Source organism: Styela clava, chromosome 11 (genome assembly GCF_964204865.1).
Source record: "Styela clava chromosome 11, kaStyClav1.hap1.2, whole genome shotgun sequence".
NCBI classification, from domain to species: Eukaryota; Metazoa; Chordata; class Ascidiacea; order Stolidobranchia; family Styelidae; genus Styela; species Styela clava.
In genome coordinates this window covers 18,677,541-18,748,475 of record NC_135260.1, presented here as the reverse complement: position 1 = coordinate 18,748,475, position 70,935 = coordinate 18,677,541, and the positions used below count along the sequence as shown (strand labels likewise).

The 70,935-nt window shown below is 35.1% G+C and overlaps 3 protein-coding genes and 2 long non-coding RNA genes across 7 annotated transcripts; 3 read left to right on the top strand and 2 right to left on the bottom strand.

Annotated features, from left to right (window-relative positions):
* Nucleotides 1-2,261: 2,261 nt before the first annotated feature.
* Nucleotides 2,262-10,574, bottom strand: LOC120347865 (organic cation transporter protein-like). 3 transcript variants are annotated; one of them, XM_039417977.2, is made up of 13 exons: nt 10,380-10,574; nt 7,064-7,387; nt 6,563-6,715; nt 6,182-6,285; nt 5,727-5,881; nt 5,137-5,326; nt 4,807-4,918; nt 4,418-4,565; nt 4,122-4,298; nt 3,920-4,028; nt 3,688-3,787; nt 3,337-3,464; nt 2,262-2,802 (listed from the first exon to the last, which is right to left on the bottom strand). In XM_039417977.2, exons 2-13 carry the CDS (start codon nt 7,364-7,366, stop codon nt 2,682-2,684), a joined length of 1,800 nt encoding a protein of 599 aa, XP_039273911.2. In that variant the 5' UTR covers nt 7,367-7,387; nt 10,380-10,574; the 3' UTR covers nt 2,262-2,681. The 3 variants fall into 3 exon arrangements, with proteins under 3 accessions (XP_039273911.2, XP_039273913.2, XP_039273912.2); XM_039417979.2 differs by having other exon boundaries at nt 3,346-3,464; nt 10,380-10,573; XM_039417978.2 differs by lacking the exon at nt 10,380-10,574 and adding an exon at nt 7,617-7,731.
* A 22,066-nt stretch (nt 10,575-32,640) lies between these two features.
* On the top strand, nt 32,641-34,616 carry LOC120348118 (uncharacterized). Its single transcript, XR_005570170.2, has 3 exons — nt 32,641-32,776; nt 33,470-33,522; nt 34,040-34,616. It is a non-coding gene; the product is annotated as an uncharacterized LOC120348118 (long non-coding RNA).
* Nucleotides 34,617-41,448: 6,832 nt separating this feature from the next.
* Nucleotides 41,449-47,045, top strand: LOC120348079 (collectin-11-like). The gene is made up of 6 exons (XM_039418193.2): nt 41,449-41,572; nt 43,230-43,389; nt 44,383-44,445; nt 45,118-45,180; nt 45,774-45,978; nt 46,311-47,045. The coding sequence occupies exons 1-6, from the start codon at nt 41,495-41,497 to the stop codon at nt 46,558-46,560; spliced, it is 819 nt and encodes a 272-aa protein (XP_039274127.2). The 5' UTR covers nt 41,449-41,494; the 3' UTR covers nt 46,561-47,045.
* Nucleotides 47,046-56,198: 9,153 nt separating this feature from the next.
* Nucleotides 56,199-59,340, top strand: LOC120348014 (uncharacterized). The gene is made up of 6 exons (XM_039418125.2): nt 56,199-56,369; nt 56,579-56,712; nt 57,753-57,823; nt 58,009-58,074; nt 58,158-58,253; nt 58,505-59,340. Exons 1-6 carry the CDS (start codon nt 56,253-56,255, stop codon nt 58,651-58,653), a joined length of 633 nt encoding a protein of 210 aa, XP_039274059.2. The 5' UTR covers nt 56,199-56,252; the 3' UTR covers nt 58,654-59,340.
* Nucleotides 59,341-63,115: 3,775 nt separating this feature from the next.
* Nucleotides 63,116-64,359, bottom strand: LOC120348113 (uncharacterized). The gene is made up of 4 exons (XR_013478845.1): nt 64,286-64,359; nt 63,855-63,920; nt 63,660-63,755; nt 63,116-63,434 (listed from the first exon to the last, which is right to left on the bottom strand). It is a non-coding gene; the product is annotated as an uncharacterized LOC120348113 (long non-coding RNA).
* Between the last annotated feature and the right edge of the window lie 6,576 nt (nt 64,360-70,935).

Genomic DNA, 70,935 nt, shown 5'->3' with positions numbered 1-70,935 from the left:
TTACATTTCAGTTGTTGTCCGCCACAATTTTCGCTCAGGACAATGAATGATTCCATAACGCGGCTAGTATGTAGATTTGGTTTCTGCGAGACTAACTACTTATCCTTCTTCTGTGCCGGTGGATCCGTATGCAAGAATGCTGTAGCGAGGATAAAGATAATTATTCCAAGTTGTTCAAGATTCTTGCTGCACACCAACACAAATAGACGAAACGTTACAAAAGATATTTGTGTTAGTGTGCAGCAAGACTCTTGAATCACTTCTAATGTGTTGAGGCTGCAAATTTTCAATTAAGTAATTATACGGTTGAGTAGCTTTGTATTGTCCTCGTGGTGCTTTCATATTTGGCGTGTCTCTCGTAGGTCAACAGTTTCTTTCTATTCTCCATACAGCTGGGTTTATGTCGCTGACCGAGTACATTTTGTTATCGCTGTTTCGTGTTTGCTAGTATGTCTGTGGAAGAAGATAAATCTTCAATCACTACACCTACAGTTCAGTATTTGAATGCTCAAACAAATTCTGCGCGATTTGCTACTGCAACCCTTATACAGTTCATATTCTAGCAATCCATCTAATCGCACTTCCAAGATTTTACGTTTTTATTTTGCGCCTGCTTTTTCGGAGGATTTTTTACTCCAAATTTCATATAAATTTAACATTACTAATATAACAGTCAAGGAATATCAATTAGGAAAGATTTTTTGTGGCGGAGAGGGCACATAGGCTCAGCGGCGTATCTACGTAGAATGGCGCCCATGGCAAAGTCTAAAAATGCGCCCCCTTGATGACAATGTTTGACAATTTATAATAACTATTATTGAATCGAGGTACTTTTTCTTTATCATTCGAGTAAAAATACGAGTTTCAGTTATTCCCAATTTGAAATCTTTTTATTGAAACTTTTTATGTTTAATACTTGTCGCCGTTTTTGCGCCCATGTTCAAACGGCGCCCATGGCTGCCACACCCTAGATACGCCACTGCGTAAGCTACGGCTACGCATTGCCATTTGCCATACCTAACTTACCAGACGAAATCTTTCGACTCTGCGCTCAGACGTGACTAACATTAGCATCTTATGTGCTAGGATTAAAGGATCAGTATTTCGCGACTGGCTTTGAAATTTCGGGATTGGGATTTCCCATAATTTTCACTCAATAATCGTGGGATTTTTTATAGTACAAACATGAGGGAAAATTTACGCGCATTTATTTCTTGAAGCCTAGCGACTGTAGCTAATTTGCGAAGTAGTCAGGTGTCAGAAAAGCGAGTTTAGCAGCTAAACTATTTTCGTAGAGCAGTATTTCTTTCTGAAGCACAGGAAAAGCTGCTACAATGAGCACTCTTAAAAGATATACAGTTTACAGATGAGCGGTCCAAATCGATTCAGCAATAGTTGATATTTTTTTCCGAGTTAGATCCTTGTTTCCTCTAATCGGTGCATACAAGTATGATTGCAGTCTAACCCATCACCAGTTGTTTGCATAACAATTAATCAATTAAGGCAATATCAATTATTTTTCCTCTTGTTATTTCAGATTACTTGAACCTAAAGGTTAACATAACTTGTGTCTATTTTCATTTTGACAGCAAATATATGGGGTATAAAGAGCAACTCCATCAATTATACTACTCAGGTCCCTTCTGTTCTCAACTTTAATAAAATATTCCATGTCCAAGTTCAGCTAAAATTTTTATTAGTGAGAAATTGAAGATTTCAAGGGCATTGTTCGAAACTTTGAAGTATTGAAATAATATAAATTTCAAAAAATGTGTCTCAGGCCCCTGTTCTCAATTCTCATCCGGTGATATTAAAGATTAAAAATTGAATTTTATATCACCATCCATTCAAAACATTTTATTCAGGACATATACCGTATCAGATTGTACGGGTAAGTATAACAGTCCGAAAGTTCAATACATTGTTGTATTTTTGTTTGTTAATTTCTGGTCCAAGCTTCAAGCAAATGAACGAATAAGGAGATTTAAAGGCATACGGTGTATCAGAAAAGTAATGGAAATAACTTTTTTTTGTTTTCGTGTATTTGCTCGACTTGAATTTCAACTGATTTGCCATACAATATATGCATTGCCATTTAAAAAATGCGCCGACTAAAATTGTATACAACCGTTTTATTACAAATTCTTGTTTTCCAAACTGAATATAATGTGCTACCATTATATATAACATTCTTTAAAATTGGCCATCCTGTAACTCCCAGAGAAGACATTGATATGAAACAACACAAAAACGCACTAAAATACGAGAAAAATGACTTTTATTAAAGACGTATGTACGGGATAGCAGAAAAGATACAAATGAGTAAGTTTGGCCTAACAAACAAACACTATTGGGACGACAATAAAAAAATTCCAATCTACAAAAGAAGAATTTCAAATTGGACTCATTCAGGCTAGAGAGTTTAAACAAGAAATTTTTGTTAGAATCATATGACTAGAAAGATAAAGGCACTTGTCAATTTCAATTATTCATTTTATGGACCATAAAATATGATTAAACTCACTGCATATTTCATACTTGAGCTTCCACTGTCCAACGATTCTGCACCAGACGTTAAATTTTAAAAATTTATGCAGAAAACAGCATAATATAAACACACATTGCCTAACAAAAATCTGAACACCTTCTTGTATCTCGCGAAGCAAATTACAGGTACATCATCAGAGCGAAGTGAGAGCCGAGTCGATAACTGTATTCTTTGGATCTTCTCCAATACATTTTACTTCGTCTGTGTTGCTATTCGAATCAACACTTTGCAAAGTCTGATGATAACTGCAGGTGCTGTGAAAATTAAAAAAAATGATAACTTATACAGTAATCAACTTGGTAAAAATTTTCATGGATATATTAAAATGAAAAACCAGCTGCAATAATAAATACTATACAGACAGATAGAAATAGATGCGTACGCAATGTAAATTCTGACATTTTTTATACGTAAAGGGAGAGAAACTTTGTTCAATAAATGGCGCAACTCCCGTCTCGAATGTCTTATAACTACAATCACGAATGCTATTGCCAATGTTTAGGCCAACTATTTGATAGTAAAGACTGATTTAATTAGACTGCTAAAGATCGCCAATCACTCTATGAAGAATTGTGATCTTGTCCTAGTGTGAGAAGCAATCTAACAAACACAGTTGATGAAATACAGAGAAAATAATGCGTTATATTGACATCTCCTAGGCTACAGTATGTTGTAAATGTGGACATCGATGAATAATTCTTTTTAATAAAAATCCCAGGATTTGCCGATCTGGATTAGTTATAAAAGGGCGGAATGGGTGAAAAAAATATATATATTAAAATTTATACCCATCGTACTTGCGATGGACGTAGAATGATTCAGCTTCATCCAAAGTGGTCAGCATTGGTACTCCCATTGTTTCTGGAAAAAGTAGGCTAGTTCCCCCGGCCAACAAAGATAAAATTCCGAAAATGGTCTAAAACAGAATGAAATATATTTTTACAGAACGAACATTAGCGCGGAGACGAATATCGCAACGTGAAAATAATAATAATATATAACTCTGATGATGAGAATACTCCTGCATGCTCCAAATGGCAAATACCCTTATCTGACTACCAATTGTATCGCTTACCTATCGTTCAATCCTATTTACCATTAAATACATTGATAAATTTTATTTCATTATTTTCACTTACCCCAGTGAGCCAGGGCACAGAATATTGTAGATATAACGTGTAAGGCGTTAACACACTGCCCACTCTGGCAGCCATTGATCCTATACCGACTGCAGTGCTCCTAAAACATGGTATCATAATATATAATATATTATGAACACATGAAAAATATAACAAAATGTAAAGTAATAATGTAGCCTAATTATAAATTTAAACAGCCGAGTCACTCTGTGACACATAGTTTCTTTCTTACCTTACTACAGTTGGATATAATTCTGCGGTGTAATTGTAAATGATGGCAAATGCCCCAGAGACGGCAAGTTTTCCGCACAAAGCTAACACGGTGCCGAGTGTTCCCAATGCTGAAATACAAAAGTCGAAATATCAATTGGATGTATCTGACAGAAAATACTATAAACAAAGCATCATTGAAGAAACTCGTAATTTTGTCGAACCTTCGCTTTCTTCCGCATAAACATTTGCAACTGTTGACCCAAGGCAAGACAATCCTCCAAAGATCAGAGATATGCAAAGTATTATTCTCCGTCCAAATCTATCGATTGTTAAAATAACTATGGGGAATGCGATCAATTCAACCAATCCACTCAACGTATTGTTTACGTAGTCGTCTCCTGCAAATAAATAAAAATTGTCAGTCCATCAGTACTCATTAGTTCGAAAGTATTTCAACGGAGATACAGAGCAGTCAAATTGTTTTTTTTTGATGTAGCTATATTTTACATTGACTTACCTGCTAAATTTCCTACGTTCAGTGATAATCCATAGTAAACCAAAGATATAACGAACCAATTGAATAAAACATTGAAAGTAAGTATCCGCATCTTTGGGCGACGAAATAACTCAATTGGTGAAAATATCTTTCCGTAATCTTTGGATTCCTGTTATAAGAGTGATATTTATTATTAAAAGTCATTTCTCGGTATATGCGATGTTTTCTTAGATTGTGCATGTTTTCATTCTGTTTCTGCAACAAATAGACAAAAGCTTATTCCCAACTATGACACTCGGACATTTTCCGACCAACATAACTTGAAGCGTTCAAAATTCAATTCTTAATTGAAGCTGCATCCCGAGTGGGAAGAAAAGAATTTTGATTAAGATTTTAAATCGAATACTCACAGTTTTTGATGACATTTCCCATACATCTTTTGGAAGATCAACTCCATTTCTTTTTGCCATTGTAAGGGTTATATCTTTAGCTTTCTCGTCTCTTCCCTTTGAAAATAGCCACCTACGAAATAAAATATAAAATATTTTATAGGAGTTTATGTCGGAAAATATCACTTGAAGAAGTTCATGGAAATGCATTTTAATCATCGATGACGAATATATTACTCTTTCCGATTCTCCCCGTGCGATCTTTCTTTATAAACTGCTTTATTTGACCTAGCCAATCAGCCATATTCTGGGTCTGAATTGTTACAGAATGTTCAATAAAATGCATACAACCTTGGTGATTCCGGCATGAAAATCCACATCAAAGCAAATGGCAGCGACACCAGGGAAATTACAAATTGAAGTTCTCTCCATTCTCTCCAATTATACGCAAGTCCTGACAATATCATGTATCCTAATGCGAAAGCTGCCTGAATATTTATACCGACGAACGTTCTCCATTTTCCTGAAGTTATTTCCATTACTGAAAATCAATTAGGAAAGATAAATTACACAACAACGAAAGGGGCTTTTAAAGATCACCAAATTGAATAACACAAAAAGTAGCTGTGTCGTGAATTACGCATATCAAAGTCATTACATCAACGAGTATAGTGATATTTAGTACCTTGTTTAAATGTTAACAACAAGGGACTATTTGTGATTTATTTATACAGCTGTATGCCTAAATAAAATATGCAACGTCAGTTTCAAAGGAGTCTCTCTTAATCTAGTCTAGCTAATTCATCCAAAGAATTACGTACTGTCCGGAGCTTGATTATTCTTGCAATCAACCACACATTGCCATACTGAGCATATTCATCCCTTGGATATGATTTTTTAGCTACAAATGCTACACGCGTTTAGTGCAAGAAATATCTTACCGTACACAAATGAAGCGACGTAGCTTGCCATGAGAAATAAAGCCAAAGCAAATCTTGTAGCAGCAAAAGCGGCTAAAGTAGGCGAAAAAGCACATCCCATGCCAACAACCATCAGACCCATCTGACCTCCAAGCATGGTGGGGCATCTTCCAATTCTATATTGAATGAATTGAACAATATCAAGTACAGTGCAACAAAGGATCGTATTTACAAAGGAATAAGTGAGCGTGTGTGAAAATTGCATACTTTTGAAACAATTATGCTTTTATATCCACATTTCTCAAAAGTGTACAGAGAAATAAAGTCCTATGCCTAATTCAAACCAATAATATCTTAAAACACCAACTTTTCTTAATGTCTAATAATGGAGGACGATCGAGATAGTTGATTTGGCACTTTCAAATGAATACAACTCGAATAACAATAGTCTAAATCGAGATAAAAACACGACTCACAGATCAGCTATGTTTCCCCCTATTAAAGCTGAGAACAAGACGCCAACATAATATATCGCTGTCACACTGGTTCCAACAATGAGTCGGTCACAAACGAGATCCCACTGAAAATATGGATACAAGAAGTCAGAAAATTTACGTTTTATATATTCCGGTGCTAAGGACGTTCGAAAGGTCGTTTTTGACGACAAGTCAAGCTTGAGCATTTATGGTGCTTTTCCATATAGGCTAATTTCAATATGACACTTACACAAATTTAAATCTGTGATATTTTGCCAGTTTCAGTAATGAAAATAAGTTACATATACATGATTTTTGTACGCCGTGTTGTTTATTTGATAGAACGCATTTTTCTTTTCGTGTCAATTTTTATGATATTACCTCGGTTGTTACGGTGCTTTTATAAACACTGTCGTCATAAACGTATTTTTTGCAGGCGATTGTATTTGGCTCATCTTTACCGTCATGGCAAGCAAATGTGCCATCAGTGCAATTGCTCCAAGTGTAGTTGTATCTTTTACAAGTGTCGTAGTCCTGTATGAAATGAAAATGAGAATCATTATGAAACATAATCAGAACCACAGTAAGAGCTGACGAAAGGACGCTGTTTTGTTTGGATTGACATCACTGTTAATAGACAAATAAACGATAATGAGCTTGTTCCCTGTTCTGTTGTGTTAATATTTGTCATCGCTCAGTTTAAATACTTTTGGAATAAAGTTAGTGTTTTATGTTAATTAATGCGACGAGAAATTTAAAACGGTAAAAACATATTTTTCAACCACAGAAAACTTTAATTGCATGTTAATTTCACATTTGACACGACAATTTTATATCATTTTGTGAACATTTAAAAAAGTAAATATATTTTATCAAGCTTACCCCATCATTGCCTGGTGTAGTGGCTTTCACGATATCATCCCAAGATGTATTTGCATACAACGGATTGCCATCAACTCCTGGTATGAAACACCGGTATTTTGGAATGGCTGCTAAAAACACTGCACCTACTTGATGCATTCCACATGGAAGGCAAACATAATAAGCCATTAGCACAAGCAGAATCTGATATCGTCCACATGAACCAACGTATTTCAGAACACTGTCAAAATCTACGACAAGTCTTTCTCCAAAACTACTGTTACTTTCGTTTGCCTCTTTGTCTTTTTCTTCAGCGGTAGACATTTTATTGTTTTGTTTGTTAATCTGTTTCGTGTAAAGAATTTGAAAGAAAATCAATTGATATGCTATCAAAAAGTTTGAACGTAATATTCAACGTGAAGGATGATTTTGTAAACATTCACCAACTAGTGTTTTTTATTATTATTTCGAAGTAGCTAAAAATCTAGCGCACATGGAAAGTTGGGAAATTTCTGAACTATCGGCTATCTCAGAATAACTCGTTTGATAGTTGTCTATAAACCAATCTCCAAACCTAAATTTAAATCCCTGAATGATAGCGCGACACACAGCTACGGTGAAATTAATTCGTATTAAACTTCGAAAAGCGGGAGGCACCAAAAATCATCCTGCTGCTGATACATCACGACGCCGCGAAGACACTTGAATTTCGTACAACTGGTGGGGCCTGCAAACGCTTTCTTTTATAGCGCCGATCGCGTTAAACGCTTAAAATTTAATCTAGTTCCCGCGCGGATAAAGTCTTTAAAAATGCCCGAACTTGACGTTTTTATCATTTCATTAGCTCACTAAGCCAGCGTGTTAACTAATGAGGGCTTTGACAGTGAATTTTGCTCATTAGTTCGGATTCTTTGTTTGCAAATTAGTCAGTAAATCTCGTCGATAGTTTGATGCTCGTAATTCTTTATTGGAAGTAATTAGTAAGTACATACATCAAACATAAAAAATAAAGTTACCCGAACATGGTGTAACAGTTGAATAATAAATTTAAATGACTTTCTAGTGTAATATTTTCACCTGAATAATTCAATTTATCAAGCATCTCGGAATTATGGTGTGAACGAATAGTCAACGGCCAGTTAAATCTGTCTAAAATCCTCTCTCTAGTTTTCTCTGCCGTCATTGTTAGTAAATAAATGCTACATTTAAAGTCACATTATGCTGTTCAGTTGCTTTGCCTCCCTTTCATAATCATTTTTTCTTACTCGGGTCTAACAAAACTTGTGTTATATCTTGGGATGGAGAACCGGGCTCGAATTTTCAATTTTAGGATTTCGACTCGGTATTGAGCTCTTGCTGATTTTACCGAGTCCGCGATCAAACCTCTTTTTCCATGATAGTTGCGTTCACCGCAGCAAAGCTCAGTACAAACAATAACTAGTATTAATTAAGTGATAGGAATATATTCATATATATATCAATAAACAGTTTGGCAAAAAAAAAATACGAGCTGCCATTCATTATTAATGAGCGTAAATTCTTGCACCACCTGTGCCGGAAGCTCTGAGTCTTTGAGCTATTTCAAAATTCACAACATATTTACAACATTGTTAAATTCATTGCAGTGCCGCGATACTTTAGCCTTTACACATAAAATGTTTAAACTGAGATTGTGCCATTCTGTCACAACATATGGTTAAACTGAACCAGTAAATTTGCAATTTACGTCCGTTCTAATCCGACAGCTAAATAAAATCTAATGTTTATTAATCGAATTCTATCTCTAAATAATGCAGCTAAATGCAAGCTAAAGTATACGGGATAGTTGAGTACTTTTCGAGGTCACAGATAAAAAGCTAGACAAAACTCGCCTGAACACCCGCCACCTTTCGGTGCATACAATTTGCCCAGAGAAGTCAAGGCCGCATTGCAAACACCGGCGGCGCGGCAGGAGCCAATGTAATACAATAAGGCGTTAATTATTAGCGTCCACAAAAACTGGCTGTTCAGCAGAATATCGAATATTGCACAAGTACGAGAACAAACAAAAGGCCTTATATCATTGATTGAAACTTTATATCACCATTTTTATTTACTCAGTTTGAGAAAACTTCCGAATAAAGATAGAGAGATAAAGATTTCATGCAGTTATTAGTCTGTGTTCGTATTCACAAAATAATCGAGTCAGTTTCATATTATTTTGCCTGAGTGAAGACATATTGATTATTATGTTATGTCTGTTAAATCCCACGGAAAATAACTACTCATAACTTAGCATTCTTGTAGCTAAAATTTCAAGTGTTACAGGCTTGTACTGCCATTTTTTGCTCTGCATTGGCCATGGAAATAATTTGCTAAACTAAATATATATATTAACATCACATTAAAATCTTAAAAAAAATTCCACGACCAGTATTGGAAAACAGGGAAAAATTTTGATGCAACTTTTCGCGATGCAACTATAAGGAGCCATATTAATTTAATGAACTAATTTACGTTAATGACTGAATGTAGTCATCATTGACATTGGAATTAAACTTATATGGTTGAGCAAATAGGTAAAGTTAATGACTCGACAGACAAAGAGAAAAATAAAATATTTTTATTTGAATTTAAAAGGAATAACTCGTATAAGCAGTCGTCAACTGTCAAATTGGTTATTTACAACGGTTGTCGTGTAATTGACGCACATGAAACATTCTTTTGTAACATCAATATACCATACTTGCACAATAACCCCCATTGCGTAACGCATGCGATGAATTAGCTAATGCCTTGCACAGGGATATTTTTTGAATGTGCGTACCAAGATACTGTTAACTGCCTGGCATATAAGTCTTTATCCAGCACAATCGATAGATTTGTATCATATTCTCATTATAATCAAAGTATAATAAAAGGGATGGAGATGAATGAAAACCTCATCACTGTCAATTTGGAAGTTTGAATGTTTTCGAAATTCATAGACTGGAGTGAAAACTAACACATTTTGCTTTATGTGTTTCGTTTATTCTATACCTCTGCCTCCACTCTACTGGCTGTGTATAAACCAATTTGCTCAGCCAACTCGCGATATCGTTTCATTTGAGTTTGAATTTTCGTTTTGACTCATTTACCGGTAAACACACTGCAAGCAGAAACGCGAAATCCACATTTCTCTATCGTCCTATGTTGTGAACACAACGATATGTTCGCAAGTAAACGGCCTTTCGTTCATATTATAGGAGGACTGGGTTACGTGCCTTTCAAAACGTGAATAAACTAAAATATTGGAGTTATACCGGTACGAAGGCAGAACGATGCTGAACAATAAACTAGTAAAAGTATGATGATTCACCAAGTGTTGTTGTGAAGTTTCTGTTGTTGTCAATCTTCTGAGTTCATTTATCCAATTTTGAAACTGATTTCCATATTTTACTTCATCGAGCGAATGAGCTTATCAATTTGGTCCAAATCTTTGGAATTATAACTTACTCTTGTAATACCCCAATTCCATAAATATTGTACTATTTCCCAGCATTCGGACTACTTCATGCACAGCTCGAATAATACAGCAGACGCAGCAAACAACATGATATCCCGTGTCGTAAACAACGCTAAATTTTCCTAACCAGTCGATGGGAAGGTGAAAGTCCAGATATAAGCACATTAACAACATCATACTGATTGCTGTTTTACGTTTTGGTCCGAATTTTCTTTTTGGATATAACAGTCAAGAATCAGCATATAAATATTAAGTATTTTCAGGAAACATAGTTTTAGCCGATTTCGGATATAAATAATAATAATGCTATATTTATGAATTTATATTACTATAAATCAATATTAGAAATTATCATCCTTAGTACGATAATACATTACACGCAATATAATGAAATAATCATATTAACGGTGATAAAGAAATGGAAACTACGGCAGAACCTAAATATATGAAAGCCCACGGGAACACCATTTTCGACGTGATCTTGCGGAGAGACGATGACATGACATTGTTAGTAATTTACATGCATGTTTCTGCGGTGTAGCTCGTGATCTACACCCAGCGACAGTAATGGTGTTAATCATCGCCGATCTAGCCACAAAATATTCTCTCTAAACTTTTTACTCGACTCCTCTTTTGTTTAGATATATAAACCAATTTTCCAATCCTAACCCTATTCTAGATGGAAGTCCCTGCGGGTCATAATGGAATGGAGATCACACACGGTGAGGTCAATAATCTCACACGTTACCCGTTGATTCTCACCTACAAATTTTGATGAACTGGAGTCCATTTTATACTATTCACAACATGTTTTATTCTGAGCTGCAATTCTGACATCTTAATTACGGTAACTAAGTGTTCAGAATGTCACCAATAAAAATGAACTCATAAGAATAGATATGGTTATAAACATATATATATATATAACAAAAATAAAATGTTGCAAACATTAAAATTTGGTATATTGTTATTTTCACAAATTGTTAGAAACTACAATTTTATACACTAAAATATGTTTACATATTCTTTATGAAAAATAACCAAAAAGTAAAGTTCAGATAGGACAGCTAGTATTTTTCATTGTTTTTTCTGTATTTTTCAAACCACAAGTCCATTTGTTTATGAGACAAATGAGTCTCAAAAAGTTTGTCGATTCGTGGCAACATTAACAAAAAAAATATGAATGATATATATATATATATATATATACTAATTAAGAACATAACGTGTACACCTTTTCTTCCACATTGGTTTTAAAGTCAACAGAAATGCTGTTTAAAGCAGTCCCGTGTTAGTCAAACGTATTTGTTTGCCTTTTTAAGCACCCAAATCACATAAATTCTCATTCTTCGTTTGGAAGATTTTCCATATCGGTGATCGATGAGTAACAATTTCTGCCTCCGCCATTTTGTATTTTCAAATAAGTGCCACGGTTCACCCGCATTAGTATCGCATATTCTCTTATTTTTTCTTTCATTGATACGATACCAGCTACGTGGGAGTTTCCATTTCTGTCAGCACACACCATCGCACTCCCGCTGTCCGACTGGTAAATGAGAATACACAAATCAAATCCACGAAAAATAATTAAATGCCCAATAGTTTCTTTTAACAATAATTCAGTGTAAAACATATAAGTAACCAAGGTCCTAGGATATGCAAATGTATTACTCTTACCGGTTCAATTTCTACAGACTGTCCCTCTAATGTGCATAAGGGGTTCTTGTTACCGCGATACAAATCGATCCCGTACAGTTGGTGACATGAACTCACATTGACGGGTATTTTCTCGATTTCTGCAAAAGTATACAAAATGAGAAGTCTAATAATGTCAAGAAATGGCTCGAAGGAGGAGTTACCTTGGTCGCGCATGAGATATATCCAGCAAGTATCATTCAACCCTCGTTCGGCATCGTGATTCCAGTTTGATTGCAAACCAACCTCTTTGTTCACCCTAAGAACTGCAATGTCGTGTCTGGTAAAAAAAGACGTAAATTACCAAACATTCGCGCAAAATTTGTAAATGAATATTTTTATTTACCTGTATTGCAAGTTGCTTGGTACGTGATGAAAATTTCGGTCGTGTCTTACAAATTCACCGTGCTGACTGCTTCCACAAAGATCAGTTACTATGTAGTCATTTGGATGATAGCTAAAATGCAGTAAAATTACCAAACAAAACATTTAATATTGGTATTCAGTAATTTCAGATATTAAGTAATAGCTAATTTAAAAATTTGAAATTTTGCATACAAATTCTATTAAAGAGGCTCATTTTGAGTGGCCTACCGTGACATTTCAATCCCCATGCCTTTCGACAAAACTTATTCAAATTTCGGATTATATCATAAAAACAATATTTTTTAATCTAGATAAATAATATTTACTTATTCGAAAACCACATGTTTAAATTAAGAAGCGATAATACATATATTTTATATCTAAGTTTTTGCCAGATTCACTACCATAACGGCAAAGTCAAATGAAAAATATTTTTTCAAAAATCTACCATGTCCATCCCAACCAGTAAAACGATTTACCATTCCGTAGGTTTAGATGTTTCGGCATGAGGATTTGAGGCAGTAACAAGACAATGAGCCGCTGTGATGATCAATTCAGCAGTTGCTCTGATTCCTTTGCATTTCTTTTCTCCGATGGTTTTATGCTCGATATTAACTATCCATCCAGAATTTGTATCACATGGTTTGTTTTCTAAATAAAAAAAAAAAATACATCGCCTTCTGCCAGAAATTTTTATGTAGAGATTTAATTAGGACAAAATATGGTGCCAATCCCCGTTTTATAAAAGTAAACTTTTCTGTAAAACGTGTTAAGCATTGATATAAAGCAAAAAGTGTGAAATAAAAGTGTACAAAAACTATTAAATGTGACATGAATGCCACAGAAGAGAATAACTGGGCGATAGATGAAAAGGAAAACGTATTTGTAAGAAAACGCAGCTACTCAGCCTTTGTTGAATTGCATTTTACTGACTTGGCGCAACCAGCTAACGTTTCTAACATATCTAGGGTTAGTGTATTGGACAACCAGAAAGCTAATCAAGTAGTTATGTGTCGGCGAAGATGGAGAAAAATCGGTACCATGAGTCAGGTAAAAAAGAAAATCTAATATACCAGAGGCAATAAGTTTTCATTTTAAACCCTTCTAAGGCTTATCTCTTAATATTATAATAAAAGTACGATAACAAGCGTTTGCTTAGTCTGAAATTTCAAGATTACCTGATTGAAGTTCCACATTTCTATGAAATTCTTTTCGTTGTAGAAATCTTGTGGGAACACAACTACAAAAATGTTAAGATTATGCATCGAGTCTTTTTTGAATTGATCAAGTTCAAGTATATTCTTTTGATTAGAGAAAAAATATTTAAACTTACCTCAGGGGTTTGGTTACAATGGCCAAACTTATCATGAAAAAACACACAATAGAGTAATGCAATCTCATTTTAACAAACGTTTCAGATTTTCTGTACTAAAAATGATAATTGCGTACAAAAAAATAGGATCTTATTTATAAACCAAAAAATTGTGTAAATAAATCAAAAGTGTATAAGATAAAAATAAAAGTGTTTCGTAAATTCCGTAAAAGTTTGTTCGATAAATGAATTGAGTTGGATAATGCTTTTTCTTCTGCACAATATGAAATTTTCATTTGAATCTGGTTATTGGGAAAGAAAATTGATTTAAAATTTTCTAATAAATTTAATGTCCTGTAAGCTGATTTAAAATCGCCATTAGATCGGAGGGCAAGTTTACAGAAAGAATTGCTCTCTAAAATTGCGTTAATTCGTTCACGCATCTAGTTTGTTGCTCATTTTCGCGTGTACCGGTATTCCGAAATCCCATTCGAAGAAGATAACACTTTGCAAGAAAGCGACAAATAAACTTTAATTTCGATATTCTATCTCGAATGCACAAATTTTTCAATCTTCATCAGACTCCAAGTCTAACGCTGACTTCAATATCGTGTGTCTGTCTGTATGAAAGTGGCGATTGTCTTATATATCAGTTCGGCGATAATCACGATATCCAATTATTGAACATATATATTTGTTCAGTTATTTTTTTTTATCATTGAATGCATTACAAAAAGCAGAAAACTGGAAAATTTTGGCATTCTGATTAGTGTATGTTCGATTCAGATGAATCATCCCAGGAAAATAAGCCCACTTTGACAGGGACTCCCCAGTTCACTTCATACTAAGGGTCGCGACTTTTGACTTCTAGGATGACACGGACTGTCTGCCCATTAGATATACTTGAAACGAAACGAAACTTACCTGATATACAATGTGTATAACACAGCAAATCACAACTTGATATATGTAGCACATGTTAGTAAATTAATCATGTTTTGGCACGGTGCTACATTTTACTATGCAATGCAAAAACGAGTAGAAAGAAAGTCTAAAATTTGTCACATACTCTAAAATTCATTGATTGTTTTCTCAAACTGGAGGGTTTAAACCAATTGATCTGAAACTTGAGTGTTTTCGTCTACAGGTGCTCTGATAGTTTTACACACGTGCCGATTCTGTGATATTTGCCATATTGCAAAGGGGATTTTAACTACCGTCAAAGTATAACTAGCTAGGTATTATACTGTTGAATGCAAACATACATTCATACATAATGAAAAAATTTGTCATATGCGGAATACATTTGTCCGTAAATCAAGTTTTGTCAATCGTTTTGCATCAACAACATCAGAACAGAAAGATACCATTATTTCGCGCGATCTAATGCGAGTAAATGTTTGGTGAACCGTGGCATATCAACGGATTATACCCAGGGGGAAATTTACAATGCGCGTGGGGATTTTGTAAAGTCTTGCTTGTGATGTCCATTCTGCAAGTATTGTGCTGAATGTGACACCCACTCGATGGGTGACTTTATTATCTTAGAGGTTTTTTCTTGGTAACGTCGTTTTTTTCAATTGTTGAATATATAACAGGGTGGTCGATAGAAAATCAGAAAATTTGAAGTTCAGACGAGATCACAAATAAAATACGTAAAGGTTGAATTTGAACGATATCCCACAAGTTAACCTTCAAAACGCTACACGGTCGTGAAATTCTAGGTTAACCCCTTGCTTTGAAGTGTACAGACGCCATTAGCTTTTTGACAAATTTTCTGTTTTCTAGCGACCACCCTGTTATATTTTATATGTTCAATTAGCATTTTGAATTAAGTTAATTATTTACTTCCCTTTCCTGGTTTACTTTCTTTGGAGCTTTTGTTACAGCTGTATTCGAATTTGTTGTCCGTGCACGATATGTGTCTATACTAACTGCAATATTCTTATACATTATTCTCTGTTTGTAAGGGTTATTTATGTTTTTGAAAAAGTGAAACTTATACATATATATTGTTGTTATAAATTCATAATAACTGACTCAGGACACCGGGACGTTTTAGGAGTATTTGTATTATTATTATTAAATCGAAGGTTGAATCTAGATCAGGAACTCGTCCAGATTATTCTCATAAGATATAAGTATGGCTTGTATACAGAGAACCATTTTCATGAAAAAATATGGCGAACATTTTTTCGTATAGCAAGCAATACAGCATAGCGATTTGCGATATGAAGTTTTATTACATTGATATAGAAATAGCGAAAATAAAGTCTGGTCCAAATTTGAATTAGTCGGGATTTATTATACATGTCGAAAATCGGTGTTTTCTATCCTTGCGTGTAATAAATAGGTCGAGTTTGCATGCATAATTTCTCGACTTAGAAACTACGGATCACTACATTTCAAAAAAAAATATTTGATTTCATGGGTTATTTATTCTGGACAAATTTCCGCATGGACCTTTAATTTAGCCTTGCCGGTGGCATTGGTGAAAATCATACACAAGGATGCATATATACTATATTTTAACGTACACCTAGCTATATGAAATTATTGAAGATTTTGTTTCGTTTTGTTCAGTCATGAAGCTATTGTCACATCGATGAACGACTTTCAAAATCCCCGATTTTTGAAAAGTCAACGATAAAACACTTGAACGCTTCAGGTCGAGAGAGATTTTTTCGATATGGACTATTAACTTGTCTCGCGTAGTTTTTGCTGATTCACGGGTGTTATAATGGTACCGGGCTTTTTGGGGAGTGACATGTAAGATACCTTTCAAGCAATTATTGTTCTGTTTTGATACACCACAAGAGATACGTTGATACAGTGTGGGTAAATTTCTATACAAAATTAGTGGTCTCATTTTAGTAGTGAGATGCTGCTAATAACACTTCATAGATGCCACGGAATTGGGATAGAATAGCGCAATTTATTTTCACTGTGTATAGGTTGATCATATTGTATTATTGCTTATGGCCGCATTCGCTATGGTAAGATGTATTGGCGTTGTGTTATGATCCAAGAATGCGTGCATTGTCTGCACATAGATCTTAAGTAACAAAGATCACGCCCAGGAGTTTCAGCTGTGATCTGTATTCTGATTTTATTCCAAGCAAAACTGAAAATGATTAATTGTACAACCATGTTGATGGAAACAACAATGCTTGATCGAATAGCAGGTTCCGCAATCCTTACTTGCACATCGTAAACTAAAAATCACATAAAATTTTCTAAAAGTACACATCTCGTGCAAAGCCGTCATGTTAAAATTCAATCCTTAATACTGGACCCAGCATGCAGTATCTGATCGTTCATCGCAGAAGGATTTCTATGTGGTACACGGTGATCGTCACTTCAATATTTACAGATAATTTTAAACAATCACATTTCAAACCGATGTGCAATACAGCGTGAAAATATCGCACTAGGAGGTACTTTCGTGACACAAGCTTCAACACCATTTGTCCGACTATAGCTCGTCTATTGTGCAGCCTCTCAGATTTTCCAATTTTGAACCATGTTGCTTGAAAATGAATTCACCATTTTATGTCATCTCCTTTAGTTATCGCTTCTAATGCCGCACTCATCAAGAACTCTTCCATAACGATTTGTTTTCCTACATATTGAACAATAATTAGTAATTGAGCACAGTTCGTTATACTGAAGACTTGTCAAGTTGAATTGCGAATCCACTTTCCGATCTACAAATATCAATCACTTGCTGTCACAATATTCACTAACATTTCCACAATTCTTTCTTGGGCTGTATTAGATATTAATTTTTTTTTTTCACTCATCCATCTCCGAAGACAACGCACCATCCCTCTTGCAGCAGGTAGGTTCCAGGTTTTACAAATAAATTCCAGGTTTTACAAATAAAATGTGATTTTTGCTTGGCGATCATGGGAAAAACTTCATTAGATGTCATTTAGTGAAGTATTGGTTTATTGAAAAACATGGCATCCTTATTCAAGCGTTGTTGCACAAATACTGATTCTTTATACTTGAAAAAGTCAAGATCTTTGTTTTTTCGTATTAGATCTCTTCAAACGCTGAGTTGTCATAGAGTAGTAGTGAATGTAGGTGCAGATAAAGTTCCTGAAATTATTGAAGAAGATTAGAAGTGATTGGAAGAATATCATTATACTTGTAAAGTAACCCATAAAAAGTATAAATATTCCCCTGGGGATACTTGTACCCCGGTTTGGGAATCCCGACTCTAAATGCAAGCAAGAGTCATTGTGGAAGAGTGCGAATAGAACTATTACAGGGATGGCCAATACCGAATAGTTCACTATTTCGAATACATTCGAAATTATTTTTTTCGAATATGAAATTTCGAATACTTCGAAAATAAAATCCACTAATTGAAGCTTATCTAAATGTATGTAGGAATTTCCATACAATAAGCAATGGAATAACTGCTATCTACAAGTTACAACCTAGCTATATTACCAGGCATTTCATATTTGCAGATTATTGCAGTATATATTTTATATACCATGAGTCATGGTAACAGAATTAAATTAATACGGCAATAGTGGTATCGATGATGGATTTGAATATTTGCGCAACACAAAATCATCTTAGTAAAACGCCCATGCTTTTAAATACCAACCATTATCCAAATTGTTTGCCAAAAAGCGGGATAAAGTATGAGCTATTTTTCCGACTTTTTTCGTTGGTACAAAAATATGAATCAAAAATTGTTTATATTCGGAAACTTTACCACACATTTTAAGTCCGCAGATCGCCGTTGTATGTTTGAGTAATAATACTTTTATTATTTTATAAATATGAAAATAGAAATCAAAAACTATTTACCACACATTCTAAGTCCACAGATCGCCGTTGTATTTTGTAAATACGAAAATAGGAATCAAAAATTAATATTAATCGCGAGTTTGCCACACAATTTATGTCCACAGATTGCCGTGATATTGTGCCGAATACAATTAGTTTTTGATTCCTATTTTCGTACTCACGAAAAATTGTCACAAGTCGGAAAAAGAATTTATACTTTTTCCCGCTCTTGGGAACTAATTTGGATAATGGTTGCCATTGGTTTGTATTTAAAAGTATGGACATTTTACTAGGATGATTTTGTGCTGCGCAAAATATTCGAATCCATGACCGATACCACTATTTAAAATGGGTTACCGTGTTAATTTAATTCTATTATCATAACTCGAATGTTGGTAAATCGGGCAGTTCACCACACATTTTAAGGCCACAGATCGCCGTTGCATTTTAGAATTATAATAGTTTTATTATTTTGTAAATACCAATCCGAAATTAATTATAATTGGGCAGTTTACCACATATTTCATGTCCACAAATACCCGTGGTATTTGGCATTTATACTATCATTATTTATCAATATAAAAATAGGAATCAATGTTTAATAATATCGGTCAGTTTACCACACATTTTATGTCCACAGATTGTCGATACAACCATGAGTTACGTTGAACACAATTAAATTAATACGGCATGACATTTTAAATGCTGGTACCAGTCATGGATTGGATTATATTGCGCAACAAAAAATCATCCTGGTAAAGGATCGATACTTTTAACTATCGTTATCAGAATTATTTGCCAGAAATTATTTTCTAATAAATCGACTTGTTTTTCCAACTTGTGACAATTTATTGGATATCGTAACAATGACGGCTATAAATACCGTATTTCCCCCGCTAATAAGTCCACATGGAAAATAGGACGATGTCTATTTTTAGCACTCAAAAAAGGGTTTTTCCATATAGGCCTCCAATAAGACGGGTAGAAAAATTGTGTCGCTGTTGTCCAGTTATGCTTATATGCGCTAATAATTCTATATGTTTAGAACCAGATCATGTTAGTTTGGTAGAATCATACTCACAGAGTTGACTATTTTTCAACAATTGAGCGATAAATTTAAGTTGTGAAGCGGCAATCATTTTGGACAACCTATTAACCCGAATGTTGAAATAAAAAATAATTTTAGAATGTGATAAGTACTACACTGTACGTCCAAGGGTTATTTCACAGCTGCGTTTTTCTGTCCCTGTCGTGTTCTGCTGAATCGGCAAAACGAAAGGGTCACAAATCACTTTATCTCATTGGCCGTGTTTCTCTTTGAAGTAACGATAACCGGCCTGCGATAAAATATCATGATCGGCAGACCCTAAGACCCAAATATAAAGTTACACAAATCATGTTTGAGAACGCTCATGCGAATAATAAGCAGGCCACATGGAAATAAAATAAACATACTTTCTCAATTAGACGCCTCCCCTAAAAAAAAAGAAATCAGGCCGACAAATTGGGCCTAAAAAAGCGACTTATTAGCAGGGAAATACGGTAATTGTCATTTTTTCGACGTAATGTAAATTAATTTGTAAATTAAAAGCCTCGTAGACAAATGTCGGCAATGTCCACCCACGCAAACACTATGCGAGGTACGGTCGCACAGAATATAAACAATCGAAGTGCCGATTCTATTTCATCGTCGTTACAATACGTGAGACAGCGTAAAAAGTCGTTTGAAGATTCCCGTTAAACGAAACACCACGTTTATGGCGAAAAATGGCTACTATTCGGAATTATTCGAAAATCGGCCGAAAAGATATTCGAATACTTTGATATTCGAATACATTCGAATATTCGATTCGTTTTGGACAACCCTGCTATACATATTTGCAAATAATAACCATGGAGCGAGAAACAACATTTTACGAATAAGATACTTGATGAAGACGCCAGCTTGCATCTTGCACAGAGTTAGTAAACGCTAATATTATCCAGACGTGACAAACATGCGTCACGCGGGCGGATGTGGCCAGCGGTTTTTTATTCACTTGGTGGCAGCGTCGGACGACTCTCACGTTCATCTGTTGTGAAATAGGTGACAAAATTGCGCGCTGGCCAAACGTTCAGACGCATAAACATCGACGGACGGCAGTCACGGTATATTGTTCTTACCGGATATATTTTACAAGGGCATATATAGTCGTACTGTTAACCCATTGAGCAGTAAATGTAAATCATTAGCTAGCCCGACTTCATTATAACTGTGCTTACAAAAGAAGATAAATGAAGTAGTTGAGACAAGATTGTGTTGTCGGCTTAGCCTTAGTTCATGCGATGTGGCTGCTAAACGTTTCTCAATATGGACGTCGTTGGTAAAAATAGGATGAATTGACAAAATTCACACACAGGACAGTCACGGGTTCTCTGTTTTCTTTTTACTACAAACTATACTAATTATGGTATTTTAAAATTTCGAAATCTTTTTTACGGTCGATAGAGTGTAGTAAATAACTCGAAAAAACTCGATTTTTGGAATAAGATTTAAAAAAGTCGTCATAGTCGTTATAGCCGTCAAGCGTATAAATTTACCTGAAGAAAAGATGCAAAATATCCTGTAAGAGACATCTTGCCAGACAAGCCAACTCAACTTTTGTGATTTTTATTCAACGTCTCGATAAGATTATTGATTGATGCAACAAAATAACAAAAGTAAATTACGTAATGAGTCTTTATAATTAGCGCCCATAAAAACATACACGAGTTATTTGTATTCATATCAAAATGCTATGCGACTAATTTTATCCTAACCGATGCACACAATGAACGAATTCACGAATATAAACTACAGATTCAAATAAGCGTACAATTTATTGATCCATATATACATCGATTCATATATATATATATATAGCTTGTGCAGTGGTAAACCTGTTAACGTTCATTTCAACCGTCTTAAACATACTAAAGGATTTTATTTTGATCCAGTTTTAAAGGAAACCAGATAAAATCGTCCCGTCAGAAGTCGAGAAAGACCCGCATTTTCTACCTATGTTGTAAAACACGACATTTGTAGTTTACTTCAGAGTCCGGCTTTTTTTCTGTTCTATATATATTTACCATACTGTGCGTTCCATAGCATGCCTTGATGAAGTTTTTCTGAATAGAAAGTCAAAAAATCGGCAAATTACGTCGTTTTGGCATATACATCGGTTGTGTTTTATTTATCTTCGACATGAATATACCTGGTGGCAATCATGCGCGATAAATAAAAATACATAAAAAAATAGGAGCACGGATATGGATCGTTAAAGAATTGCATGCACTTAATATGACATCCGCATGTTTACGAGGTTTCACCAAAAGATCGAGGTGAATTTCACTTAGATACTATCGAAATTACAATCAAGTTTGCTCAACGATATGGTGCGGTGACGCTAGAATATTTAACTGGTATATATTATACATTTTCCGACGCAAAACAAAAAAAATGCCCTGCTCACAAATAGTGAAGAGCTATCAGCACCTTTATGCGCGGAATGCACTACAATTACAATTTGAAGACAACATTACAAGTGGACACGGCGAGTGGTCGATATTTTAGTTATGTGTGCTCGTACGTTTTGATACATTTCACGAAGCCTCACAAAGTACTAGGCAAGAAAACATTCAAATCTTTTGTTTTTGTAGCAACTGTTCAAACCTTAGTTGAAGTAAGCAAAACTTTCTCGAGAAAGTCAATTATTTCATCAGCTCCATAGATAAACAATGTGAAACGGATAATTTTAAACCTTCGACATAATCAATCAATTTTATTTGGTCACTCTGATAAAAACAAAACAACAACTAACAGACAAAATACAGAGGACCTGGAGGATGGGCATAACTTAATAAAAAAGTTAAAAAAAAGTACAAGTACGTGCCCGTCCACCAAAAACAGTCAAAACACAATAAAACAAAAGCACGATATAGATCGGGCAATATCTTCTAAATTAAATCTAAAATGTGAGACGTGTATGTGTAACACAACAGTGCTTTTCCTACAAAAAATACGGAATAAAAAACAGCAGTCTATGCACAAATCATGGATTGGGGTATCGGGTTCTTTTGTCGTTTTCGATTAGTTCAATTTAAAATCATTGTATCCGTTCCGATCCTTCCAACAATAATATCGAGTTTCCATGAACGACCACCATTCCAACAGGTACAGTGGCCCCATTTTTTCGGCGCTCTGTTCCATCATCCACAACTAGATTCATAAAAGGACCGAAACCTCGCAATATACCGGTAACAGATCGTCCACCATTCACCTTTAAATCTAATCTTTTATTCATAACGTACAATGCCATTTTCCATGCTAGAAAAGGGATGACTCCGCTCGTTCTGTTAACTGGTAACCACTTGCGTCTCCAGGTGTATTATTTGCATGGTCATTCACGAAGATCGCGTTTCGAGGACCTAGATTTTGATCTGCCTCGCGAAATTGCTAAATATCATTTGTCACATCAATGCGATAGTGATAAAGACAAACACCACAAGAAGGCAGTAACGTGTCAATATCGAGATAGAGACCTAGTTCTTGTCTCCGTCTGTCGACCCGGCGGAAACAGAAAGCTTAAAATGCCATGCACAGGTACATATGTCGTCGTCAAGCTCTCCAGTGACGTACACAGTGAACTGTAAATGTTCAGTTCAACCGTCTTAAACATAAGAAAGGAAAGTTTGATAGAACAACCGATGATGCAATGCATTGCATAACCTACAGAATAGCCCAGACCCCGAACTATTAGGATTTTATTCTCATCAAGTTTTAAAGGGAACTAGATATAATGTTGATAGAATTATCTGTGTGTTGTTTACCCTTTTGTTTTCCTGTTTGTTTCTGTGGTTTGATTTAATTCTTGATTGGTTTGATGATGATTTCCGCCGAACTTGAAGGCAAGAAGTCATCGTCGGCCACATTTCGGCGCGATCTGTTCATATTACAAATTACCTCCCTCAAGATCGTATGCTATTGACTACTCAAGACAGGCCATTGACGACCATAATATATTAAACTACTCAGCAGTCAGCATATCTTTTTATTGAGAGATGTGCTAAATCTTGTGCATTTTTTGAATGCAATGGCACGTATTCATTTACTCAACATATTTACTATCGTTTTTACTTTTCTGGCGGAGACCCCAAAACGAAATGCATAAGACTCAATTGCTGACTTCATTGAAACTCGCAGAGCCGGGAAAACATTTAAAGAGTGAACTTGTATGAGGGTTACTCGTTGCTTTACTATTTAGCTAAAGATCCGAATATAGACGGCTTAAGTTGCTAGTTGCAATGATACAAATGATCACCTGTTTTAGCTCTATTTTGCAAACACGTATGTGATTAGCATTCCAAGCACCTCTAATAAGACCTGCCCTAGGTCAATGGTACTTTCATTTATACTTTTTTTTTGTATTAAGTACTGTAGTAAGTACATAAAGATAGTTACTGTGTATTTCAATATTTTACCACTTATTGTTAATAGTGCGTGTTATTTGCATGAAACAAGGTCTTTATTCCAATTCATTTCCTTTATGATATATTTTCCCTCGCTCAGTTTTGCTTGTCTTTGTAGTGCTTTGTTAGCTAGAAATTTGGTTTCATCACATTCACATATACTTTCGGTAAGGTTTCAAGTCTATTTCGTAATCTGTTATTTGGATCAATTCGATTGTGTAACTTTACAATATATGAACATTGGCATGAACAATACAATGTGTGCTCTCTGACCTCTGAATGAGACAAAATCGGAGTTACACTCTGTTAACGTGTGTTCAATAACACAGGAGTGTGAACATGCATATAGGGTCAATCTCCCCCCATAGTACTAATGAGCTTATTTAATTGTATTCAAGTTTATTCATGATAAGGTCCATAACACTAAACTAAAAGCAGGATGAAAACTACATGCTGACGGGCTACAATGAAAGTTATCTATGCAATAGAGATGTTTACATATACAACTGTTGTGTTGTTTTTGTTGTTTATCTATCGTATCTCCCAATCTCAGTCACGATAAGTCTCTCGATGGCTCATCAACAAATCTTTAATGGTAATTAGTAATTCATTTGTTTACTATGGATTTACCCAGCAACAATGTTTTAGTCTGCAGTGCAAACTTTTGTGAACTGTAACGCGGAGTGAGAAATAACAATATTATTATTAAAACCATTGAGGACAGAAAAACAAGGGTAATATTGTTCTAATCTATGTGGACAGTTAGGCCCTATCTGTGTGTCTTTCTAAAGTAAAACAAAACGTGCCTTAGTGCGGTAAGCATCAACTAAATAGACGTCAAAAAGCAAGCAATCGATTGAAATTCCATATGATCTTACATTGCATAATTCTGAAGATTGTACAAAAATATCTTCCAGAAGATGTGCGAGCGTCTTTACCACCTTACCTATAACATATTTTATTGCAGGATAAATGTTCCCGATTTCAGCGGTATATGAACAAAAACAATGAATTATTTTTGACGCCAAGTTTGCAAAACGACGCAAAGACTGATTACGACATTTACGTATTACTGTTCACGCGACGCAGCGTCACGTCGTTTTGCACGAAGCTGTTCGTAAGAATTGCGTACTTTTTGTTCACAGCTTGATTTCAGTTGTGCCATTAGTGCATCGGTGCCTTAGTGTCGGCCGTGGTTATGAACTATATATTGAAACAAATCTTGATCTAACATAGATAAAAAAAAAAGAGCAAGAATATGGACCGTTAACGAATTGCATGCACTTAAAATATGATCTCGCACGTTGAAGAGGTTCAAGATCAAGGCGAATCTTACTTAGATACTATCAAAATTGCAAACAAGTTTTGTCAACGACATAATGGTGACGTTAGATTGATTACCTGTTAAATATTTCACATTTTCTGACTCGAAACAAAAAAAAATATCCCGCCCCAAAAATGTAAAATGCTATTTTCACCCTTATGCGCGAAATCGACTATAATTACCATGTGAAGACGACATTACAAGTGGATACGACGACTGGTCAATATTTTTGTCTATGTGTGCAGCATACAACTCGTAGGTTTTGATAAATTGTCTCAAGCTTCATGAAGTCCGAAGCAAAAGAAGATTTGAATCGTAGATTTTTGTAGCAACTGTCTAAAACGTTTGCTGGAGGAAGAAAATTTTTCCATCGATTTAATCAGCTCCATAAATGAACAATGTAAAACGGATAAACGTTCGGCATAGTGTTTGCCGGTCTTTATATACCGGTTTAAAAACAGGCGTGTTGTTCGCGTAAAACTGCAAATGATGTCGAAAAGGCCTAATCCCCTGTAGGCAGGGTTACCATATCGTGCTTATTTCTAAGATTTGTGCTTATTTTCTAGTCCGCGTTTTATAAAGTAACGATATGCTTATTTTTAAGAAAAAAGCCCATTTTTGAGTTGCGTGCTTATTTTGTCTTAGAAACATAGATGACTCCTTCATATTCTGGGTAAAAAGCTTTCGTGGAAACGAGGGATGATGCTTATTATTATAGGGAACGCGTATTCGCGGCACGCTTCGTTGTGCTATTATTGTAACGTTTCAATTATCCAACACCAAAGACTGCTGAAGCAAATTGTTGGTAGCGAAAAATATAAATGATTTGACCTATGTTTTGACGCAGTAAAGTTAATATTCAAAATTATGTGTTTGTGTTATTTACTAATCAATATATTCACAGATTTGGGAGTAGATGGGCTGTGTGATTTCCTTCTCATTTTAATTCTGCGTTTCTGCCGTTGTTAAGTACCACCCACACAAAATTACCTTTTGACACCCGTGCTTATTTTTGGCTCTGTCCAGGTAGATGGTAGGCCCAGTACCGGAGTAAGGTACCGTATGTACGTCAGTACGACCGAAGGCTTATACTTGCGTTCTCAGAAGAGAAGCAGCAATCTCCATTAAAATTACCTTCTATAGTCTACACGTAAAAGTTCAGGATTCACATATTTATCCCGAGGAGAGGAAATACGTCTTAACCATATGGCGATCCACGGCCTATTATTCGGTTATCATTCCATGTCGGGTATTAATTTTCGCATTTGATTCTACATTCCTTTATCATCATTAAGATAATTACATTACCTGTAGTTGAGCTTATAGTAAGATAAATTTGTATACCATTTATAAATTGAATTTATCGCTCACAAGAAAATCAGTAGTGAATAAGAAAACCCAGGAAACACCGTTTGTGCGCGTAGGATTATGCATGACAGCGTTGGGCCCAAGCAGAAGCGAAATTTATCAAAAAAAAAACGCTTGACAACGATGTCAACCTTTTTTAGTTTCATTTTAATTGTGTTTTTTTTCTTCCCCCAATTTTCTTATTTCGTTTTCATTTTATTTTCGATTTTATTTTAAATTTTTATTTGTTTTTTTTACAAAAAAAAATTTATCTGATTTTTATTTTCAGTTTTTTATTTCATTTTTTACATTTTACTAGCGACAACGCTGGGCCGGACACCGTGACGTAGTATGTTAAATTAGGGTTAGGCCATAATTTTCCTTATTTTAGTTCTATTACGAGTTCGGGGACTAGCCAAGTGATTCCCGTAGTATTTGTACCGGTCAGTGGCGGCGCGTGGTCATTTTGACAACCGGGGCAAGATACTACGGGACCAAGTCACCCCCATCTACGGGGACAGGATGAGCGCTGTAAGTTCTCCCATCATTTTATGAGTATAAAAACCATTCCATCGGTAACAACCAATCGGCAAAAGCGACAATTTTTAACGATAAGAAAGTGTCTTTAAAACCGGTCCAAGTCAAGGGATTAATAAATATAGACATAGTTTATTTTGAAACCTCTTTCAAAAGGAAAGGCAATATTTACCCAGATAAATACAATGACATATTAACAGAAACTTCGGGAAAGCAGACAAAACCTAAAATAAGGTTCAAAACGTTACTATGAAGAAAGGAAAGGTAATGCAAAGATAAGGACATGCGTCGCTCACTCATAGATATATATGCTGCTAGACTTCTACTGCTTGAACATATATGCAACACGCCGCGGTTTCTTGGAAGCAAAATGCTCAATAACGCGCTGATTAAAGTCATGCATCCCAGAAATAACGTCTCTGTGAATGGATAAAACAGCCAAGGAATTTAATCTATCTTGCTTTATTGTGTTTCTGAGATACGTTTTAATACGCTTCAGCGTGCTGAATGTTCGCTCTGCGTCGGCGGAAGAAATAGGCGTCGTCAAAATGATGTCCAGAAATTTTGCAGACGCCGCAAAGGTAGTTACTAGAGTGTTATCTATGAGCAACCCATAGAGCGCGCAAGTTGATGTGATGTTCAAAAAAGTTTAATTGGTGTATATACATCGCAATTCATTTTCCAATTTACCCACGTTTATCATGGAGTAAAATTTGGAGACAGTAGCCAACAAATGGATGGGAAATTGACATGCAAATTTTGAAAAATTTTTGGGGTTCATCAAAGAGAACGCGGCAAGGTGTTCAGTGCGCAGACGATCGCCTATTTGATTCACCAGAATATCACAGCATTCCTTTGCAGACAAAATCAAACGCTGCGTTGTTTGCCCGCGGCGTAAAGAAGCACTCCATGTGTCGTCGTATTTTATTGTTTCCCGGATACGAGATACAGCATCGCAGAAGTCTGAAATACACGACTGCACAGACGCTCCATCCATTAGCCTTGACTGCAATGCGCCGTATAATACATCCACGTGATAGAATATTGTGGAGAAAAAATGAAAACTCACCATCTTCTAGCAGACGCTTTAGACCTGCCGCCTCCCTCACAGAGCGTTCGTCCCAAACCGGAGAGCTCTGAATGCCATTTAAACACTCAATGAGCTCAGACCTAATTTCGGACACGCCCTGCACCACGCGTGATTGGAAGTTCCAACGTGTTGGTGCACAAGCTGGGAGACGGCGGCTACATATCTGGCGAAGGAGGTCAGAGCGCTTCGGCGAAACGGAAAAAAATGAAGATCACCCCGAAACATTTGCAAAAAATATACGGACGAGAGGGGTATCAAGACACATATTTTTAATAACGAGGTTGAATTGGTGTGCATAACAATGTAAAAAATGCGCATGAGGAAAATTTTCTTTTATATAAACTTGAACACCATGTTTCGACCCACTCATGACTGCCGCGCCGTCATAAGTTTGAGCTATCAATTTTGACTTCGCGTTGTAAGGCTGTAACACTTCTTTCAGTACAGCCGATATCCCGCAAGCCGTGCGATCAACGATTGGTACAAAGCTGTGAAATCTCTCGGTAGGTTTACCATCTTTCACGAACCGAAAAATCACAGCCAACTGGGAAACGCACGTGATGTCAGTTGTCTCGTCAGACTGAATCGAAAGGAACTGGCAATTCTCAATTTCCAGAGCCAAATGTTGTAAATAAATTTATACATTGAGTCGAGCAAATCATTTTGGATATCCTTAGATGTCCCTTTCGAAACAGTTGCGGCATCAAGATGATCTCTCAATAATGTATCTAGGGATGCGGTGTATTCCACCATATCCAAAAATACCCCTCTATTAGAAGAGCCAGCCCGTTCATCGTGCCCACGGAGGGACAGCTCGTGACAACCAATGAACTTCAAAACATCTATCAATCGACCGAGAACATGGCGGTTTTTCTCGACGTTTTGGTTGTGCCGACGAATAGAAACCGCGCGTCCTTCATCCAACTGTGCTGCAATATTAACATTTCCGAATGTTCGGTATTTTACTGCATTGTCCAGATGCTCCATAGAAGATTGATGATCCCTGGCACGCTCGGAAAGATGTTTAAGATCTCTAAAACCAAATTTACACCAACGTGAGTCACGGGCGGTAGCAAAAAGTAGGCAATAAAAACAAAAAAGTGCATTTTTGTCCTCGCTGTAACACAACCATTCGTGTTTTTTATGCCAAGTTTCTGCGCAGAATGTACGCCGACGCTTTCCTCCGTCATGGGATTGTTCCAGTGAACAATTTTTTGGTTGATAAGGCCCAAGACGTTGTACCTCTAATTTTTGTTCCAGCGGCAGCTGCGAAAACGGAGTGCGAAGTAGTGCATCAACCTTATTCATTATGAGGTCTAAGGCTAAGAAATGCGAAGCCGGAAAGAAGTGAGGAGCTCAGAAGGAATGTGGAAAATCGAAAGCAAATGGACTAAAGGTCTCTAACTGATTCAAATAGCGAAACAAGCGACAAAAACGAAGGTGAGGAAACTATCAACTCTTCAAGCAACCAACGAACGAGAAGGAATGCGTGAATATGTCAACACGTTGTTGTAAGAAACGTCGGCATTGTGTCGTCATAATGTCGGGGCTAGCCCCGATGATTTAGTAAAAGAAACAGAAAACAAACGAGACAAACGCGGCGAGTGGAAGATAAAAGAGAGAATACGATATACAATGAGCAACCGGGGCAAAATCGGCGTCGCCCCGTCGACGTTCGGCGAAGGCTTTGCGAGCGAAAAGAGAAAAATGAACCATGTCGGGAGAATATGGCTAGTGTAGACAGTCTGTGCAACCGATATTGAGGTATTTTTCGAATATTTTTTATTATACCGAAAAAACAACCGGGGCATTGCCCCGGTTGGCCCTATTGACGCGCCGCCACTGGTACCTGTAACTATGGCCTAACCCTAAACTGGTATACATACTACGTTCCGGTGTCCGTCACCCAAGTTCGCATACTACAGGAGTACCCATTCCAGGATCGGGTTCGTATTTCACCGCGGATTGTACGTGAAATCAGCTATTTAATGATAATCTTATCCTGATCCTGCGCGCAGCCTTATCTATTTCCGAAGGTATGGTAACCACAGTCGCTGGTAACTGATTATTAAGATGATTCAATCAATAGATGTTTCTCCGAGCAATTTCCTTGTTTATTGCTGCAACAATTACAAATCAGTAAAGGTAAAAATGACGTAACGATCGCAAATTGTGCGCCGCTCAGACGCTTCTTCCGCTCAGACAGATATTCAAGCATGGTTGTAAACATTGCCACGTTTTGCGAGTAATTTGTCAGTTTCGTTTCCAAAAAATAGTTGTAAATCGAATAACCTAATTGTCTTATGTTTTTCGATGATTTTCAGTAGTTTAGTTGCAACGATTAAAAATTTATACCGCAAACGCTGCGATATCCTACACTAAAATTAGCTATAAGTACCTCTAAGCGGCACATGGCCTAATGTTTTGAATAAAAATGAATGTTTTAAACCTGAGCCAGTTTGTCAACGCTAACTCTTCAAAACACTCTCTGAATAAGCGTTTAAAATTTTGCAATGGTGAAGTATAGGGAGAATTTTCCAGGGGTCAAACGTCCATAGCCATATCTACAATTAGTTGTAAGCCCATTCGGTGGTGGGATTAAAAATTTTAAGAACAGGTTACCTTCCGTATCGCACCTACTAACAACAGGTTCTCTCATTTTAGAAAACGAATGTATCTCACGTGTCAAAATTTACCAATAATCCTCTACTTTGAGAATCATCATAGAAGCAACAGCCAAAATCAGAAACAGTGCCAAGATTTTGTTCATCATTTTACCTCAGGATGAATTCCTGTTAGACAATTTTATCTAACAGTAAATAACTAAGAAATATAATAGCAGAAGGCGACAGACTTTTTTTTTCAACACAAAATGAAGCTATGAACTTGTAAATTGCTATTGTTGGGAAGCAAAAAAAAATCGTTATTCTTCCTGACCACAGGACCATGCGCACCTAACTTGTACCACGCTTGAAGTTTGATTCCATAGAAATTTGCATAGGTTTGGTTTGAAGACTGTTATACCGAACTTTTGCGCTGTTTTTGTTTATTCGGCATTTTTTGTATTTCTAGTTTCTACAATATTGCCAGAAGGCTCGGTTTCGCGTGTAGTCTATACCGCACCTACCGTCAGTGGCTTTCTGTCTGGGAGAACTCTAGGAGAAATGGGAGCAAAACGATGTTTACACTTGTGTGTAGGTTTTCAACGTCTGGCACGAATTTATTCAAAATTCATTGCTGATTCCAATATTGAAGTCGGTTGTAAACCAAGTGTATCTCTGCATTTTTTGGATACAAAATGTACCTATGGACGTTGTTGTTGGCCGTATTTTTTTCCTGTTGTTGTGAAAAAATCGCTTTTGTTTCGAACCACTGGACCAATTGCTTTCCATCCAATGCAAGGTAATCTGCAAGGCTGTTGTTTGTTTATGATTGCGGGATCAAGAGTTAGCTGAGCGGAGGAAGGAAAGATGAAAAACTCGCGCTTCCATTTTTAGCGAGAACGTTAGATCTAGCGGACGCATCTGTACCCAGACCTGCTGTTTTGCATGCCATAATAATATTGTAGAACATGTAGGTATGATCTCACATTGAAATTCTATTACGATCTTATACTTTGCTGCCCAACGTTATGCTCTTTCCCCATGTACATTGTAATATCAATGATTAATAACCAACATCGAAAATTTGTGAAGATAAAAACAATGGAATAGAACCTTCTAACAGCAAACGTTGCTCAATGGAAGTTCACGGTAGCGCCCTCTGAATTTTACGAGGTGTTTGGATAATTGAGTATTCATCCGCACTGAAAGCAGTAGTCTCGGTTTGGTGCAAAATTTCCTGCCATTTCCAGAGAGGGAAATAGCGAAAGTTCAGTGAAATCTTAGGCTTCAAATGAAGATGCACGCGAAAATCCGTAACGTGTCGTACATGCTTATTAAGCTTTCGAATTATATTCGGGATGATTTCGTCGTTGGGGGTAGAGTGACAAAGGATTGCCTTTTAATACAATTTTCTTTGAGATAATTTCCAAAATAATATGCCATAATTGGGAAGTGTAGTCAAAAGGCAACAACAGTTCATTTTAAGCGATTCATGGCTCCACTTTTTAGACGCCCTTTTAATGATGTATTTGTTTGTTAGACTTTTCAAAGAAGATAGATAGGCTTGACTTAGATAAAATTGTCTAAAAAAATCATCCTAAGTCAAAATGATGGACAAAATCTTGGCACTGTTTCTGATGTTGGCTGTTGCTTTAATGATGATCCTCAATGCAGAGGGAGGTGAGTTATAATACACAAGAACATAATTTTATATATTGGCTCGAAATTGCCATCCTCATAGTAACGAGAGAGCTATGCTCAAATATATGGACACGTGGCGCGACATAGTGGCAAATTTTGATGGCGTCATAGCACACAAAAAACGATAAATAAAAGTAATAGCCTTCTAGCGAAAAATATATTATCTCTACTCACTGGAAATTTGAAAGTAATGGGAAAAGCAATTTTTTTTAAAACGATACAAAGAAGAAGACCAACAAGAACAAGATTACCAAAAATATAAAAACGATCGTCATGTCCACTGATGTGTCCAATAACTCCACTCTTAGCTCAGCACTAATTCGTCAAAATCGATTTGCCAGAAAACCACGACTGGAGAAATATGTTATATCGATTGAATTTCTATTTGCATTTGTCTATTCTACTCTATGCTTTTATTCCAGTCAGTCGGTATATTGGAAATGGCTTTCAAAAAAAAATTCTATTTAATTGGTCCAGTACTTTGCGGAAAAGGCCAATAATACCACTTTGGGCCCGTTGCAATCTGGTAGAAAAGTATTATCAGAGTTATATATACAGGGTAATGGGTATATATACATATAAAATGTTACTATTTTTTTTTGGCCCACCCAGTATATATATCCGAAATTTGTTGGAGCCATATTAGTATATATAATTTTTTTGGTATTTTAGGATGTTCTCCTCCGTGTGTGCACTCTGATTATTGCATTGGATCAAATTGTGTAGTGAGTGCCGTCTTTTTCATTTTACGCGTTTTGCTTTAATTTTTTTAGGCTTGGCCTTGGAAGGCATAGATTTTGTTTCTTGTTATACGTCAATTCTCGTACTCTAATTTTGGCGGATCATAGGACTAAACATTGAAGTATAAAGGTGTTGTCAGCTCGATTACGAATCAATGTAGTATATTATTTTTTCATCTGTATTTACGTGACAAAATAAATTACTTTAACATTTGATAACGAAAAATGACACTATTCACGGCTATCGTCTAAAAGTGAATATGGCGCATGCACATCTTCACGAGCAAGCTGTAGTCTTATATTGTAGAAATGTTCGAAAATAAAATAATATAGACAGAATCGCACCGATTTAGCACTTAGGGATAATTTTTTGAAATATGGGAATTTTAACAAAATTAATCCCGGGATTGGGGTGAAAAAAATTGAGTTGAAATATCGTGATGTGTTTTCATGAATAAAACCTCGGTGATCATATTCATAACAACACATTTTTTGTTTTCAGCCCTCAACTAATGGAAGAGATTAATATTATTATCACAATCAAGAACCGTACCACACGTATTAAATTGTTTATAAACGGATTATAATGAATAAATGCAACTTATGGACGAATTTTTATTTCCTCAGAAGACCAGTGGTGATTGGTACTGTAGACAGAAATCACGCTTTAATTGCAATTTAAACTGAGATCATGTGATTACGGCACTCTTTTTAAAACATTGTCTGTTTGCTTTGCGCTTATCTGTCTGGGAGAACTCGAGGAGCGGAGTGAGAGCAAAACGATGTTTATACTTGTGAAGAGTTTGGCATGAATACATTGAATTCTAGTTCCTGGAATACAGAAGAAAACGAATTTTTACAAGCTATATACACTTAAACCAGCGATACGTGCAAACAATAAGCCTTCTGTCCGCTTGAATCTGCCTTTTCCCGTAGATACCATCAAACAGCGCCCTGGTTCGCCTTGTGATTAAGCCGGCCCATCACCGACCAAGGTGAATTGGACGCAGACAGTGAATATCACAAGTGCACGACTTCCTATATTGTAGTACAAATTCAAATTTATAAGCGCTAAACTAGAATCTGAGATGTAAAAACTCGAAAATCCTTCGCCGAGGTTATTTTTCCTTTGTGACGTCACAAAAGTTCTGCGTTAACAATGATAATTCATTATGACGAAACAATTGGACAAATTTACATGTCCTACAAAATATAAATTTTTATGGGTTTTAGAATTCTTAAAATAAAATCTGAGTGAACAGACAGGTGCGCAGCATTACATAAATACCTATTTCATAAAAAAATCAAAACCTACAAAAATGACTTACGCAATTCAGTTATGGACCTTTCCCCGACCTTTGACCCTCGGAAAATTCTCCCTATACTTTACCATTGCAAAATTGTCAAGGCTATTTTAAGAGTGCTTTTGCGAGTTGGCGTCTGTAAAATGGGGTATGTGTTTCAAATTATCATTATGATTCATCGCATACAACAATCTGTTTTTTAAAAGTACCGGTAAAGAATTTCAGGCTAGTCTATCACATCACAAAACGAGGTAATGTTTACAATCACGCTTGGAAATCTGTCTGAGTGAGAAAAGTGTCAGAGCGGATGCGAAAAGGGGGCATTGTTACGTCACTTTTTGCATCTTGCTGATTGGCCAATGTCACGGAGTAAACAAGGAAGTCCATGCTCGGGGAAAGGTCCATTAGCGTGACGATATGTCATCAAAATAGTATTGACATCAACTACAAGAACATCAATGTCATCAAAATAGTATTGACATCAACTACAAGAACATCAATGCAAATCTTGAATCGAACCTGATTGATAGGAAATCATTTAATCGATCTCCGCATTGCAAACATTATATTTTAATTGGTCGCAAGGATTAAAATAGGATCAGAGCATTCAAAATATCGGCATTATTCTATGGCCTATGCCAATTAGCAGAGCAAATAACAAGATGCGATTCGCTAATATATATGTGGTGATAGTCATGTTATTATGCATGACTATGACTGTGGAGATAGACGAAGCCGGCTTAAAAGCAATGGTAAATGAGATATCTCATGAAAATGTATTTGTGGTACAAGTTCTTCATATATGAATATAAAACTTTTTATAATTTTTATAACAATAATATTAATGCCCACAAAAGAAATATTGTGTGTGCCAAAGTTGGCCTAAAAAGCAAGTTATAGAAACGTAGTTTGCCATAGGATTGATTATTAGGTATAAATGAAAATACATATAATACAGCAATATACAATCAATAAGCAAAATAAATGTTTTGCATTGTAAATATAAAATGAAAAAAATCTTTTTGTCTTTTATTTTTATCTTGTGATTAATTTTTCAGTTATTAGTGTTGTCATGGAAGGCTCGTGGGCTGCAGCTACAACAGGTAAGAATATTTGTGTTGTCAATTTAGAAAATAAGTCGTATTTTTATAGTTACTTGTGAGAGAATATGCACTAATTCATTGCCTTTGTAATATAAGTAATATATGATGTTGGTTGACAAAATTATGGCGTGTGATAATTCTGTACCTTCTCCACCTTGTTTAGACATTATGGATATAGGAGGAATTCTTGGTTTATGTAGAGCAGGGGTCGGCAACCCCTGGCACGCGTGCCAATTGTGGCACGCGAGAGGATTTCTCATGGCACGCTAAGCGATTTGAGCCATATTCAGATATTTATTTTCGTAGTGCGACAAACATTCTACAATTGAACAAAAAATAACAAATCGACAGATTCATTGAAAAAACATGCAATATTTAACTGCAATCGACGAGAGGCCGAAATCTGTACCCAATATCGGTGTAGATAAGCGTGTGCAGTCGATCGTCCCCCTGCTTTTAAATTTTTGGAAAACTGAAAAAGTTGCAAATATCGCGTGCGATTGCTTTTTCCTAAAATTCCTGATTGTTTTTTATCAGCGGGACGTGTTATTTAGGCCGTAAACACCTTTAGTTGGTGTTTATTCTCCCTGAATCACAACAATTCTTTCACGACAACGATAATTATTACTTTATATTTGCCCAGAATTGAAATTCGCAGAGAGTTATTATACAATCAATCCAAACTAAATACAATCAGCCATTAGGCATGTTTATCTCATATTTTTACATCAAAAGATTGCGTGGTATTTCAGACTAATAATGTTTATATTTTGACGCAAGAAGACGTAACCGCGAGTTACGTTGGACACAAAATTATATCAATATAGAAGAAAGATTTAGATTCTCGAAGCTGTCATGAAACGAATATTTTACTGGAGAGAAAAGTTGGTATACGCTGAAAAACTCGGCCTTTTTAACGAGTGCGTAATCGCGGCGACTGTTTTATAAGGAAATGGAAATTTTCGGTTTTGAAACACCCCCTTTCGAAAATCCCGACTGCGCGTCTGGCTGATTTTCATCATTTCACCGTGAGCTACATGTAGCCCTAACAAAAACGATGAAATAAAGGCGCTCCGTAGTATGTGCACCAAGATGACAGACACCGGGACGTAGAATGTGTACCAGGTTTGGGTTAAGACATAGTTTTATTCCAATTTTCTTTATTTTAGTTCTGTTATGAGTTTGGGGATAGCCAAATGGCTCCCGTAGTATTTGTACCTGAAAATATGGCCTAACCCTAACCTGGTACACATACTACGATCCGGTGTCAGCCATCATGGTGCACATACTACGGGAGTCCCAGAAAAAATTGTATCTTCGTTAGTAGTATTAGAAATGCCGTATGCCGAAATCTCTCGTAAGCTAGTTTCCATGCACGTTATCCAATAAAATGAATTTGTTTCTCATCCGACCGTTCCGTAAACTTAGAAACGTCAAACCAGATTGGGTATATAAAATAAATTTCCCAGATTTTAAACTTGTCATTAGCCATTTCTTGCATGACTCGAACATTAAATTTATTAAAATCAAATGTTAAAATGACGTTTCGGCGTTTCATTGTGAAAAAGGCGATTTTAGGTCGTCAGAAAATTTGAGTTATATAAATAGCATGGAGTTAAAAATGACCAGTCAAAGTTTTACCAAAAGCTGGTATGAGTTACTTATATGAAAAACACTCATTAGGTTGTAATCAGAGAGGAAATGTCATGTCCTACTCCATTTAAAGCACTTTCTATTAGCTCTTGACTGACCCCCTCCATCCTTGGCCGAGTAATGTTTCGAATATGTAAACATTTTACTTGACTATGCATGGCAGTTGAGCTGAGAGTAGAACGTAAATCAATTAATCGTGAATTTCGTTGTAACAATGCACACTGACTCGTTTAAAAATTGTTGTTGCGCCTATTATCATCGCAAATGATTACAATTGTTAAATTTTGAAGCATTTAGGCAGTAATAATTAGGCATGACATAATCAAAATCATTAAGTGTAGTGCTGAATTTGCAAATTCCGTAAATACAATTGAGCATTACTCAGTACGTATTTAGCTATAATAACAGTCAGGGTGACGTTTTGTTAAAAAAAATTTTTTTTAACTTGAAGGAATTAGTTATAATTAGCGTCTGACCCTCTTAGGCTCAAAGGCCTAGAAATGCCTTTATCGCCAATTTATTTGATCTTTATTTTTAATCAACATTCAGAATTCACGCAAACGCAGATTTCCGAGGTTTATCTATCTAATACTAAAATAACACGAACACCATAGAAAAGCACGAGAAACTCAAGTAGCGTTATAATAAATATCTGTATCTCGGTTACCGTTCACTTTAAACAGGCAGTTAATTTACAAGCGGTGATAAGTCTTCAACAGCTGTTGCTGATGTGAACACATGGGTATCCTAGAAATATAAAACTTCGATATCCAGATCCCCCTTATACTTGCAAAAACAATAAAGGGCTGAAATTTGAAATACCAATTTTAGGATATCGCCGCCGAAACGATCGCGGTGACAAAGACCATTAAAGATTATGATGAAGTTTGTCAAAATGGGTCGTAATCGTGGAGGATGCAAGGTGCAGTGGCTGCGAAAACGCTTACTGTTGCGTCACTATTGCATCTTGTAGATCAGTTAGTCAACGCTACGCAAATAAAGACGGGGAATCCATTCGATTAACTAATAGACTTCAGCATTTTAAGTTCAAGTCAATGATTAGTTTTCAATGAAAAATTTTCTTTCAAAGTAATTAATTTTTAAAGCATTAACTAAAGCCACAGGACGGGTTGTTGAGAGCCGCATGCGCCTTTCAAAGCCTAGTTTGAGAATCACTGAATTTAAGAGGAATGATTCGGACTCGTCATCAACTAATCGACAGTCAGCTATAACTCATTGAATAACTAGACTCGAGGTTGTATTGTCCGCGACTCGACTTGACTCGCGACCTTTGTTCGGGGTCTTATATATGACACAAGTATATAGCTAAAACATGAATATAAAAGAAAAGGAGCAATTCTCAAATAGGTGGACACGAAGATCATATAAAAGTTTTTTCGTATGTCATATTAAAGTGTTCCAGTGGATTAAAATAATATAGCGAAGATTTCAGGTGAAAAATCGATTTCGATAGGATGAAAGCGAGCTTACTTTTCACAATAACAATTCCAACAACATCAATTTAACAAAATGATCTACACACATACTTTGTGTTCAAAATGAGTACAATTATTCATATGACTCATTGCACGACGTTCAACGATAGTCTGGCCCAATTCTAGGATTCTATTCCAATTCTTTTATACAGCAATTATTCACGACTTTCGATCCATATCTAATTTTGTCTGAGGCCTCACTATTTTCGAAACAGATGCAACATGAGTATTATGTGACTGCAATTGGGGACACGCCTTTCTTTGCTCGTGGCTTTGGAGAACCTCTTTGAGGGCCCTGTTTGAGAAACTCTGGGATATTGTGTTGGACCAAACTACGTGACACGTTAAAAGTCTTATTGATTTGAACCTAAGGTTGTGATTAAATTGCGTTCGCAATGCCGGAATCCCATGGGTAAAGGCAACGCACAACATCGCGTGATACTAATACAATTCGCTTGTTGAATTGGTTTCCCAACTCTTCGGATTTGTTAAATTACGAAATTCACGCGTCAATCATACTTCTTTAATATTATAGTATTCTTCGATATCCTGCCATATCAGTGGTCTACTTAAATTTGTGGTTATTTTGCACATGACCTTGAATAAATTCTAAATTTTTGCACAACTGCAGCAATTGGCAAAGCATGTTCAGAAATTCCCCGCAAAGTTGAAAAATAAAACACAGCATACTCATGTGTCATTCTGTCCTTCACTACACGCTTCAGTCGTCTGCACGGTTTGGCAACATTTTCGCTTGCAAATTTTGCACTTTGTATTTTCATGATTTTTTTTTTGAAATATGCAGAAAGTCAATCAATCTCAGAAAACTGAGAAAAAAAGAAAAACAATATGAAATACACATTTTACAAAGGATTATATTAAGATGTATTATCATTAGCACATTAAAATAAATCAATAGAATTGGAACTTTTGTATACGTTAGAATATTATAATCCGGCGCGACGGCCGAATGGTTAAGCGTTAGACTCAACTTTATTGGAGCTGTAGGTTGAAAATGTCGGAATTAATTTCCATGACAATCAGCTCACCCAGGTTGTAATAAATTGAGTATGATATGTGGGGAAAAGAAATATTACAGATGTTGGAAAAAAAGGAGCTCATTTCCCAGGCAATACATGGCTTTGTACTGAGTGAAACGCGTATAAACGCGTACATATTGGAAATACAACACGTCAATACTCATATGTCATGTCGTACGTCACTTACCGCTTCAGTCGTCTGCACGGTCAGTTCTGCAACACCAAAAAATTGATTTTGTGCAGTGGGTTGTCATTCAAAATTGTGAAACTGTTGTAATTTTGGCAACATTTTTGCTTGCGAATTTTGCACTTTGCATTTTCATGATTTTTTTAAAAATATGCAGAAAGTCCTCCTCAGAGAACTGAGAAAAAAAGGAAAACAATATACGAGATAACCAAAAAATAGGTAGCAGTCGAAGCCAAAAAAAAATGAAAAAGTTCTACCGCAATATATTTCAAATTGAGCCTCAAATTGCGCATTGTATTTTCTCGATTCTCGAAAGATTGTTTTGGGATGGGTAGCTGTTCAGAAGATGCTAAAAGTATATAAGTATATTTTTATAAGTATATTTGGTACTCCCGAAGTATGTGCACCTAGATGGCGGACACAGGAACGTAGTATGTGTACCAGGGTAGGGTTAGGCCATAATTTCAGGTATAAATACTACGGGAGTCACTTGGCTAGTTAACGAAATCGTAATAGAGCTAATATGAGGTAAGTTGGGAAAAATTGTGGCCCAACCCTAACCTGGTACACATACTACGTTTCGGTGTCCGCCATCTTGGTTCACATATTTCGGGAGTACCGTATATTTCAAGTTTTATTCAGAGAAAAACTCTGTATATGCTCAGCTTACAGGTAGCTGGTTACTATCTATTAGATTATTAGGAGGTTCTAAGTCTATGCTTCCCAATTCCAAACATAGTTCCTTAATTTGTACACGCTAATTTTCATCTGGCCAATTGATGATTAATAATTTATCTGATACTATTGGATATATTATTCAGAGAATTATCTCATGTATCGAGAGTATGCAGCCTTTTATACAGGAGGGCCAGTTCGTCATTGCTTGCCCACTTTGTGCTGGCTGAAGTGCTAATTTGAACCTGAGATATTCAACTTTTACAATAATATAGTTGGGTTGACGAAAAAGTTAATGAGCGTCAGGAGATTGGATGCTCTTGATTCGTTTTGCCAGATGCATTTAGACTTTAACCAATGTGTGTAACGTTTCTAACTTAAACAAGAATTTCGGTTGAAAAAATTTATCTTTCTATTTAATAATATGTATTTTACAAAATTTAAACCTAATCCAGAAACTTTCATTTCCTGAAGTACTGTTACTGTATAGTGAGTGACTATGTATTTTACCTGGATACTCGTGATGCTATGCGTTGGAATACCACATGGACAGCGGATTCCCGAACAAAGTTCGCAGGTGTGGTCTCTGTATATTTATTGATAAAGTCGACTTTTTTTTCTCACTCGTTTCCCTCTGGCTGATTATATGTCTTGAATTGTTTGGAGCATCATGTCAACTGCTATAACTGTAGGTAACCTGTATAACAGTGGTCACTGGGGCTAGACATTCCAAATCAAATATTCGAATCGGTTCAGACGAAAATTTAGAATTGCCGCCATCTTGTTTTTTATTTGGCGGCCAAAGGTCATGTTGAATTTCTGAATTGATTTTATCGAAGGCAAATTTCTACAGTGTAATTCTGACATATTATTACTTTTTTTCCAGTAAGTTATTGATAAAAGACCCTTTCACTCAGGCGGTGGTATGATATCACTATTTTTGTTCGAATAGATTTCGATCGCTTGCCATACACTCACTTAATAGTTTGAAAACACCACAGTTTTAAATCGACCGGGCTAGATTTCAGCACACAAAACCAATCGCAAGTTATTCTACTTCATATTCAACCTGATACACGGATTTTGCGTTATATATATGATATCCTGATAACCTGATATATATATATATTTTTTATAATAAGGCTCACAGAATTTACATGGCGGCAAAGTTTCACAAATTTTGTGGCAAAATTAAGAACTCGAAACAGTTCACACAAAATGTGAAAAATTATGAAAGTAATATCCTATTAAGAGTCTCTTCAATTTCTGAACTGCTAGCAGGTTGAAAAAGATTGTTCCAGTAATTTAAAAGAAACCATAATTTTTTTTTCTGAAAACAGCAAATTATAGGTTCACCTAGCTAGACTAATTACCGAGTAGTACTGGGTAAACAAAGTGGAATCAGGAAAATTGCAAAATTTTCTTTTCAAAATTAGCAGCCCTTCAAGTATCAGTGTCTACTTGTCTAACTATAGCTACAAATATTTTCATTTGACAAATTTTCATTTTAAGCTACTAATATCAAAGTTTTCAAACTCAAAAATTTACACAGTCAGAACACAGCACTATAGTGTGCCGCGGAAAACAGTTTGCGAATATTTATCGATGCTCGTTCCTTTCTTTGTTTACTAAGAATGAAAATGACTTGGCCCCTGTTATGACTCTTACAATTAATTCAATTGTTATAGTTGGGCTTCTGTGTCGCGGATAGACTTCATATTCGAACAGTTGAATTTCTAATCTGAATTTACATTTTAATGATTTAATAAATTATACAAACATTTGCATCAATCCCATACCTACCACTTCAAGTAGTGAATAATTTAAGAAAGCAAGATCCAAACAGAAAGATTTAAGCTATTTAGTAGTAGTAACTCTATTGTTCGCAATAGTGGCTGCTTGTACAAAGCCTTGTCCGCAGTGGCGGGATTTGAGTGATTTAAAGTTCAAGATTGTGATCCTAATTCTGAGAGCTTTGTCAAAAATTGCCGATTTTAAACCATGCGAAACACCAAAATTAGAATTTATCCAACTACTTCCTGATAATACTAGTCTATTCATTCGGAGAAACGAACATATATTAACGTTAAGATAAGATAGACCTAATTAATTAATTATTCTTACTAATGTTGGAGTCGGAATGTACAAGAGGGAACGAAGATTGACTAAGTAACCAAAGTTCATGCTATTCGCTTCACATATTTATACTCTTTTGATAATTTACATAATTTTAGGATCATCAAATGCATCTGTATTGTACCAACAGAGACCAGAATTCCATCCAAACAGATCAAAGAATTGGACAAGAGAGTGCTGGGCCACGGGGGGCACGGGGGCGACCAGGAGAAGTGGAGTACCATATCATAAATGAAACTATAAAAGAGTATTTCCCTGGTATGTGATTTTGGATACGAACTGGACATATCAATTATTTTTTTAAATACTTTTTACCATTGTGGTTATGGTGTCGTTGAGGCAAAACATTTGCATCACGATTTTTCTGGCTCCTTTAACAAAATTTTACTCTAATTTGTTGATAATACAAAGGGTATCAGAATATTGTGTTTTGAACTGCAATACCCTTTTCCGTGCGACGCAGCCGCTAAGATGCTTGAATGAGACAGTATTAAACGAATTTACATTTGATGAAAAATTTCTGTCACCCTTGATGACATTAGAAATTTAAATAAGTAAAATACGTCGCATTTTAGCCAGAAATGAATACGATCTTAGAGTGAAATCTCCTATTATAAACGATAACTCTATCATTTATTGTCTATGTGGTGCCAAATTTTATGACTGAGATTTTTTTTAGTACCCACTATTTGTTTTTTCGTTATAGAAACTGAAATAAATAAAATATGATCCGTTTTCGTCCAGAAATATTGACCTGAAATTTCCATTTGAGATTGGGAACCATACTTAGATATCCGATTTGACCATAATATGATGCAAATTTGCTACCAATGTATAGGGTTCTTCTGACAACAGTGACTAAGCCGTTCATGGTTGACGCGAAGCCATGAGCTGATATAAAACAGCAAAATTGGGTGGAATACCAGGACCCAAAGCACTCTAGAGGTGCAAGGTACAAGGTATTTGATACCAAAATGCGTAACCTGCGTAAAATAATTAAGTTTGAAATTCTATTTTCGACTGTAAGAATCTTAGGTAATAAGCACATAATCTTCGATTTTCATAATGCTTCGTGTTAGATGTAAATATGGCGATTAATGTTTCGTTAAACTAAGCATACGAGGTTGGGACCGTGGTAGAAGCCACCGTTTATGATAAAAGCTTTCTCGTAAAAGTCGATGACGAATGATATTTTCCTACCGCTTTCAGCTTTTGAATACTTTTCATCATTATTTGTTTTTTTCATTGAAGCATCGGGGAGAACTCAAGCGGAACTGAATGAAATCGAAACAGATATTGAAGGATTGACATCAGGTAAATCAGAAAATTTTTGTAAAGTAAAGTTTCGTGAAAACATCAAATAACTAAACTTAGACATTTCAGAGCCAAAACCTAGCGCTCATTTATTCCTTCATTTTGTATTTACTGAAATTTTGAAATTAATTAGGCTCTTAGTTGCACGGAAAATCAATTTTTCTCAACCTGAGCAATCACCCCAACCAAGTTTAATTTTATATTATGACATCAACTTTTGTATTCTGACATAATCTTCGTCGATTTATCTTATTTTATACAATTCCTATTTATGCCTTTGCTGTGGGAAAGTAGTAACCACTGAAATCTTACGATATAAATATAAAAATGGCAGGTTGCAAGCCTAAAACCTTTGATTCACTGTAAACTGCGTGTTGGTATAAATGTGAAGCCTGAAGTAACTGGTTTGTGAAATCATATGGTATGATATATACACAACCTGAAAGTGAAAGACTTTTTCGTATAAGTCGTCTATAACAAACCAACTCATACTTATCCTGCATATAGTTTGTTGGCTTATAGAAAATTTTCGGACCTCCCGAAGTATGCGCACCAAGATGGCGCACAACCTGAACTCAGGTTGTGTACCAGGTTAGGGTTCAGGTTATGCGACATCTTGGTGGGCATACTTCAGGAGTACTAAATTGTCATCATTATTTCCTTTTATTGAAGAATCCTGGAACACTCAAAGAAAACTGTATGGAATCGAAACAGATATTGAAGTATTGAAATCAGGTAAATCAGGAAAAGTTTGAAAAGTAAACACGAGTGAAAACACCAAATAACAAAACTAAAATATTTCAGAAAATAAATATAGCGCTTATTTGTTCTTTCGTGGTTACTTTGGTATTGTTGTTTTGTAATGGGATAAACATAATATCCTGATTCCATATATATTACTAAGAAAAAGGAAAGCCTAAAATTTTCTTATGTACTTGTACCAGGTGCGAGGCTGCTCCCAGTTAATTCTTTGTTCTGTAATCATTTTTGGACACGTAGTGGACATAACGATCGTTTCAATATTATGTTGTTGTTGTTGTTGTTCTTGTTCTTGTTCTTTGACACGTTTTTAAAAAGTCGCTTTTCTCTTCGAATAGTGGACCAATTGCTTTGAAATTTTCAGTGGTTGAAGATAGAATTTTTCTCCAGAAGGCTATTACTTTTTTTTTTTCGCTATGACGTCATCAAAATTATTGCCATTGGGTATATTTGAGCATAGCTCTCTTGTTACTTTATCAGATCATATAAATAGTTTTAACATAATGTTACAGATGTTGGAATAACAAAGGCATGATGGGCATGATAATAAAATGATTCTACATTTACAGCAATGCAACAAATTCAAGGGCAGCTGAGAAACCCTACATCGGTCTCGCCAGAAATCGCAAACTTTAGCACATGGTATCGAGCGCGGAACAACTATTATTATAAAGTATTTGAAGTCAAGGCCACCTACGTTGAGGCAAAGGCAAATTGTAAGAAATACGGAGGTCAACTGGCATCGACGGGATATCGAGATGACAACGTTCGCAGGTGATTTGGGTAGTGGGGATGGGAAAGCGAATATATTCGTAGGACTGATTCAAAATGTCGATTCGAATGAAAGTTTAGATCCAAGCCGTCTAATGCTTGTATAATACCCTTTTTAAAAACAATTTCGCCGCTATACATTTTGAAATACCTGTTCCCGGTCTATACTTTACCGATGGAATAACACATGCTAGAAATCCGAACAAAATGAATTCGAGTTTGGCCATCATTACTTTCACCTCTAAGCCTACTGATCCAACTATCGAATTGTCGTGCTATGCTTCATTGGTTGGTTGTTAAATAAGCAATGAGAGACATAAATAATTTTTTTACAGAGAAATTTTACCCTTGGTCAGAACGGGAGGTCACACTTGGATTGGTTTGAACGACATTCAACATGAAAACACGTTTGTCTGGGAAGATGGTGTAACGGCAAAAGCAGATTCTATACCATGGCATGAGGGTGAACCGAACGATGCCAACGGTAATGAAGATTGCGTCGATATTGCTTCTGGTTTTGATTGGAATTTGAACGACCAATATTGTGGCGCGAAACTACAATATTTATGTGAGATTGCCACATAATTTCCACTTTACCACAAGCCAAAGAATGATAATGTCTGGATCTTAATAAACTTTAGCTATATCTAACCAAGATCGGTGGATATCAATGTTTGTAGATTATCAAATAAGAGAGCAATTATAAATAAACCTGTGAAATTTTTCCTTACTTTCTATCTGAAGATTTAGTATTCTGAAACAAAGTTAAAAACGTTCATTAGGGCATGTAATATATATATATAGTGAAGCTGGGGTCTGCGTCGACACCGGAGTTAAAATTTTAAATTTTAAGTCGAAGAATCAAAATTTTCAATGAATAGATTTCAAGTTAAATTTCGAACAATATTTCCAAACTATACGAAGCTTGGCATTAGAGACTGAATCAAAATTTTGCACTTTGAAAAAGTGAATATTAAGACACAACGCTCAAAGTTAAGAAAATATCTTACCTGTAACCAGAAATGTCGATTTTCGTGGGGTAAAAATTTGTAACTTCTTCGAGCGTAAGAACAAATTCTCCCATCCCATTGGCACCTAAATGTTTGCATATTGTCCATCCATATACATTCAAGGTAACTCAGAAAATATTTCAATAATATGGTTTCGTTTTTGCAGAATGTATTTTGCTCTTATTATTTCTTATATGACGAATATTCACGCATTTCGCTCAACCCTATACAGGCGGTTTGATTAGGAAGAACCGTCATTTTTGCGGTTTGGCATTACCTATACTCAATTCATTACTCCCTGAACAAGGTTGTGCGATTTGAATCAAAGATCCGCAATACAATCTGTTTAGGAAATACAATAAATGAATTATTCTGTGATTGAAAAGCTTTTTCCCTCGACTTGAAAAATATACTAACAGTTTTTTACCTTGATAGTGCATTTATTTTTGAAAAAAAAAGGATAAAATAACGATATATAGCTATACTATACTAATTAATCTAACAAAGAACAAATCTATGAATAATTCAATTTATTGTACTATTTTTTAAATCTTTTTCTATTGTATACCCGTATATTACCAAAAAAATCGAATGATAAATTTTTATCAGTAATATTTCATTTATCCCCTCTCGTGACTAGAAGTGGTTGTTATTAGGTTACATAGGTTGTCCTGTGCCTTGACGTTTTATGACACTTTGGGGTTTACTATTCAACTTAGTATCCAATATATTCGGTTTTTAGCTTAGCCTACGTATGATGCGTGTAACTGGAATTTGGTATTTCACACAATTAAACAAACAGTTTTAATATAAAATATATTTTACATAATTTCCAAATCATATTATGACGTCATATTTTAACCTTATGACGTCATTGTTGAGGAGAGGCCTTGCAATTGAAATAGTCTAGGCCTAGGGTCCTCTTACCGTTAGAATCCGACGCTGCGGAAACCCTTGCAGTAAACCGGTGTCCTTAATGATGTTGTTCACTAATACTCACTAATATCACTTTCTTTTACTATCATTGTATATTATCGAAATAAACCTGATTACTCGTTTGCTTCATGTTGATTTTATCAAAGGTCAGCCAAATTTTTATCTATTGCTGCACTAGGTAGGGTTAACACTAATACCGGAATAAGATCAGATGCTAATATTTAAAGCGGAGAGAGAAAAGCCCATACAAAATCCGGTGCGCTTTGGTATGCGTTCAACCAAAGGAGGACATTCTCGTAGAATTCAGTTAAAACCCTATCTAAAATTACTAAGATTACACAGACGCTGGGATCGCATATCAAAGTAGATCTAACTGGTCTTGATCTAACTAGCTGCCTTGGTTGTTGGCACATTGTTTAGCAATTTAACCAAGTCAGCAAGTTGGATTTTGCGTAAAATCGAATGAGCTTTGTGGAATAGGAAAGATTCTATATTTTACAAAGCAGCTACGTTTGAGGAGTTACTTAAATCACAGTTGTTGAATTCGATAGGAATTATATTATTAATAAACCAGTGACCAGAAATTCGGGTATCACTAGATAATATGAGATATAGAAAAAGCTTTCAACACGAAAAGATTAACCGTTACTTGTTAAACACACTCATTTGCAGGTATGTTTCAATAATAATCCATGAAAAATTCATTAACAAGACTTTCGACTTATAAACAATAGCAAAAATGGATATGGTGATTCAGAAATAATAGTAAGTAAGTACATAAATATATTTTAACAGCTAGCTGATGCATACAGGAAAGTAATCCTCTGCGCTAAAGTTTGTTTGGAAGGTATTCATTTTCTTATGTGTGCCATTTCATAGCGCTATTCAAAATCTGGCTAATAAAGTTAAATAGAACTAATAAAATAATGCTATGAAAATTTACGTTTAATGTAACAGCTATAGAAATACTATCTAAATACTTCTTCTTGTAAAAATGATAATTATTCACTAATAAAAAGCTATAATTTGTCTATAGTACAATCAGTCAGTCAGTCTATTATAAGTAGGCTTAGAGAAGATTGAAAATCCTAATATACTTCAGCAAAATTATTCAGTAAAACAATTTAGATCCAATTTATTTCATCAGCGAGTTTCAAATTCAATTCTCAACAGTACTCGTACTTTCAGTATTGTTTGAACATACACACAGCAGAGTATAAATGTAACATGTCATCTATGTTGTGGGAATGTAAGTATGCATTGCAAAAGTTGAGTTCAGTGGATATTTAGTCAAATATAGTAAAATAGAAAAATGTAAATTAATAGCACTAACGATTAATTTTTCCATTGCCTTCAGTTGAGAGTCTAGAATAATAATAAATATTTAGTTATTTCCGCCTTAAAGTTGTTTTATATGTATTGGAAGAACATGACTAAATATAGTTTAAATTCAGACTGTTTGTTATAAAACTATGAAATGACTTTTAATTTGAACTAAATCCTGATTATGAGACTCAACTATTTAAAATCTGTAACAAGTGTGCTTTCATCTAGTTACTCTTTAATCGATCTATAAACTTTTTTTTTGTATTGACTACTGCGTTTTTCGTATTCCTATTTTCATTTCAGAAAAAAAAAATTAGTATTCGTTTTTCACTTGTGTCTGTAACGTAACGAATACAATTTATGCATATTCAAAATCAGATCTAAATAAATAAGAATAACTCTTATTTCTTCATATTTTTAATGATTCCAATTTTCAAAATCATACCATTATTGCTTTTAATATTTTTACTAACCAGTGCCTGGCAGGGTCAAAGAAGTTGCAGTTGTTAAATCAGTAAAACTTGAGTTTTCTTGAGAATTCTTTATAGATTTATAAATTTAACTATTATGGCGCCACTTTCTGTAGAACTTGAGTAGAACTTTCAGTAGAACTTGAGTCTTTGGTTGAATGAGACCAAGAATAAAACAACATTTTTATTTGATTGAGAACACTATAATAATAATATCATCGAAGATAAATGTGATAATTCCCTAATCAGTTTTATCTCTTGTGTATATTATCATAAAACAAAATCTATAAGTTACTTGGTAATCCATTGGTTTCTTGAATTCCTAATTTTGAGTAATTTTGTTTAAATTTTTGACCAATCCACTTTTGATTGATATAAACTAATTCACTCGATAGAACTTTAAACGCAAAAACGTAGATTTTTACCTATATATATATTTCAATAACTAAAAATATTTAAAACCCAAACGTACCTCCGTCGAATAATTTTGCAGCAAAAGCATGGTTCTCATTACCAAAAAAACTAGCAAATACAACAAATATCGACAATAAAATTTTCGAGTAGTTTGTTAATGAAATGATGGCTGTAACATGTCATCAACAAATTACTCGTTTCGAATAACGTCTTAGATTTGCGATATTTACCGTATGAATCATATTGTCATAAGCAGGTATTAAATATAAAACAAGTTATTACAAAATTCTTCAATATTGTCAAACATTTTGGCATCAAAAAATTATATCGTATGGTTTTTAATAAAAGATTGAATTGAAATGCTCCGTATTCCCTTGGGTTACATTGTTTTGTAATCTCGAATAATTTTATAGTGATGATTACAGAGAAATAATAATGGAGTGAAAAAAATGTTGCAAAGCATGATAAAACTCTGATTTTCATAAAAATGATCGCCTTTATTTATATGTATAGTATATGCAGTGTGTGTATTATTATGCACAGTGGCGTATCCAGGGGGGTGGTTTTGCGGGTCGAAACCCCCCCTTGAGAATTAAAAAAAAAAAATAAAACCATTTTTCATTATCATACATAGCAATTTGCCGTAGTTTGAAACGCTTTTTAGACCCCCAAGACTACTAAAAACACGCGTATTCCAGCGTTCGATCGGACCCGCTAGCAGTTTCGATCTAACTTGACAAAAAAAATTTCAGAACCCGCCCCTTTGAATATTTCTGGCTACGACCCTGATTATGCAGCATTTTACAATCACATCCAGCGCGCCAATTTTGATGAATTTTCAACATATGTTATGCAATAGTTTGAGCATATACAAGAGTGCTACTGACGTCAATAGGAAACATTAAAAACAATCAACAAGTCTTACCAAAACGTAATTTTATTTAGTGAAAAGCCCAAATTGAGGTAGCCTGTTGGAAATCCTTGCCGCATCATGTTATCAGTGTTTAATTCAAAAAGTTCATTTTTGATATGTTTTGTATATGTTTGCCTTCTTGGTGATGGAAATCATGTTTTGCTTGTTTAGACGTTAGATAACTGCAAATGGGTAACTTGCGCCACCGCGAACGACCAGCGTTATATTCGGCATTTTGAAGTTATCTATTGAATTTATTTGAAGCGTTTAATGTTACAGACATTTAGTGATACACATAGTAAAAATCGGGCACCCTTGTCGCTCTATTTATCTTATATTATGCACGAGAAATGGTGAAAATATTACTGCTAATGTGTTACTAATACTATTGAGTGTAGTGATCTAAAAATATTTCCGAAATAAATTAAAATCACCATAGAAACCATATCGTAAAAACTATCCAGGTAACAAACTTTCACACAGACGAGTCAATTCATTGCATTTTCATACGTCTTATCAACACCGCAATTACCATTTTAGGGATACATTATTTTCTGAATAATATAAAAACATTTATCGAAGCCTGAATTTTTTTTATCCTATTTGAACTAATAAATGACACATTTCTAATCAATATAGTTGTTATTTCTCCTGACTCCAGCCTGTTTCGGAACACGTGGAGGCATTGAACTTGGCAGATATTCCCATGTCATGAAGAGCATTGATGAACGATGCAACCTGTGACAAAGTGGGATTTCAACTTGGGAAAAATCCACGAATCACACGATGCTCTGAGAAACGGAAAATGTATGCATTAACAATTGTATGCTCAATTCAATCTGTTCAATCAGTTTCTGCGATAAAACTCTGATATCATCAGACGCTACACAGAGCTTACATGATAGAGCTTTATTTCCAAGATAGGTAGAGAACAAAACGTATTGATTCATTGAGAGTATTGTTCTCATTCAAGTATTTAGTCTGTTGCCCAATGCAGAACTAAATAATTTGAGCCGTTGATTTAGTTTGCAATATGTACGAGTGCTTCTAACTTGGTTAAAGAAAATATTATATTAGTTCCAGGATTATCACGCAAGATACATTTTCAATACCTTTATCAGCTATTCCGTTCGCCGGACAAATGAAAAGTGTCAAAATAATTTTTGTAGTCAGTCAGGTAAACAGAGTTTTTATTGGTTAGAAAGTTGTCCGATATAAACAGATAGAAGTAAATTCGCTTTATTGCATCATAAACAATAATTCAATTTGTGAAATTTTGTTAAGGCTGAACATGTTTTTATATATTTATCCATATTCATAACGGTTGCGCTATCAAGTCCGTTCATTTCTTTTTCGTGATCGTCGTGACGATATTCTAAAAATGTACGTGTGTTAAATAAAGTAACAAAAATTGAAAAGTTGACTGTACTTTTTGCTATTATGTTACTCTGACAAACTATAGCATTATTATTATTATATAGCATTGAAATTTCTACAAATTTGGCATACATCAACAGGTAGTAGTTTTTTTGTATATATTAACAATCTTTTTCTGATTTCCTTAGGTGATAAGTTCCATCTCCGTCATAATCAACATCAAATTCAATTTCTACATTTTTGAGAATTGATAGCACGTTACAAAAATTAACATTCTTTACAACTTTAAATCTAATTTTATGATTATGATATTCTACTGAAAATCATATTATTAATTGGTATGTGCATAGGCTTTTGTTGGCTCAGCAGTTGTTATTCTATGATTGCAAGATTTGGGTTCTATTCGATATCAGTATAACTTTATTCATAACATGATTCCAAGTGGTCGGTTTTCAAAAATAGTTCACACGAGCTACGAAAAATAATTGTTTAATTGATGAATCATTTAATTTATATTTTTTCTACTGGAGTTTTTGTGATTTAATTAACTATTCTCAAATGCATTGAATAAACTCAAGATGAAATTTTATGAGAATTCTTTATGGATTTATAAATTTAACTATTATGGCGTCACTTTCTGCGTCAATAATATTAGGCGCTTGAAAGGGTCGGATCGGGGCTTCAACATGGTTTTCTGTGGTGATTTAATGTGTGCCTTTGTTAAAATCATATTTTAAATAAACTTCAGACTAAACCACTAGAAATTCTTAACAAAGTGTTTTCGGTATTTCATTTTTAAATATTTTTAACTTTAAAAAGCAGATATTATAGAAATATATATCTCGAATAAAATATACATATACTAAATATTGAATACTTTATTTAAATTAAAAGCATAAATTAGGGTTACCTTATCTGGAAAGACAAAATCCCTGACAAAATTTTAATGAGCCACATTGACCAATTTTACAACCGAAACACTTATACTGTACAATGTACAGTTTTATGGTATAAATTCACGATGTGTCTAAAGGCACCAGCTGTCGTCTCTTTCTCGTGAGAGTAGAATAAATACAGAACAAAACGAAAGGAGCAAAATTTTTGCTTAATCTTCAGCACTAGTGACTGAACCTTAGCACGGAATAAAGTACATTTAAAGGCTGTGCAACCAAAATACCGATTACAAAATGCTGGCAATTCAGGTCATATGTGACGTCACAATTATCTAAATCCGACGCAATCCGTGTTGCATAAAAATGCTAGAATGTGACATATATCTGAAAGATAGGATTTCGTGGATGCGCAAAATCTGAAAACTCGAGGATTTGTAGCAGGGATTCACTGTATTCGAAAATCGCTGACATTTAAGCACTTTTGAAAAATTTCTCCCATACGCAAATTTGACCACTAAAATCCCGGACATGTCAGGGAAAAATATGGCGTATGGCAACTTTAGCATAAATATCTTTTAAAATTTTGCATACATTGATTGAACAATTTAAGCAGCGTAACACCTTTGCAACGAATAGTAAGATTTTTCTCTTCCGCACTCTGAAACTGTTACATGACACCATGTTCTTTTGTAACTTGAATCTAGATTCTGTAGATGTGAAATTACTGAATTTGACACAAAAAAGCATAGACGTTATAGCCAAAGAATAGCCAGCACATTTCTCGTATTATCAACGATAAGCTCTGGTGGGGTATTATGACATCATAGATTGGCGCCTATTGGGCATTCATCAACAACTAGGCGCACTCGCAGTTTTTTGTTTTATATTCTCCATTAAGCGTTAATTAATTTGATTATTTTGAGGACAGTTTATCGCCTATAGTCAAAGAATAGTTCTCTGAAAAAAAGATTTTCAGCCAACACGTTTTTCGAGTTATCGACGATTAGCTGTAGTGGGGTATGATGACATCATAGATTGGCGCCTATTGGACATTTATCAAGAACTAGGCGCACAGGCAGTGTTATGTTTTATATTTTCCACCAAGCGTTATTTTGTAGACAGTTTATTGCCAATAGCCAAAGAATGGTTCTCTAAAATAGATTTTCAGCCAGCCCATTTTTAGTATTATCCACGATCAGCTCTTGTGGTGTATTATGACATCATGGACTGTTGCCTATTGTACATTTATCAAGAACTGCACGCACCGGCAGTTCTATGTTTTATATTTTCCTTAATTTTCTGTTACGTACAGTGTCTTCCTCTATCATTGCGTAACAAAAGAGGTAGACACTATTTGCTGATTTTCGTGAGCTGCAGTTTATTTATCATCTGAACCGAGTTTAGTGAACATGAGTGATTTTTTAGTATTTCAAAGGAAAACAAATTTTAAAGGGCATAAAGTACAGATTAACGATCATAAAATTTTAGCTTGCTTGCAAATAAAAATAACCGATGCAAATAAAAGATATTTCATTGAAAAATGTTTCCCAATATGGGGACTCCGATGTGTGCGAGTGCGACAAGAGTATATCGCTATATTATGGATTGATTTTTTGCGTATATCCTGTGCGTCCTCTGTCTGTTCAATGTTTTGAAATGAGAAACCTACGTTTCACATCGTACAAATGTTTTAAAAATTATTTAGAATTTATCTTCCTAGATTTGTAAAAATTTGTATTTCGTAGTTGTGAACAGTAAGAAGACAAGCTATAGAACTTGATGTAGAGTGAACATAGATAGAAGTTACCCACAAGTTTGTGCTAAGCTCATATTAGTTAAATATGATTTTCTCAATTTCATAAAAAAGTACACTTTCAGGTATTGTGTACTGCTGACAAAGCATGAGCGGGTAATGAGGAACTCTATAGTCAGACTGAATAAATTTACTGTGAAAGAATCTAGTTTTGGCTTTTTGCTTTGCAAGGAATCAGCATCATCATCTAAATTCTAAAGAACTGTGAGACTTCAAATTTGTAGATTTAGTTTCTTTCGATCACTAAACTATTTACTGCTTCAAATGAAACAACAAAAAAAACTTTTAAAACCAAGAGTAAAATGTCTAATTCCGACCAAATGCAAATAATTTACTTTTTCGAATACACTCTGAAAAATATTTTTCAATCTAGATATATATATTCCATATTGGGCAATGGGCACTGGGCCAAAAGATACCCTAATGGTACACAAAACCATAACGCATCTTCAGGCCTTTGAGCACTCAATGGATCCAACACTGTCGAATTGTGCCCAGTGTAGCAAGTCCCACTGAACCCCGGTACACTGAACCCCATAGGAATCAAACATTTTATGACTGCACCATGCCGAGATTAGGAAAGCACATCCACTCGCCAACGTTATGAACATTTCACAGTGGACTTTGTTAGAAAATACAAAACAGCGGTTTGTCTTGTTGGAAAGGGTAAAGTAGAAAAAAGAAAAGACTGAGATGGCGAAATTTTAGCTTCAACCCGCCAAAACCAATTTGATCTCATAGCTTGGGTCGCTGTGTACGGCTGATATCCGCTTCCGGGTACGTCGTAATTCACCGAAAGGCGGAGTCAAAAATCGAATTGAGTACCTGAATTCGGATATAGTACGAGCGTGAGAGCTGCTTTTCTACTGTGCTCATGTCCCATCGTGGCCCATCTCCCCCTACTCCACTAGAACTATGAAATGATCAACGTTAAATAAGAAGCATAAAGCAGAGGCATTTTATTTTTGTTCAATTTCTTTGTAACAAGCTTCTAGATTTTACCAAGATAATTGAAATTATTTATTCGAAACAGAATGTCATTTCCACAAAATAAACTTATGCTCGATAACACGTTTACATATTCACTGCAGGTAAAATTACGTATCAGTCCTAGTTACTTTAAACATGATATCAGGTGTTAATTTATTACTCATACTATTATCATTCATAGCATGGACATCAACTGCATCCGAATCACAGATATGTTATCTTCCCCAGGCCATGGAACTTGACGTTGAAATGGTAAAGTGGAGATAGGATCTTGAATTATGGCTAAAATGGATGTGTGTTTAGGCTATATGTTATGGTCACTTTTAGAACAATATTAAATAGTAATAAATTACAATCAAGTTATTTGTCAAAATCATTCTTGTATATCGTGTACTAAATTAAGTTAAACTAAATCAAATAAGCCCAATCAACTCATTCCTGTATTTTTTCTTATTTTATAGTTACCAAAAACTTCGTGGTATTCCGGACTGCATACAGATGATATTACAGCGTCTATGCTCTCCTATATCAGATTAAATAATTTTACATGCACAGCATCTGGGTTTGGGCTTGTTTCAAAGGAGCATGGTGTAAGGTAACAAATTTCATTGGAAATTGATAAAGAACCATAAAACTATGTTACGCTGCTCAGTTTACATCACAGGCTTAGCTTGGTCGACTTAAACAAGATTGGCGCAGCGGTGTGACTCATCGTCCTAAGCGATAGGAATACGTTCGCCACCGCACCTCTAATTACTCTGCGTGGGTTCGCAGGTTCGAATCCCATTCGGGGATAGTTATGTGCGAGAGGATTGCTGGACTCTTCGTCGCCGTAAGGTGGTTCAAGTAACCGGTGGTCGGTTACGGCTTCCTCTACCATTTCCGAAAACAAATAACTAACTAATCTTATACTTGAAATGGAATGGTAACCGGACGAGAGGACGTGGTTCGCCATACGGTTAAGCCGTCTTATCGACTTTTCTCTCCCCCGGGATAAATATGTAAATCTTATCCTATCCTATTATAAAACACGAAAACAATCATAAAAATCATAAAAGAAATATGCAATTTTCTTTTCATGTATATATATTTTCAATTGAGGCTATAGCTCTTAAATATTTATAAGGGCTTTAAAAGTTACATTATTACAAGTCGAAAGTATATAAACATTTATAGGAGGCATCTCTGTATATTCGCGTTCACTCGTGTCTATTATATTTTGTGTCCCTTACTAAATTTCACATATTTGATTTTTTATATATTTGATTCAGCTTTTTTTCAAAATTAACGAGTGTAGTTCCGCTAGGTCTTGATTCCGTCATTCTAATTTCTCCGTATTGCTGACATCGACTTCGTTTGTTTGTTGTTCGGTCCCGGTAGTAATACTAGTTGGAAACATTTGCTTTGCAGCATAATATCATAAACATATTCTCAAAATTAAATGTCAAAATTCAAAACAATATTTTGTGACGCCGAGTAATAGGATAACGCGCATTGGACTGCAGGTCCTTTCTCCTTGTCTATACTTCCTGTTTCGGCCACATATGGATCCTGTTTTGTCTGAAGTTGAACTATGATCTAACGAAAGCTTACAAATATACTCACTTTTTCGTGTAACGTTCCTGTATTTTTTAGATATGTAGAATTTGAATTTCATTTTGAATATGACGGAGATGGGATTTATCATCCAAGGAAATCAGACGCAGGTTGTATTTATATATATATACAAAAATCTATGACTTGTTATGAATGTGCAACATTCGTAGAAATTTGGATGCCACAAATGATCATTTCATTTTTTTGTCAGTCTGTTTGCAAAGTTTGATATTTCCATTGCATTTTTGCTATTGAAACACATTTGGTATTTTATTCATTACACATTCGTTTTCAGAATATATTCACGCAGAGCATGAAAAAGAAATGAACGGACTTGATAAGGAAGTCGTCGTGGATATGGGTATATATACGAAAACATGTACATGTTCAATATAATATTCAATACAATAAGGAAAATTTATTTATGCGTTTTATATTTATCAGACAACTTTCTAATCAATGGAAAAGCTGTTTTTCTGACTGACTACAAAAATTATTTAGCAATTCTGCAATGCCCACGCGACGGAACAGTTGACAAAGGTATGAAAATGACATGATACGTTATAAAATGAGAAACATCAATCTCGTTTGAACAAAATTACTATAAATCATTTGAATATATTGCAAAAAAATAGAATAGTTCAAGTATTCAATAAGTATTTGTAATGCAGCAGAATAAATACTGCAATAGGAACAGTACTTACAAAGAACCGAAACATTTTATGATCTGCCTATATAAATGCAAACGTATTTAAACGAACCTCCTGCTTGAAGTATTTTCCTATTTTCAGAGTATCGTTTGATTCGTGGATTTTTTCCGAGTTCAAATCCAGATTTGTCACAGGTTGCAGTGTTCATCAATGCTCTTCATGAAATGGGAATATCTGCCAAGTTTTATGCCTCCACATGTTCCGAAACAGACTGGAGTCATGAGAAATAACGAATAAATTGATTAGAAATATGTCATATAGTAGTCCAAAAAGGTTAATAATATTCAGGCCGAGATAAAAATATCTTACTCAGAAAATCACGTATCCCTGAAATGGTAAATACGGCGTTGATACGACGTATAAAATACAATAAATTGACTCGTCTATGTGAAGAATTTGTTACCTGGTAGTTTTGACGATATGGTTGCTATATGGTTGAAGTACACCATATGTCTGAACTCAGGTTGTGTACCAGGTTAGGGTTCAGGTTATGCGACATCTTGGTGCGCATACTTCAGGAGTACCCGTCTAACATCTAAACAACAAAAAACAGAAACGGCGACCCCATTACTGCTTGTTCCAGAATATAACCAGTAATAACAGAAAGTTGTTTATCTTTTTATCAGGTTAATAATTTTTGTTGCGAATGTTTCCCGTTCAAAAAGTTAAAAAGTTAAAAGCAGTCGAGTAAATAAATTTTCCCAAATTTAAAAAAAAAACTCCATTTTAACTTTATAAAAAATAAATTAATTGAGATATATTAAAAAGTTTTTACCGTGATAATGCATTTTTTTTTTTAAAAAAAAGATGTAATTCCGACTAATTGCCAAGGCCAGCTCCTCGTTTGTTCCCAGCTCATAATAATACTCGTTCAAAAGAACCAAAGGCTTGGAATCTTGCGATAGTCCGAATTTGATTTTTTATTCAAATCTTCATTTATTGTGGTTATAAGTTTGAATACATATGGATCAATATATGTATATATGGATCAATAAGTTGCAAGCATACTTGAAGAATCTATTTATGAATTCGTTCATTGTGGATATCGGTTAGGAAAAAATTCGCCGCAGAGCGTTTTGCTATGAATACAAATAACTCGTGTCTGTTTTTATAGGCGCTAATTATATGTCCCTCAGGTGAGGGCCACATGTGATCAGCGTTCCAGGGTTTGTACCACCCTGCTGTAGATAAATAATTTAATGTTAATTTTTAGCTATTTTCAACTTTAAAAATAACTCGAAAAAAAATATACAGACCTGAATAATTAAATTTTTCATGAATCAACCGAACATTGGTCGGAACCGGAAGTCAAATGAAACAGCGTAATATATTTGTATTCTGGAGATTTTGCTTTTTGCTTCTAAAGCAGCCTGGAATCCAGTTTTTGTAGACGTGAAATTAGTGAATCCGGTACAAGATAGCATAGACGTTATATCTTATGCCATCAGTCCAGAATATCACGTAGTTTTTGGTAACGATAAAATAGGAAAAACTTAGAAGATGCTAGCATGGTTAGAACTTGATACTAGTTACACAAAAATTGTCTTGAATAATAACGGATTGACAATTACTATTATTCAGTATTCACCTAACAAAACATGTGCTGCATAAAAAAAACAGCAAAAACAAGTGACTCTAATTTAGTCAATTTGAATTGTTATCTTCAGCATACCTTTCCAGCGTTGATGGGCGCTCCCGTAGTATGTGAACCATGTTAGAAAGCTGTATTTCCGCGGGTATGGAAGTAGGTACTCCCGTAGGATGTGAACCAAGCACCTGAACATAGTATGTGTATCAGATTAGGGTTAGGCCATAATTTTATTTCAATTTCCCTTATTTTAGTTCTATTACGAGTTAGGGGATTAGCCAAGTGACTTCCGTAGTATTTGTACCTGAAATTATTCATGTTTCGAGTGAAGAATGTTACTCATTCTTTCGTTCTATCCTTCTATTTTGACTTTACGTCAAAATGTTGTGTTTATGATTTGAGTGCAGAATCTCTAAGTCAGAGGACGCACAGGATACACGCAAAAAATCAATCCATGTTGTGGCGATACATTTATGTGGCAGTTCCACATAAGATAGCGTAATTCAGTAACATTGCGTATAAATGAAATATTTTTTATTTTCATTGCTTAAATGTTTGTTTTAAATAACTGAAACAAAAAAGCAAAAGAATAATCATTCGACAGTCCGAGGCAACTCTCTGTGTATATATATACAGGGTGATCAGACCAAGTGTGGACAAATGTTTATTAAAATATGTATATATATACAATATAAATGTAAGAAAAAAATATTTTGCAGAAAATAGCATTATAAAGATAAATAAATAAAAGAATTCCATGTTATTTCTCGATATATCCTTTTTTGCCTTCACTACACGCCTCGATCTGATTGGAACTTGAATGCACGAGGTACGTATGGTTTCTTCCGAAATTTTGTCCCAACAAGTCATCAATCTATGAATTAGAGCAGTTGTTCTCAATCTGAGTTACGTGCATCACTAGTCATTCACGGGAGCTTTTCAAGTAATACGAAAGCAGCTTTGAATTATTGCAACAATTAACTTTTGTATTCGCTAAACGGCGCAAGTGCAGTTTTAAGTATTCTGTGGCGTCTGCAGCTGCCGCAAAACCATGGCGGTATTTCCATACCATGGCCGCTACGGCCAAACCTATGGCGACTGACTTTTTAGCTGCCACAAACCAATGACGAGCTGCCGTTACCGCGGCAGCAAATTGAAAACCAATTGCAGATGAAATTTTGCTGCCGTAACCACGGCATGTGGGCCGTAAATACAGGTCTGTCCCTTATGGTGACAAATATTGGGTAAGTTGGGACGTTTTTCTTATGGATGCAGTATTGATGGGTTTGGGGTTAGGGCTTAAGTAGATATAATTCCGCATGATCAATTGAAATCTGGTACATTTATTTGTGAATATACCGTCAATACTGATAACTGAATACTGAATAGCGCTATAATACCATGGAAAGAGCTGCCGCGGTTCGTTTGTGGCACGAGTTGCCATGAAGTGGTAAGAACTGCGCCTCAAACGGCGTTTATAGCGCTACCAGTTCTTGTCTTTTATCGCTATCGCCCGTTACTGTCCACCTAAAACGAAACGGACATGTTTTCGCAATTTTGCGCTTTACTTCACAATACATCTTATCACAACCACTAAATTATCTGAAACCTCGGACAAATAAACTTTGATTTGTGCTAGCCGCTATCACGAACGCTTCCTTATTTGCCGATTTATTAATGCAGACGCATTGTAACGTAACACGCAAAGCGGCGAAAACATGCCTGTTCCGTTTATCGTGGACAGTGACGGCGAGTGCGATCTCTAAGGACAAGGATTGGTAGCGCCATGAACGCTGTTCAGCGAATACAAAAGTAGATTGTTGCAATAATTCAAAGCTGCTTGCGTACCACTAGTGGCGCGCGCACCTCAGGTTGAGAACAACTGTTCTAAAGCATAGATTGATGAATTGCTAGGACAACATTTCAGAAGAAAATATACGTGCCTCGTGCAGTCAAGTTCCAAACAGATCGAGGCGTGTAGTGAGGACAAGAGGAGAATATCGTCACACTAATAACCGAATTGCGCAAGTCATTTTTAGCAGTTTTGAGAAAAACGTAAAAAACTTCCTAATGATATTGTTATGCCATTGAGAGTCAATAGTTTGTCATGGTTCAATTTTTTGATCGTAGCCGGATTTAAGTTAATTTGTATGACGCAGTTACGTGACGTCATAATGGCGCACTGTGACTTAGGCAAAAATGTGTTTATGACATGGGGACATACGCAATTTTGCAACTTTACTTACTATATGCACCAGTCCTGAAAACTAAACATTCCAAAAACGAATGTAATTCTCAGTATCTACAATGTCGACCACTAGATATTTTATCATACAGCCAGTCGATCCCACAGATACTGATTCAACTGAAGCAAAGTTGAATCTTTTGTTGAAAACAGTCGGGTAACTCCGATGCCGACACTTACTCAAAAATTAAGAAAGCTTAACAATTATGAAGGTAGCATACACCTCAGTGTGTAAAACAGAATCCTTAAATATATTATTGTTGAAGAAACAAAACCTGAGCAATCTCGTTTAATCGAAGATTTATACTAGAATTATTTTTGCCACTTGTCCAAATACGTGTGTGGCCTATATTCCTAAATCTTGTGCAATTCAAGTATTTTTTTGGCTCCGTGGTAAACATTTAATGTCCATATTAAGGCTTCATTTCAGTTTAGATATTTACCAATTTTATTTATTTTTCTATATCTCTTTTTTCTTTTGCTTAAACTTGATCACACAAAACCACTAAAATTTTTAAGATCAGGTGTAAGAATGAAATTTCTGCGGAATGCCTTCATTGGTGCAAAACATCCATATTTTACCGCCATCAGTTGTTTCTAAGCTAATCTTACGATTTATGACAGTTGTTACGTTCTGGGTCCTTATATGGTCGTTTAATAAAGATGGAAAGAGGGTATTTTATGGCGTTATTGTCACCTTCTAAAAACTCGTAGTATAGACTCTGGCCACATGGGACGTGAAAGTAGGCCAATAACGAATACTCTTGGCGACTCAGGTACACTTCCACGAGACGTGTACTATTAGCACAAATGTTTATTTCTTCTCATTTTATTCGAGGAAACACCAACATAATTTACTTATTGCTATATTGTACAAATAACGGAGAATAAACCTGGCGACGAAATGCAAATCCAACAATAATAGGCCAATTACGAAACTTTGTGAGTCGATATTATTCAAAAATTACGCATAGTAACTTGGACAATGTTAATATAATGGGATTAAATATAGTATATTTATTATTCTATCGGCAACTCTTGGCTCCAGTTAGTTTCTGAACATGTCGAAGGATAAAACTTGGCTGATATTCCGACACCATGTAGGACGTTAATAAATGCTGCAACTTGTGACAAAATTGGATTTGGACTTGAAAAAAATCCCCGAATCATTCGATGTTCTGAAAAAACAGTCATGATAATATGCAAAAGAAAGAAAAACACAAATAAAAGGTGCGATTTATTTTGGTTCCAGGTATGGTTCTAAGGCGTCCATGTATGAAAGTTTTGTCATGAATCTACAAAGATGCTTCAGCTGCATATCATCAATTTGTACCTGTATTCGAACTTCTTATACAGAAAAATTACTGTATTTAATTTAACATGTGTAATGCCGTACATCATACCATGATCAGATATCCCTCCTGGAGGACATAGAAAACTTGCAAAATAGTTTTCATAATCAGTAACGAACACAAAATTTCCGCCAGCTAGTAACTGATCTGTTAAAACAAAGAATCAATTGTGTTAATATTTACACAGATAGGAAACGGAAGGAAATGTTTTTGAATTTACAATTGTGTTCATTTAATTATATTTACCCATATCCAACACCGCTTCGTTATCATGTTCGTCCATTTCGCTTATGTGCTCAGCGTGATTAATTCCTACATTAATGAAATTTAATTTAAACGAATTTCATGAGAAACTATGGACCTTTCGTAGAAAGCCTTCGCCACTAATGCAAAAATGTGAGATTTCAGAAAGCACCCCCGCCAGGTTTTAAAATAAAAAATTCGTAATTATCTAGTTCGGTTTCTGAATGTTTGAACATTTCCAGCGAAATCTGCAATCTAAACCCAAACTGGTTAATTGTTTTTTAGCGGTGTGGTATTTAAATCTTTGAAAATACACAAACTGGCGTATTCAAAACAATATTAATTCATGTGTATGATATATAATATATATGGGTTTGAACGGGAATATTCTGGAATAAATTTAAGAAATATCAATTTTATTCGAAGCGACATACCTCTATCTGATTTACTCAGATGATAAATTTCATTTTCGTCACGATTGAAATGAAGACCAAATTAAACATATCTGAAAAGCATAACAATTGTTATAAAATGTATAATTTTTATAACATCCGGTAATAAAAAATCTTTGTGGCACATTGTACACTATTGAATTTATAACACTATAAGTAAAACGACAACAAAGTTACAACTTTACTATGCTGCAGTTTTTTGCAACAATTCCAAATTTCAATCCTTCATTTTTTCTTAGTTGTTTTACCTGGACCCATGTTCGGTTACAACAACTCTAAACCCAGAGTTGGTATACGTGAAATTACTGAATCTGGTACACGAGAGCATCGATGCAACAACATCCGCCGTCTGAAGTCCGGTATACCATGAGGTTTTGGATAGCTGTGACATTGAAGAGAATAACATTATGAAGGTAAGAAATTGGAAAAACTTCCAATTTAATATAAGCAAATTCTATTTTAACATATTTTAGAATAAGTTCATTTTCGAACATTTAATGCTTTAATGCTCATTAAAATATCTTTCAAAACATTTGGGAGATTCACACAAGAATCGCATCTTAACATATTTAATACTTGTACAATAGATGGTAAGTAATTACCTTTTCAACGTCAATCTCCTTTCTCACTTTAAGAAGATGACATTTCTGTGATTCGGATGAAGTCGATATAAATTGTAATGATTGCGATAGCACAAGCAACAAAAAACTTCGAAACATGATGATTTGGGGTGATAATACGTTTTATAACAAGTTCTGAAATAAATATACATAAATAGTCCATATTTTGTATTTGTATAAAGCTGCACGAAAATGAAATGTGTTGTATTTCTCATTGCTACGATATAACTGCTGATTCAAGCTTTGTTAGCTCGGTTTTAAATTCTTCCCCTGCCATGATTTTATTCCATCGTTTCAAAAAGTGTTTAGTTTCAAAAAACGTAACGTGTGACTCATTTTTTTTAATTTTAACTTCACATGGCCACCTATTGTGGCCAACGTAAGCTTGCGTCAAGATTGCTACATCTTGTAAATTGGTGTTCTTCTTTTTATTTCAGTATAGCAGTCATGTTTAAGTAAATAAAATCCTAAACGGTGTAAATGAGTTTTCCTCGAATGGTTTCACTACAATTTTATTATTTTAACTTGAAACTAGCATTGAATCTACTACTGCAAAGCATAATGGCTCAACAAGTCGAAAAGTTCATCCATGTACTAGTCATGGACACACCGCCAAACTCAGCAACTGCTCAAAAGTCATTGGGAACGAATGGTGACGAGCTTTATGAATTCTGTAAACAGCTGGAGACTCATCTTCGCCGGCGGCAGAAACATCAGAGCCTGCGATAGAGAAGTTGGCAATTATTACTGGTTACTTTTCTCCTGATGCATTTGTTTATACCGAAGAACTAATCACATATGATACTGCTATGTGCAAACTTGGGAATGTATACAACAGGGAAAAAATGAAATGTTTTGCCATGCATAAATTGCCGACGAACAACCAAAAAAAGGCGAAGGCGTAACAGAATTTGTTCAACAATTGTCTCCTTTAGTCCGAGATTACTAGTTCAAAGTTTAAACGACGATTATTGAGGCCCGAATTATTAACGATTGACGTTTCAGATTGTCGGTTCATTGGAGGGTACGGAAAAGTTAGCTCACTCTTACGAAGAATGTGTGAGTGACCAATTAATGGCCTCATTGTCAGTAAATGAAGCATCTGAAGCTATAGCAAACAAGGAAAACAGAAGTGATGATAATGACAGCTCGTGTTCTTGAGCAAATTGTAATAAAGCCTTCTAGATCTCCGTTGAGAGCTCAGGTTAAAGTGACCAAAGATACTCGGCATAAGAAAATACTCCTAATTGATTATTCTCATACGGTAAGCAGATACACCTATTTAGACGACTATCCATTGCTACAATAGAGGAGATGGTAAATCAGGCAGCCAACGGACGTGCATTTTCTACTATATATTTGATATCAGCTTTTTAATCCAGAACATGTTGAACTTAATACAAATCTAAAAGGATCATGGACGTTTCTTTTTTTTCGTATTTTCATTTGTTACTCCGAAGTAAATTAGATTAAAACGTTTCACATGCTAAGATTCCTTCAACAAAACTACTATAGAAAAAAATATGCAATAAGAAACGACTTTTGAAATCTATCAATGTATCTATGTTTAATTCTATATAGTAACTTATGGGAGCATAGCACTTGTTATCAATACAATTCCTAGAACAAAACTGTAGGTGGATTAGCAAACATAGGAACTGAGAAAACATGTCCAGTTAGAAACGAACGAGAGAAAATAACGTCAACTTAAAAGTAACTTGGTCTGGGATGATACACAAGAAATTTTATAAAGTTATAGGTTTTTGCCCATTTTATACGAACACCTTCCATGTCACGGTCAGTTTTTGAATTTTTACTAGTGAGTGCCGCGGTGAAAACGAGAGAGCTTCTCTTCTATTTATTCTCTCTCGTACTTTGGTAGAAATTTCAACTGAGAAGTACAACAAAAAAAAAAAATTTTAACCAGACTTGATCTGCCATTTTAATACAGATCAGATGCTGTTAAATTCGACAAAGTAACCAAAATCATTTTATTACACCAACACATTTCTTTTGCACAAAATATAAATAACACAGTAAGGAGTGTATACCAACTGCATTACAAGGCGGTACGGCCGATGATTTCCACATACAACAAAGATCTATCGATAAATAAACACGTCCGACCGGTGCGCCGTATGGGCGTCCGTACTTTTAGCTGTCGAATACCGGTACTGAAAGTGTTAATTGCGACTATTATCAACAACATCGCCACGTGAAATATTGAATTTGCAAATTCCGAAAATGCAACTGTGAATTGCTCGGTAACGATTTTACCTATTATAATGTTCATTGTATTGTTTTGTTAGAAAATACAACACATGAAAAACGTTAAATCTTCCATATGTGAATAAAATGTTCATACATTTGTATAAATGAACAAAGAATCTTATTGCTACATATTAAAACACTTTTTATTGTTGTTCGTTTTATAATTTGTGATCATTTTAATTAGGGGGTGTTTTTGTGCCAGGGCAGCTTTTTCGTTACCATATAAACTTAGAACGACGAAAGTAGAAATTTTCCTGCTCAAAATGATCGAAGAATTATTTTTTTCTGGAGTACTTTATTTTAAATGAAATAAATATATCTATTATAACAAATCTCAAACAAGTTGGAAGTATCACCCTCAAATGTGGGCAGTTCCAAACATCAGGGTCGTCCTGGATTATTTCTCTACTTCTTATAATATTATTGGGTGTATTTAACGAATGCAAGCATGTCTGACATTGCTCTTACAACCACTATCCGCCTTATAATGAAACAAACTGTAAAGATTCCGGCAATTACTGTTCAAGATTTAAAACCCAAAGAGTAAAACTGGGTCTGGGACTTGGATTGAATATTTCCTCATGCTAATACTTCTTTTGGCAAAGACGCATGCAAAGATATACAGCTTCTTACAAAACAACGCATTTTGTGTACTCGTATTTCAACCGGGATTACCATCTGTAATATTATTCCATGCATGTATCTTTCTGGTATTTGAACGGAAACTAGATTTCTCGTGGTTGAAATTGGTAGATGTTGCCAGCGATAATGAACGCCTGAAAACAGCAACTGAAAATGGCGTATGATGCGCTGCCTTTCAAGCCATTTGATAAAAAAGCGGAAGGAATATTATCGATTACATGCAATTAGTATTGGATGCAGTATCTACCGGGATTCGGCGATAATACATGATTCTGCTTGATGCTCACTCTCAACGGAAGAGTTGCAAATATCGTTAGTATGCGTGTCACTTTCGTTAATGACGTCTTTATACAACAAGACCATGGAATAATGAATCCTTTTTATCCATATTGTTTCCCACGCACGCCGAGTAGTACGTGTTCGTGTCAGACAAGCTGAAATTTTAAATAAAGTTTGTTTTGGTATTCTAACTGTTTCATAAGATAAATATTTATATCCGTCCTTTATATAGAATTGTGTTCTTGATTTTAAATGTATATATTAAGTTGAATGAAATACATTGGCCATCCTAAACTCCCTCAAGAGGAAGTTCAAACGCGTAGTTTAGCCACAAGCCGATATTTATGAAGATGGGTTTGCTGTGCGGAAAATAAAATACAGGATAAAATTATAATGTTAAAAAATTGTAATAAATCGATGTGAAGTGCGCTGAACCTAATGTTAGCATTACCTGTCTACCGACGACGGCACCGATTGATCGATATTATTGCATGACAGCTTTTATGCGTGTATTCTGTGTAAATCACTCTTTTATCAAATACCAAATGTTTTAGTGATTTAGGAGCACTAAACTAACCAATTTGTACATTTTTTGTTAATTTATTTAAACCAAAATGGCGCTTCCGTAATTGAAAAATATTGAAAATGTTATATGATCAATGAACTTGTATTTGCGCCATGTTTGGAAAATTTTGATTGTGCGGAATTTTGATTATGCGGATGTTTGAAACTATTTTGCTTAACAAAAAATGAATTCATACGAATATACACGTTTTTGTAACATTGTAGATTTTTGAATTTCGATTGTATCTGTATACAAATATGATGTTACACTTTATTGGTATCAAGTCATACTGTTTACCAACTTATTTGTTGTCACGAACGGCGTTGACGCTTCCACATGATGACCAGATTATTTTCGCTAGCTAGCTGTAATGACACAATTTTATAATTTTGTAAACGATTTTGTAATTAACTCAGCAGAATGGATTTTGAAATGCATGATTGACCTAATCAAATATTTATATATAAAGAGTTCACTGCATTTGTATATGACATCATTCAATTGAATGCATATGCGAACAGTTGGCTGCATATGCATTGATATGTATATCTAAAAATATGTTGAAATTTTTAAATGTTCACTAGCTTCTAATGTTTGGATCTAATCAATCAATTAACCGAGCCGAAAATATTCCTGTTATCTGTCGGTGGCTGATTGCATAGGGCCATGATCTGAGCGATTCTGAGCGAATGGCGTGAATAAGTGTTGTATCGAAAAATGACACATCGACATGAAAAGCATTTCAATTTATCTACCTACGTTTGGGGAGAAGGACATAAGCCAGAAAAAACCTTTGACTATTCTTATATAGGGTGTCACCACGCGGTATAAAGAGAAAGGGAATTGAAATATTTTTATCGTTTTAGTTTAAAGTTTTTCCCCCCTATCGAATGTAGAAACGAAACATTATAAATAATGATGCAAGGAAAATTGAGCAACTAAGTAGAATTTTGGCAATTGGAGTTCAGTTTTAAAGATATAGTCAAATGCAGTTTGCAACTGATGTCCGAAAGTTGTGAGCGTTAAAGACAAAGATTTTGAGTTATTTTATTAAAAATTAATGCAATCGCCATTTATGTTATTTAATGCCGCCCAACAATCAGAATGTTTTATTGGCGCTTGGCGGGTTTGATCGGTCGAAACATCGGTCACTAAAAAATATTATTGATCGAACGTACGCCATTTTTTATTCATAGTAGCTCCTAGAGCCTTTTTTTTTTATCTATGTTGACAATAAATACTAAGGATTTAACGTTTTTGTATTGTTTAGTAACTTTCAAAGAAATACACGAACTACTGGTTTAATCATTTGGCCTACTCCTGTTACAGGACTTAATAAAGTTCATAACTGAAAACAGAGATTCACAAGATGAAAACTTGAAGAGTAATGCAGTTACAAAGTTTTTCAAACACGAAACATTTTGGGGAATGACATCCCAATCAAGCAATAGTTTGTTTTCTGCACTTCTCTCTTGTATTCCCTTCCCCATTCGCTCATATTTCTTTAGAAATCATTTCATAACAGTAAGTTAGCAAGCAAGTTACTCTAACCAACATGAGCTGTACAACTTCATAAATCGAACAGAAATAAAAAAAAAAAGTGATGGCGCAGACGAACTATATTGCGTAAGAATGTAGCCAAATGAATGATGCGCTCTTCTGGACAAATTTCTCATGAGCTCACTCATTTGTTGCGTCATAATATATTTCTTTGTAGCCATATGTCATGAAAAGGGAAAAAAGAGTTTAAATAAATAAAGAATTGTCAAAAAACGATAATGAATAAACGAACAACTAGTTTCATCAGATAATTTAGAGCCTTGAAACTCAGATAAAGATCTCGTTTCCGAGACCTTGCTCGCGTGCCGAATAAATGTGCTCGCGTGCCAAGTTTGGCACGCCTGCCAGGGGTTGCCCACCCCTGCCCTATTACATCGTTTTTAAACAATATGGATAAAAAGGATTCATTATTCCATGGTCTTGCTGCATAAAGACATCATTAACGAAAGTGACACGCATACTAACGACCAATTTAACATACCAATCAATACATAATCAATCAAGCTTTTTGCCATTTCCTACCGAACTCAACGTACAATAACATAATTCTACTGCCAGGACCTGTATTTTAAACACTTGTTAGAGAAAAAAAAATTTAATATACGCATTGTGATATTTAACTAAATTTTGTCGAAAAAGGGCTGTAAACGTATAACGAGAATATCGGTTGGAGACCGAAGACTTATCGATCGAAA

What these genes read in the sequence shown, in the direction of transcription:
- LOC120347865 (XM_039417977.2), bottom strand. Translation starts at nt 7,366, where the DNA reads ATGTCTACCGCTGAAGAAAAAGACAAAGAGGCAAACGAAAGTAACAGT. An exon ending in GGGGGAAACATAGCTGATCT is followed by an intron (nt 5,882 to 6,181) that starts GTGAGTCGTGTT and finishes CATTCAATATAG; the next exon opens with AATTGGAAGATGCCCCACCA. An exon ending in TTATGCGGAAGAAAGCGAAG is followed by an intron (nt 4,029 to 4,121) that starts GTTCGACAAAAT and finishes TTTGTATTTCAG; the next exon opens with CATTGGGAACACTCGGCACC.
- LOC120348079 (XM_039418193.2), top strand. Translation starts at nt 41,495, where the DNA reads ATGTATTTTACCTGGATACTCGTGATGCTATGCGTTGGAATACCACAT. An exon ending in TTCCCGAACAAAGTTCGCAG is followed by an intron (nt 41,573 to 43,229) that starts GTGTGGTCTCTG and finishes ACATAATTTTAG; the next exon opens with GATCATCAAATGCATCTGTA. An exon ending in TATTGAAGGATTGACATCAG is followed by an intron (nt 44,446 to 45,117) that starts GTAAATCAGAAA and finishes CTTTTATTGAAG; the next exon opens with AATCCTGGAACACTCAAAGA.
- LOC120348014 (XM_039418125.2), top strand. Translation starts at nt 56,253, where the DNA reads ATGATATCAGGTGTTAATTTATTACTCATACTATTATCATTCATAGCA. An exon ending in TCAAAGGAGCATGGTGTAAG is followed by an intron (nt 56,713 to 57,752) that starts GTAACAAATTTC and finishes TGTATTTTTTAG; the next exon opens with ATATGTAGAATTTGAATTTC. An exon ending in GGAAGTCGTCGTGGATATGG is followed by an intron (nt 58,075 to 58,157) that starts GTATATATACGA and finishes TATATTTATCAG; the next exon opens with ACAACTTTCTAATCAATGGA.